A 72,089-nucleotide genomic window follows, 5' to 3' on the forward strand; every position below is an offset into this window, starting at 1 on the left:
TTTGCTCAGACAAAAGGGGCAAATATTGCTCCTCCCTTACGAGGCATGAAAACTTTTAAGGCTAAAATTCATTTTTGTTCTCTAATTTGTATAATTTTTATAAAATATCATTGAGAATATAATATGATGAGTGTCTAACGGATTTATGTTGGAAAATGCCAAAAACACCCTTCATTAAGGGTATTATTGTCATTTAAGCAAGGACGCGCGTCCTTTCTATTAGGCGGGTCAAAAAGCCCCGACCCGGATCCACATGCCTTCGAAGACCCAGACAATTAAAGTCGTCCGATCATGGACGCTGGCCAGCAGGATAAGGCCACGTGGCTCATTCAATAGTATCCAGCTGTGCTCTATAAATAGACTCATACGACATGATTAGAGGTAACTGTTCTGCATTTATTGAGATCGAACTTTGTGATCGCTTACTTTTCTCTCGATCAACCTAACTTGATCGTCGGAGGATCATTATCAAGGACGTGCCCGACGAGCTCACTGTTCTTATCTTATTCTCAGGGATTCTAAAATCTGGTTTTGGAGGGGTTAGCAACCCTTTGACGAGTTCGTACCTCGGGATCGCTGAATTCGAGCTGGATCAGTTGGCGTCGTCTGTGGGAACATCTGAGAATTATCTGCCAGTATGGAAGGTTCATCGAGAAGAAACGCTGGGGAAGAAGAAACGCCTAGGAAAGGAGGATCTATGATATACATAACAAAGGATGACTTGCAAAGAATGATCGAAGAAGCGAGTCGGAACGCTATCATGGAGTATGAGAGAAGAACTGCGACCCCCGTGGTCAAAGAGACTGCTAGGAGGCAATTGTTCGAAAATACAGAGCCTCATAGAGAATTGAGGGAGCATAGTGAGCCGGGGTATCGCAGTAAAAGACCAGCCTCATCGGAAGCGGGATCCAGCAGCCATATCCGAACAAAGAGAAGAGAACCGGTGATATCACGAGTGGAAGTGGATAGTGTGGGAAGACAGATAGAAAGTCTGAACAAGCAAATCGACGAATTGAAAAAGCGAGGAGAGATAGTCTCACATAATAAAAATTCCCCTTTTAGCAACGACATTCTGGTTCAAGTGGTGGAGCCAGGATTTAGAGTGCGCGACTTGCCCAGGTATGATGGAACGAAAGATCCTTACGAACACATAGCGGCATTTGACATGGTGATGAATCTGTACGGACAGTCGGGTCCTATAGTGGCTAAACTATTCGCTACTACTCTTACGGGGAAGGCGCAGGAGTGGTTCACCAATATGCCTCGAGGAAGCATTGGCTCGCACGAACAGCTCATTCAGAAATTCTCTTTCTATTTTGCGAGCAGAAAGAAACAGAAAAGATCGGCCACCCATCTCTTCACTATACGACAGAAGGAGGAGGAGACATTGAAAAGTTTTATGGGCAGGTTCAACAACGAAATTATAGAGGTCCAGGATCTGCGCATTGACATGATGGTCAGTATTCTAATCCATGGATGAAGAAGGGTCCCTTCACATCTACGCTCGCACCCTATCCACCAGGCGATGTTGAACAGTTAATGGGTCTAGCTCAAAAGTACATAAATGAGGAAGAGATGAATGCAATGAAAGATTCTGAGCGGAGAGAGCGCGAGCAGGTGTTTAGACGACCATATGATACCACAGAAGATGGAGGAAGTAAGCCAAAACAAGAAAAGCCCAGAGAGCCGAAATACCAGCCCAAGTATCACAATTAGACTCCATTGGCCATGTCGTGTGAGAAAGCACTGATGATGGTCGAAAATGCTGATGTTTTAAAGTGGCCGAGACACACTAGGTATACCCCCTCTAAAAAGTTTTCTAACAAATATTGCAGATTCCATTGCGAGAGGGGACACAACACGGAGGAATGCTTCCAATTGAAAGATGAGATAGAAAGGTTAGTAAGGCAAGGGTATTTCCGCGATCGGGTTCCCCCAAATTGCAAGATCAGTAAAGACGAGGCAAGGAGGAGCAGGTCGAGGAGTCGAGATCGAAATCCTTGTCCTTCAAGAGCTGACAAGGCCCCTATGAACAAAAACAACGAGCCGACAAAAGGGGTAATCTATACCATTGCAGGAGGATCGAGTGTTGGGGATTCAAGTAGAACGCGAAAGAGATACGCCCGAACTTTAGGATCAAGAAGAGAAAGAGAGTTTGTGTTGAAGGTCGAGGCGGAAGAAGCTATCTCTTTCGACAGCTCAGACAAGCCGAGAGAAAGTGGAGACATGAATGACCCGATGGTCGTTAGGTTGGACATCGCGAATTTTACTATTCCTAAAATGCTGATCGATAGTGGGAGCTCAGCCGATATCATATTCAAAAATGTGGTTGATAAGATGGGGTTAGAGAATGCTCACCTCGAGCCAGTAAAGACCCCTTTGGTAGGATTCGAGGGAAGTGAAGTAGCATCGCTGGGCACGATCGAACTGCCAGTATCAATGGGTGAAGAGCCCAAGCGAAAGACGTTGATGGTGAAATTTTTTATGGTGGATACCCCATTCGCGTACAATGTGATTTTGGGCAGACCAGGCTTAAATTTGTTCAAAGTTGTCATCTCCACCTATCACATGAAAATGAAGTTCCCTACGGAGAATGGGATAGGAGAAGTAGCCAGCGACCTGGAGGCTCGTAAATGTTACAACCTGTCGCTGGAGGGGGAACCTAATCAGAAGAAGAGGAAAATTAAGGAAGATGCTGAACCTCGACCTTATGAAGCAGAACATTTAAAATTCAGCAATGAGTACAAGGTAGTGCAGCTCGTGCCAGATGAGCCAGACAAAACTACCAGAATAGGAGCGAACATGAAGGACGGAGAGATGGCCATGATTGAATTTCTGAGGAGAAATGTGGACATGTTCGCTTGGAGGCCGTCAGACTTTACGGGGATCGACCCTGAGGTGTGCACCGATTGAATGTCGACCCGATGGCTCAACCAGTACAGCAGAGGAAGAGGTCGTTTGGGAGCGATAAGAATGAAATCATCAGACAGGAGGTTGACAAACTACTCAAAGTCGGGTATGTATCTGAGATCCAATACACAAATTGGCTTTCTAACGTGGTGCTTGTCCCCAAATCCTCCTGGAGATGGCGCGTGTGTGTTGATTTTACAGATCTAAACAAAGCCTGCCCAGAGGATCCCTACCCCTTGCCAAGGATTGACATGATGGTAGACTCAACGGCCGGGTTCAAAATGTTCTCGATGATGGACGCCTATCAAGGGTACCATCAGATTCACATGGCCGAGGAAGACAGAGATAAGACCTCGTTCATCACTGACAAAGGGATCTATTGCTACAACATGATGCCATTCGGTCTGAAGAATGCGGGCGCAACATATCAACGACTGGTGAACAAGATGTTCGGTGATCTCCTGGGAAAAACAATGGAAGTGTACGTCGATAATATGCTTGTCAAAAGCAAGAGGTCGCAGGACCATCTCGAAAATCTCGCGCAAGCGTTCAACATAATGAGGGTATATGGAATGAAATTGAATCCGGATAAGTGTACCTTCGGAGTAGGCGGCGGAAAATTTCTGGGGTATATGGTTAGTGAACAAGGAATTGAGGTGAACCCAGAAAAGATTCAAGCTATTATGAACCTGCGATCGCCAACCACGATCAAAGAGGTGCAGAAGCTGACTGGAAAAATCGCGTCATTGGGCAGGTTTATTTCTCGATCGGCAAATAGAAGCTTGCCTTTTTTTCAAGGTTTTGAGGAAATCTAAAAACTTCGAATGGACTGAGGAATGCGAGAAAGCGCTACAAGAACTAAAAGAGTATCTGACAAAACCCCCCTTACTCGCAAATCCAAAGGAAGGAGAAATCTTGTTCTTGTACCTGGGCGTATCAGAGAGTGCGGTCAGTTGGGTTTTCGTGCGGGAAGAAGCTGGTAATCAGAATCCGATATATTATGTTAGCAATAGTCGTAACAGCTCGAAAGTTGCCACCTTACTTTCAATCGCACAAAGTGGTGGTATTGACAAATCACCCTCTAAAACACGTATGTCGCGACCCGAGGCCACACCCCTTGTGGTTTGATAAATTACATCTAGCACCCTTAAAGTTTACTTCCGTCTAACAAGTAAGTCCCTCTGTTAGTCAAAATTCATTGGATTTATTGTTATTAACAAACAAATTAGAAAAAGTATCTATAGTTACCTCCGATTGGCTTATTATTGATTTATTGCAGGTCGAATAAATATTTTTGTGATCGAATTACCCTCATATATCTTCACGTATTAATGTACGAAAGAGGATATATCTTCACAATTATAACGATAGATTAGTCAAAAAAAAATTATTGAACTTGCAATCAGTCATCAATAAGTCAATTGAGGGTAAATTTGATGGATTTTGACTTATGGAGGGGTTTATTTATTGGAGGGAAGCAAATCTCAGGGGGTGCTAGATGTAATTTTTCAAACCACAGTGGATCCATGTGTAATTACATCAAACCAGGAGAGAGGAGTGTAATTATCTATAAAATATTATCCACTTAGTCCATAAAAAAATTAAATTTTTTTTAAAAATAAATAAATAAATTTATAATTCATAGTCTAGAAAAATGTTTTAGTCAGTTCACCACAAAAAATGGATAGAAATTAACCGAACGGAGATAATGAATTGAACTTATTGTTAGACGACTGTGAAAATCGATAGGCATTTATAAATTTTTCAAACAATAAAGAAGTACTTGTAATTATATCAAATTTTAAGAGAGCTAGTTGTATTTACCCTTTAATTTATTCTCATTTGTATTTTAATTCACTCTTCAAAATGTTTGTCTTATACGACAATTCATTCAGTTAATATTAATTGTCTTTAATCAAATTTAACATGATAAGTCATCTAACAAATTATCATATCTGTACTTGGAAACTATGAAAGAAATTTTTTAAATGCATTGAATTCTTTTAATTTTATGAATTTTTTAGTTGTTTTGTATTATACCATAGTTAAGGTATTTTTTATTTAATAAGTGGATTATATTATGAATATAATATAAAATCATCAATAAATTAGTATATGTTAAAGTAATTAATAGGAGTAAATACAAATAATATGAAAAATAATTAATAAAAGTGAATACATATAATATAAAAATAATTAATAAGAGTAAGTAAATGTAATGTGAAAATAATTAATAGAGATCAATAAGTATATTATTTTATATTTTTATTGTTAGTGAAATAATATTACAAGGTTAATTTAGTTGAATCAAGAAATAAAAAAAAAAATTAGGCACATTTATACTTTTATAAATATACATAGTGTATGGGCAAATTACATTATTGTGTCGTTTGAACTATGACCGTTCTTACACTTTGTCATCTAATTATTTTTTTATGTGTCTATTTACCATCTTAATTTTTTAAAATTTATACTTTGCCATATATGATAGTTTTTCGATTGATTTCTCTGCTAAAAAACACATCACATGCATTGCGCATGTAATATTTTATCCATACATTGTCTTTAAATATCACATGTGCAGTGCATTTGATATTTTCCTAGCAAAAAAATCGATAATATATTCATATATAACAAAGTGAAATTTTGTGAAATTGAAATGATAAATTGACACAAAAAATACTTTAAATAATAAAATATAAAAATGAGAATAATTCAGATGGTAAAATATATTGTAATCTCTATATATAAATATGGGTATAGATTATCAGTCTATTGTTGAGCCTCTTTAATAGTTTCGTATAACTTTCGAGTATGCTATAAATCCCTTTATGATATCGCAAATGAGCAAAACTACCTCTTTAAGAAAAATAAATAGCAATTTACCTCTCTATATTTTTTAAACTACAACAATTTACCCTCCCCCCATGATTTTTAAAATGAAGCAATTACCGCCCTGTATAAGGAGGTAAATTGCTTCATTTTAAAAAGTACATGAAAATAACTTACTATTTTTTTTATATGAAAATAATGTGCTCATTTTTAATATCACATGAAATAAATTACTGTTCGCCCCTATAATCGCCTAATATGAACAAATGTTATATACTTTAGCAAAAGCCTATCGACTGCCAATGACAGGCACTATATATATGGATGAGTTGTCTCCACTTTTCTCTTTCAAGTGTATATGACTCATACTTCCTCAATGGTGTGGTATTATCAATTTAAGGAAAGGACAAGACTATAAACTAACCACATCTTATATTATATGTGACATTGATTTGATGCTCAATTTTAGAAGGGTAAAAATGTAAATCCTCTTGATATTGTAAATGGGTATATTATTTTTTCTTAAAAAAATAATAATTTATTTTTTGTACTTTTAAACTGTAGCAATTTACTTTTTTGTATTTTTTTACAATAAAATAATTTACTTTCTTGTATAAAAAGGCAAATTATTTTATTTTAAAAGGGATAATTACACTCCGCTCCCCTGAGGTTTGATGTAATTACATTGGACTCCCTGTGGTTTGATAAATTATATCTAGCACCTCTGAATTTTACTTCCGTCTAACAAATAAGTCCCTCCTTTAGTCAAAATTTACAGAATTTGCTAATATTAACAAAAAACGATAAAGAAAAAATCTATACTTTCCCTTAGTATATTGATTTAATTTTTATTTATTTATTCACCATTATAAGGGTAGTTTAGTCAAAGAAAAAATTATTTGACATGTAGTAAGTCAATAATAAGTCAATCGAGTGTAAATAATAATCTTCATTTAGGTTTTTGTTAATGTCAGCAAATTTAATGAATTTTGACTAATTAAGGGATTTATTTATTAGATGGGAGCAAATCTTAGGGTGTTAGATTAAACTCCCAAACCATAGGGAGTTTACGTGTAATTGCACCAAACCTCAAAGGAGGGAATGTAATCATCCCTTTTGAAAAATTACAAGGAGGTAAATTGTTTTTTTTTTTTTTCATATGCAGTAATTTGCTCATTTATAATATTACATGACGGTAAATTACATTAAATATGTTCCGAGATTAAGAAAATACACTTCAATGAATGGTTGGTGACTTGTTCTTGTAATTCTTGATTGAAAGGCCAAAATCTCAATCAACAATAGAGAAAACAACTACCATGGACAAAGTTTCCAACATTCTTAATATAAGGGATATGTGATTCCATCAAACAAAATATAAAGCTAAAACTAAGTATTACTATCCACTTTGCAATCCACAGAGTCATCAAGTAAGGAAAGCCAATTCAATCTTAAGTCTTGTTTTCTTTAGCTTGGAGCAAAATGATAAAGTAGTTTGAAGGTATTAGAAATGAGAATGTTATTAGAGCAAGTGTCTCAAATCATAATTCATACCCATCAATAAAAAATCATGAGGAAATTTTCAGTAATTGCAGTAAGTATAGATGTAAAAATTATCCTTTTACGTCTTCATCTATAGAGAAAATTCTTCCGTGCGAAGGCAAAAAATATCCTTCGGACAGAGGCTAAAATGCCCCTGTACAAGGGCAAAAACACCCTCTACGATTATGGTTGTAGCCTGATAACACGCTTTATGTTGAGTTATGGCATGCTTGAGAAAGTCCCTTTCAACTTGTCATAAGGGTTTTTGCATTCAGGAACAAAAATAATATGAGTCATGTTTTGTAACGTTCACAGATTTTTTAATACATAATTGAGGGATAATTAGTAAATATTTACGAAATTTAGTTAATCAGTAAATAAATTATAAATTCAAATATTGATTATATTAAAATTTAAATGGAGCAAATTGGAGCTTTACAAAATATTTTGGAACAAATTATACTAATTAAGAAAAATAGGATGGAGGTAATGAATATTTAAAAAGAATTAGAAAAATAAAAAATATATATATTAACTGAGGATGGGCGGTCACCACCCACCCACCCACATAAACACAAGCATCAGCAAACTTCCAGACAACGAGTAGGAGTAGATCCTGAGGTGTCTACCCATCAAGGGCTAGGTTCAAACCTTGCATTTCATTCAACTCGGGCCAGTATGCGATTTTCTCCTCTTCGTCAGTAAAAAATACAAATCAAATTTTGGGAATGTATTAAGATTAATTAAAAATATGGATGGTGTGGGAACTAATTATAATAATTTTACTTTATGTTGTCTGATATGTGCATATATATAATCTTATAGATGAGAAACTGATTGTGTTTGTTGAGACGTTGAGATTACGTGTATATATATTCAACAGGGACCGAATTATGTGCATATGTATATATAAACAGAGCTTATACTTAGTATGATATTTAAGAATGATATAATCGTGGTGCTATTAGAGGGTGTTACATATTTGGCACAAAATCAAAACTCTTTTACACGAAGAGAGCATGATTAACAGATAAATTTGCATTTTTCATCCCACTATAAGGGGATGTCGCACTTCAGTTCCAAATTTTACAGGGATAATCGATCAGGTCCCACAAGATAGTGCACTTATAATCCCATGCCCAAACAATCGTAAAAAAGACAAGCAATTTTAATACAATTATTTGCAGGAAAAAAGAGTCATATGAGTATCACATGTTGACTTCACCCGCAACAAAAGTTTGACGCTATTTTTGCTATGCATATAATAAATCACTCATTGATCTATATATAAATAAATAAATAAATAAATCTTGTAGACAGGCCAAAACAACACACAAAGCAGACCAACGTAGGCATATAGTGAAGTAAGCGTGGTACCATACCTTGAGCTTAGCTTTATGCTTCTCAAAAGTCATAAAAGTAGAATCAAATAATCGTGAGGAGTTATTATAGTAATCGCACAAAGGGAATTGCTGGTCAAAAAGCACTTTTACTCTACAATTACGTGGCTGCTCTCCTACTGCTGCTGTAAAGTAGCCATCATTGCTGCTGCTAAACTCACCACTGTTGGCATCTTTTTGGTACGAGGAAGGACCGCTTGTATAAATAAAATTGTACTACTATTTTATTTGAATTTTTGCTATAATTAAAATTTTAAATTATTCAATGTGCTTCAATTCCTAAGTACTATTAATAATGCTTAAATATATTTTTGTCATCTAATTCTGGCACTTTGATGTTTTTATTTTTTTATCTTTCTGTGATTGTAAAATAGTTCTGTGATTTTTTTATATTTTGTGATTTTGATTCTTCTGCTTCCGAATTTTGCAAGAGTTAATTGTTGGAATAAATCATGTATCACTTGCGATTTTGTTGTTTTTATCTTTTATCTTTTTAGGATGCAAAAGAGTACACACGTTATTTTTTTTAAAATTTTTCGTCCATGTTGGCAAAAATGAATCAATTAGAACAAAAACTCCAATATAAATGAACCATGTGAGGTGTGCATGTTTTGTTCCAACGTTTTTTACAAAATCCAGCACTAAAAAGGCCAAAATTGTGAAATGCCAAAAAATTATAGGACTCTTTTGAAATCCTAAAAAGATAAAAGATAAAGTATCAAAATATTAAAATTACAGGACCAAAAATATATCTAAATGTTATTACTAAAAGTATATATGAAGGACTTTTTAATATGATTTTTTATATAATATTTTTTCACGCTTTTTTTGGCTTTTTTTAATGTTTATTTTAATTTAATCTATTATTTTCACTTATTATAAGCTCAATAAATATACTTAGATAACTAAAAAATTATTTTAGAAATTAAATAAATTTAATAAGTACTAAAAAAATTAAAAAATAAGTTTAGTTACACTTGGGTCACTTCAAAATATGAAATTATATTTTCTTTTACAAAAATTAAAATTATACTTATACCCCCTCCGAAACTTTCTATTTACATCTAACCCCCTCCCGTTAAGGTTTGCACGAAAAATACTGATATAAAAAAAAAAGTTACATCAACTTTCAATTTTACCCTTTACTCAGCATTTCCCTAGTAATATAATTAATTTATACTTGTAAGCAGTAAATATAATATATATATATATATATAAATTCAAAAGGGTGTAAATATAATAAAATATTATTATTGAATTATAACCGTTGAATAAAAGATAATCATTTATGAATTAAAAAACTAGTCATATTTTCATTTTTTTTAACTTCCTATACAGATGGAGTGTACACCATTGTTACATCTATTTCTTGAATCACTAAATGGAATACTTGAATAAGAATATATTCAACGAAATAGATGCAACAATGATTGATGATGCCTCCTCAAATATTCTTCCCCAAAGTCCAAAAAATAAAGAGGTGGGCCCTAATCAAGCAGCCCAACACGTCAAGCCCTACTGGCCCATGAAGCAAGGTATTAAAATCCATAAAGTGCTTTAATATTACTAACTTGGCAGGCCTAAAAAATTAGCATAATACAACAAGATGAGTCAGCATACAACAGGAATGACACGTTGCATAGGAAGTTGACACTTTAGAACACATCATACTAAAAGATCTCCAACTAACTCCAAGTAATTTGGTTGGAATTAACTCTTTAACCAGCAAGTAACAAATTCTCGGATTTTCGAACAGGTTGGGTAAGCTTCAATCAAAAGGTTATATTTTCGTCTAGATAAGTCCAAATCATGAACTAACTTTTTTTGTTGAGTAGCTAACATGTGCAACTTTCCAATGGTGTGTGATTCACTATAACCACTTCCTAGATTTTGCTCTACAGTTGCCTATAAATTGATTCTTTATACAGACATTTTGGTAACACATTCTCTCAAACTCACACTCTCATTTTCTTCGATTTTCAAGCTACTTTTAGCTCACTTTTTGCACTCCATATAAATTATATCACATTATCGTCATATTCCACCATTGGTCTCCCATCATCTCAAGTTTTGTAATTTAGTCCCTCATTAACTATAGGGTTTTCACAAAGATCCTTCAATCCTTATTGTGCGGCTGGACCCTAGCATGCATCATTTTGCCGACCATAGGAACACTTGAGCTAAAGGTGTGAGAAATGATTAGATCAAACAATGGAGGTGACAACGACTCTTTTCAGGGAAATACTTCTTTCCCTAATTGTGCTCTAGCAAGACAAACTTACCCCCGTTGATCCTGACAGCAAAGAGGGGACCAACCAAGAACCTCCCATGATAGGAACTAGTGGAACTTCGCCAATAGGTAAGTAAGGAAGCCCCACTCTTGGAGCATTGTATTCCCTTCATCACTGACAACATGGTAGAAAAACTCCTTGTCACTTCAGGGTGTCTTCTCATCTACTTGCACTATAGACCCTACTGAGCACATTCCTAAGTTCGAAAATGCAACCCTGTTGCACAGGTATGCAGATGGTATTAAATGTCGCGTATTTCTTACTACATCAACTGAATCTACCCAGCAATGGTTTGATCAACTTGTAGCTGGATCAGTACGTTTTTTCAAAATTTAGAGTTCTTTTTCTAGACCAATTTGCTAGCAACAAGAAATACCAAAATTGGATATCAGCCCTTTCAAAATGAAACAGGACTAGAATGAGACCTTGAGGGCATCTGTCCAACATTTCAACAATGTCACCCTAGAGGTTCCACTGCCTAATAGGAAGAGTACTAATTAGCACTCTCACGCAGGTACTCCGATTCAGACCTCTCTTCCAATCGTTGGCTAAGAAGCCTGCCGCCAACTTCCACGACTTGCTAGTGCGAGCAGAGAAATACATGAATCTAGAAGATGCTCAGCTGGTGATCAAGGGCGACAAATGTGATAGGAGAAGGGACAATGAAACCACCTCTCCCTGCAAGTCAAGAGAAACCTAAGGGGTCAATTATATCCTCTTGAGCCAAATAGTGAACAGTTCACCTTGCTCATCACTAGCTCAGCAAGGATGCTCATGGCAAAAACCTACATCTCAATCTCTAGTGACCCAAGAGTGCTGAGGATGTGCCCACAACTTCTCAAATCAAGATACTTCTACAAGTATCATAAGAGTACGAACATGATACCACTAGATGCCTCCAGCTACGACGAGAGATAGAAAGATTCATTCAAGCTGTTTATCTACGAGACTGCATAGACAAAGATCAATATCGTTAACAATGAGAGGAACACTCTAGAAAATGCGATTCTCAAGGAGCGAAGAGCAACCCGCTGGTTCTAGGAGGGAACTCCAAAGGGAAAAAATTCCTGTTGAGGATCAAAGCTTGAAAAATATACCCGCTGAGGGAGTAGTTCGCATGAAAACATAAGGACCTACTGATGGGGCCTCCAAGAGAGTTAGACGTGGACATGTTCACACTGCTAGAACGGTCGTGGAGATTGACCACAAAGCACCACCAAGGGATCCATGATCCACTTTGGACCTATTTATACACAAGGAATTCACTTACTTCATAATGATGAATTTGTCATTTTTGCTACTCTTGTTAATTATATTGTTCGGCATATATTTGTGGCATCCGCCAACTCAACTAATATATTGTTTTACAAGGTCTACCAACAGATAGACCTCAGTAATAGTGATACTCCACTAGAGCTGTTAGATATCTCCCTGTATGATTTTGCAGGGGAAGTGGTCCATTCCCTACGAAAAATCTTTTTCCCCCCTATTACTAGGGGTAGAGCCCAATTGAAATACAAAATTGATCTAGTTTCTTAGAGTACAAATGCCCTCTGCATACAATGCCAGTTTAGGGAAACCCTCCCTCCAGGTGTTCCAAGCTGTGTTGTGTCCACCTACCACATGAAACTGAAGTTCCTTGTTGGAGAATGAGTGGGAAAGATAACAGGTGACCAATACACAACAAGGAAATGATATATCAAGTCTGAGAAAGGAGGACACAAGAGAGGCATGGAGGTACATCCACCTCAGCCCAATAAGTAGAAGGGCAAACAACTTATGCAATACGATAAGCAGGGGAATGAAGTCCCCTGCTCAAGTATAATGCACTGAAGAGTTAATTGAATATCATAGTGGCTCTAACTAACTCAGCAAAACAACCAGGATCCTCTAGCTAAACCCTAAAATAGCAGAAGCACGAGAGCCTACTTAGATCCTTACTCGTGACCTACCAGATGGAGGATACCTATAATACCCAGGAGGAAAGAATAAAGGAGTATATTTCTAAAATAAATGAGTTAAGGAGCAGGTTGAAGAGCTTTAAGCTCCTCAAGATTCCCTGCACACAGAACAACAACGCGAAGTACATTGCTCAACTGCAGCACTCACGCTATCACTGTAAAAATGCTCATTAAACTTACTAATGCTACCGATGCAAATATCTTGCAGATCAACACGGATTGGAGGAAAAACCTCACTGACTACCTCTAGGAAGAAACCTTTCCAATTGATGAAAATGGGTTAGCCTGCCTGAGGAGCAGGGTAGCCAGATTTACCTTGATAGGAGGAATACCCTAAGAACGCAACTCCACTCAACTCTACCTCCAATGCTTATTAGTAGATGAGGGAAAAATTGGGTTGCAGGAGATACATGAAGGTTCGTGCGGCTTTCGCATAGGAGGAATGGATATAGTGAGATCATCCCCAATTGCACAAGGAAAATGAAATTTCCTGTTGGCAGTAGTGGATTACTTCGGCAAGTGAGAGAAAACGTTTCCAGCCTTAGAAGGCCTACGATCTCAAAAAGGGGTACTCTTAAACTTTTCCTTCACCCAAACTTCTTTTGCTTTCATTAATAATCATTATTACTATCTCCCTAAGCAATGCTGCTATGCTCATTTACCTTACATTACTTTATCTATGATCAGTAGGATAATAATCTCCTCTACTAGCTTCAAGCCATAAACCGCCCTTAGTTGGCACACACCTACTCTGTTATTGGCAGCAACCCTTGATAAACAGCCACTAACAAGCGCACACTTACTCTCTTATTGGTTATGACCCTTGGTAAGTCGCCCTAAGATGGCACACACTTGCTATCTTGCTAGCTTAAGGGTCCGACATGCCTTTACTTCTTTACTGGCCTCAGTGCGCTAATAAGCCCTAATACTAACTAGGCCCTACTTTACATAAATACTACTCATATTTATCATTTATCAGCGGGTCCTAACTTTTATTCTACTAAATAGGTGGTCTATAGCAAGTTGTTTCTTACAAGTTCATCAACAGGCCACAACCCGTCTTAATGGATAATTAGGTCCCATTTTAGGTGATACCATTATTCTATCAGTAAGTTCGAACTTGTCGTGCTAATAAATGGCTTTTAGCATGCCACGCCTTTGCTCATCAGCAAGAAATAACCTACTCTATGAAATAAGTGGCTCACATGGGTCATTCCTTGCTCTGTTTGTTAGCATGCTTCACCTTATTCTACCAATTAAGAGGTTCATTTTACCTTGCTTTGCTCAACAATTGAAAAACATCTCCAGAACACTTGTCACTTAGCTAGTCATAACTTGCTCTATTGCATAATCTTGTCCCTATCGTGCCGCATATTACACTAGCCATCAGCAGATAGCACCCTGCTCCTTTGAGTAATCGTCTCATAGCCAAAAGTACATTCTCATTACTACATTGGCAGGTCTTAACCTGCCGTACAAATATTTGGCCTATGAGCGGGCCACACCTTGTAGTACTTACCAACATGTCACGGCCTTATTTATGAAATAATTGGCTTATGGTAGACCACGCTTGGTTACACCCAACTCTCACATGCCAATATTTGGTTTATCTCTTGTGGCACTACTTATCAATAAGTCATACCCTGCTAGCTGAACAAATCAACCCATAGTAGGTCGCTTTGTGCACTGTTCCATCAAGTAACTGGCCCCCAGCAAGTTGCATCTTGCTCATTATTTGGTCGCATCCCACTCCGCTAAACAACCAGCTTTCATTAAGGTATGTGTCTCCTGATTTATTAACAATTATTAACCTGCCCTCCTAAATAGCCGATCTTCAGCAAGTCGTACATGTCATTATCAGCAGGTCTCAACCTTTCCTCAATATTAGCTGCATTAAATAGACCTTAGCCTTCACTACATCAACAATTAAGCATCTCTCGCCTTCCTCACAGAAATAACCTGCCCAGAGTAGGCTAGTCTTTAAATGCTTACTCGTAGTTCACTCTAAGCTCTAAAGAGTAAGTGGCTCGCAATGGGTCGTATTTTTTCTTCTTGTCAGTAAGAATAAGTGGCCCTCATGCTTTGTCGACTCATTAGTAGGATTGTCGGCCCACAGAAAATTGTTTCCTACTTCGCTTAATAAACAAGTTACGTTATGCCCTACTAACTAAATGATTTTCAGCATGTCGTACTTTTTATTGCTTAGCAGCAAGCTACCTGACTCAGAATAAACAACACCTAGCAGACATCGCTTACTAGTCAGGTACCCACTCCCTGCTTAACGTAAACAAATAAAATGCCCTCCATAGGTTCTATATTCTCTCTCTCTCTCTCTCTCTGTGTGTGTGTGTCTCTGTCTCTCTCTCTCTCTCTCTCTCTCTCTCTAGCGAAGCAGTCTAGTGACTCCTAATGAGTCCACAGCATGCTGCGCGGAATAGTATTCGACAAGTCCTAACTTAATCTAAGCATATCTAGCCATTAATAATTCATAACATAGAAGAGATGACCATACTATATCAACAGGATGCTTAACCTTTTAGCATATTTACATATTTGGTTGCATCAATCAAGATAATGCTTATGTCTCAGCCTACTCATTAATAGAACTGACTAACTAACAAATGTAAGAAACTACACATAATGCGATCACTTAAAGCATATGCATACTCAACTTGTTTTATCAGCAGGGCCCTATATCATCTTTTGGGAGGATTTCCTACTGGGACTTAGAAAAAATGTTAGTTTCTTGTCACGACAGGTTTTATCCACCTCCTGGGAGTAAGACCGGCTTTAGTTGGCCTCCTTATTATTACTTAACTTGTTCTACTAAATAAGCGGCTTCCAGTCGGTCATACTTTGCTCTGCAGTAGGAAGACAGATATAGAATTATCATTACTTAGGAGGTCCTAACTTGCACTGCGGACACGTCTCCACTTATCGTTTTACCTATATATTAATAGAAAAGTTTTGAAAGGTTCCCACCTCTCATCCTTTCTCCAGCAAGACAATTATTCCCCTCTCAATAACTTGTAAGGAATAGTACATCATCCAGGTTTTAACCCCCTCTAGTCCAGCACGCCCTTAATAGGCCTTAGCACAACAATAATAACCTAACTCTATTGGCAAGATGTTCTACTTTCTAGCTTATTTATGCCTGGCTAAACCAACTAGACTGATATGTTTTCACCTAGAGAGGATTTATTTCCTTCTCAATAGCAAGAGACTAACTACGCCTTGATCTATTTAACAGTCCGCAATTTTTATCTCCTAAACAAATTTACTATTGTAGACCTGACACTGGCTTCAGTAAAACTAGGATCACTTGGTCCTCTTCTTTTATTAGTACTTACCCGATAGGAAAATTCAAAAATAGGGCCTAGTCATGAAGGAGGGGTTCGCTTCCCTTATAAAACAAACTTGTGAAGAAATCTTATTAGGATAGGACTCTGGTACTCTCTCCCCTAGCTGGATACTACTGACTAATGAAAGGGCGCATAGCCCCGCTTACCAACAGGTCTATTTTATCCTACTATACTTGATAACTATCACTTACTTCTCTTGAGATTTGCACTGATTTCTCCAAATCGGCATACGCTGGAAAGACGATTATGACTAGCATAATTGGTTACACCCATGTGGCCCAGCATAATAGGATTTTTCCTGCTAAATAAACTCTTTCTTTGTTATAGGACTATTTCTTCCTACTCCAGAAGTTTGACACCAAGTCTTGCACTCCTAAAGGGGGGTGATGATGTCTCCTCAAATATTCTTTCTCAAAGCCCAAAAATAAGAAAGTGGGCCCCCATCGAGCAACACAGCAAGTCAGGTCCTACTGGCCCGTGAAGCAAGGTATTAAGCCATAACTGCTTTAATCTCACTAACCTGGCAAGCCCAAAGAACGAGCTCAATCCAATAAAATGAGCCAGCATACAGTAGCAACTACAGGTCGCACAAAATGTTGACACCTGAAGACACGTCATACTAAAGATCTGTAACTAACTCCAAGTAATCCAGCTTTAATTAACTCTTTAACTAGCAAGTAACATATTCCTGGATTCTCGGACAGTTTGGACAAGCTTCAGTCAAAAGATCATATCTTCATCTAGATAAGTTCAAATAATGAACGGATTTTTTTGTAGAGTAACAACTCGTGCAAATTTCCAATAGTATATGATTAAATAACCATTTTTCGAATCTTGCGCTACGGTCACCTATAAATTGACTCTTTATGTAGTCATTTTAGTAACACATTCTCATACTCTCATTTCTCTCGATTTCAAACTACGTTTAGCTCGCTCTTTTCACTCCACATGAATTATATCATGTTATCATCATATTCAATTATTGTTCCCACATCATCTCGAGTTTTCCCTTTTACTTTTTGAGTAAACCCTTATTGATTTAAGAGTGACAATATATGTTTTGCAGGTTAGTCCTTCGTTAATATTAAAATTTTCTAGAAGATTCGTTGATTGTTGCCGTGTGGCTGGACCTTCGCACGCATCAACGATATTAACTTCACCCCCTATATAGGAAGTAAAAGAAAAAAAAAAATCAAAATATGATTAGTTTTTTCATTTATCAACAGCTAATTTCTATTCAATTGCAATAATTTAAAATAACATTTTATAGTAATTACATCTCTTTGACTTTATACATATTATATTTTTTTCCTTACTAGTAAAAAACTATTATTTAGGGAATATTGGATAAAGAATAAAATAAAAAATTTATATAATTTTTTCTATATTTTTTGGTCAAACTCTAACGAAAAAAATTAATTATAAATGAAGAATTTTCTAGAGGACGTAAATATAGTATTATTTTTTCTCCAACAGAAAAATATAATTTCTCATTTTAAGAGTTCCGGAATGTGCTCCGCGTGACACGCGACCTCGAAGATCTCGCCCTTAATTTGATTTAGTTAATATAATAATAAAACGACGTCGCCACAATCACGAGACCATAATTCAGCGGCTCTGGTTGGCTGCCGCACTGTCCATCCCTGCACACGTTAACATCTGTACTCTTTTGTTTTCATTTCCTCTCTCTCTTCACTTAATTATATATTTGTTGTTGTGACGCATTATTCATACATACACATATATATATAATAAATAGCTTTTTATATTTTAAACTATATTATAAATAAAAATATAATATATTAATCAACATTATATTTTAAAAAAAATAATTTAAGTTAATTAATATAAGAATATCATCGATACAATAAAAAAATTAATATCCAATGTTACAAACCATCGTTTGTAAATGAAAAAATTTGTTTTTTAGGGTAAATAACAAGAACATCCCCTAAAGTTTGGCATAATTACGAATAATCCTCCCATTATTTGAAAAATTATCAATAACCCCATGATTTTAACGGTCATCTAACAGTTAGCCTCATCCAATAGTTTTAGTTAGATTTTCATCATATTTTATGGTGAAAAAACAAACAGCGATTTACCTCCATCTATTTTTTTAAAATACAATAATTTACTCCTCTATGATTTTTAAAATGAGGTAAATTGCTTCATTTTAAAAAATATAGGGGGGTAAATTGCTATATTTTTTTCATAAAGGGGTAATATAGTTATTTTCAATATCACATGGGGTAAATTACTATTCAACCAATAATTTAATGACAAAATTATGAAATTAAGGGTTCGATTTGTTCAAATGAAAAATAGACGTCTAAGACAAGTGAAATTAAAAACAGATGTATACACATTGAGATTTGACATAATTATGAATACTCATTGTTGTTTGAAAAATTATCAATACTCTCTTGATCTTAATGGTCGTCTAACAATTAGCTCAATCTATTAGATTTCCATCTATTTTATGGTGAATTGACCAAAATGTCCTTGTGGATTAAAAATTATAATTTTATTTATTTTTTATGGACAAAGTGGATAATTTTTAAAAAAAATTCATCTATCCCTTCGATTTTTAATAAATTTTTAATCTTTTTAAAAAACTAAACATATACAGTAAGGGCAAAGTTGACAATTTCATACTTCCATCCAAGGATTACATAATTTCATCAAACATCAGAGGGTATTTGTAATTTTTCAAACAACGAGGGGTACTCATAATTATGCCATACCTCATAGGAGGTCATTGTAATTTTCAAACTCAATGAGTGCTAGATATAATTTTTCAAACTATAGACAATTTACGTATAATTACATCAAATCTCAAGAGAAGAAATGAGAGTGTAATTATCCCCAAATAAAAATAGCAAACATGATTACATGAAACAAGAAATATGAATTAATTAACTCATATGAAATGACAAAATTAAAAATGTGATTAAAAAATTTGAATTTAATTTAATATTTAAATTAAAATTACAGAAAATACCCACTTGTGGCCAACACTTGCCACGTCTGTTCTCCTGACTCCCTTTGGATGTATGACTGTTTCATTGATTAATTATACTCTCTTTTGTCCCCATATATATACATACATATATATATATAATTAAATTATCCTTTTTCGGAAAATGCTGAAATAAAATTATATTTTCTTTAAAAAAAGACAATTCTATAGAAAAATTAGCATTTTCATCCGAAATAGTATAAAATTATAATATATATTTTTTATTAACTATTATTTTAAAATTTCAATGTCAATAAAAAATAAGATATTTCATTCTTAAAATAAAAATTACGAATTATATATTAGAGTGTATGATTCGTAAAACTAGATTCGAATCGAACCAAAATTTCGGTAAATAGACAGTTCATATGCTATAGCAAATATCGAACTAAATTAACTGGTTTGATTTTTATAATCGTATAATTATTTTTTCAATTAAGTATCTTGATAAACCGATTTCTTATTAAAAAAATGGTTAAAAGTTTAGAAATTAAGTAATAATTATACGTCTTTATTTATATTTTATTTTTTCAAAAGTAAATAATAAAAAATAGAATAAAATAATTGACATATATAAATAATATATACATATAAATTCAAATTCAAATATGTAAAAAAAACAATATTTCATTATTCAGTATCGTTTGATTACCAAGTTTTGGGAGAAGCAAAATTTGAATACCAAATTGATTTTTTTTAATTTAATTTTAAATTGGACCAAATTTTAGAATATAATTCTATTCAATTTATTTATCAAGTATGTATTTTTTATTTTTTTTATTCAAATTTTCAATTCGGATTTAGGAATTTTAAATGTGAAGGGTAGTTAAGGAATTAAAAAAAATTAAAGGGTCCCACTCATATCTTGTTTGTTCCGTAAAATTGAGGTCTCATAATAAAATAATTATGTTCGATTCCACGGACGTAAATTTACATTTTATAATAGTTTCTTGTATTTTTGTCAAGTTTGGTTGAATTAGATAAAAATTATATATTGCTGTCTTGAGATTTTTTATAATTAAATATTTTTTTATTATTTAAAAAATTATAAATACTTATTTTAAATAATTTATTGTAGAAGAATATTTGTTAGATGATCATTAAATCTGAAGAAATATTTATAATTTGTTAAATAATAAGAGATACTTATAATTATAACAAATTTAATTTTTTATAATTTATTTTTATTAATATATTAAATTATTTTTTAAATATAAATGTACTGAATGATGCAATGAATCGTTTAATTAAGTGAAAATAAAGGTGGGGAGTATTAAATTATTTGATTCTTGTGTCCAAGAAAGGAAGAGGTCACTCAGTGCTGAAACTCCGCCCATGTAAGCACATTTATGCATATGAATCCAAAGCCTCTTCTGCTCTTCTCAACTACTTTACTTTACCACTACTAGCAAAACTGCGAGGATAAACGGAGAGAGACAACTCTTCACGCTGCTGAACTGCATTTCTTTGCTCTCTTTTTTTTTTTCCCGAAGAGAAATCTTCCATGGGAAAAACCCATCGTTTTGGTGTGATTTTGGTGCTGTTTCTCGTACTTGGTGATGGCTGTGGGGCGAAGCCCATGTACTCTTGGAGGCTGATTCACAGGTTCTCGGATGAAGCGCGGAGCTCGTGGGTTTCCAGAGGGGAGAGTGGTGGGGGCAACGGAACGACGTCGTGGCCGGAGAAGAAGAGCTTTGGGCACATGAGGATGCTGTTGGAGAATGATTTGAAGCGGCAAAGACTGAGGCTTGGGGCTCAGAATCAGGTTCTGGTTACTTCTCAGGGCGGCCGAACTGTTAACTATGGCAATGACATGGGTTGGTATGTGTTTCTTTGCCTCATTTTCTCTTGTGGGTTTTCTTTTCTTTTCTTTTTTTTTTCCCCCTTCTTTTTTCCTTTGGGTGTGTGTGTGCGTGTGCGTGTGCGTGTATTTTCTTCATTTCTTTAGTTGTGCTTTTGAGCAATGTGCCTTATAGTAGTTGTTTCTCATGATGGGGAAATGGGCTGGAAAGATGAACACTAACAGGACGTTTAAATGTCACTGTGGGTTTTCATTTTATTTTACAGTATTTTATTTTCAAACTTTTAGCTCAATTAGTGATGCAACAGTTTGATGTCGTTATATGTTCTTTGTGTGTGTGTATTGTGGAGGGAGTGTGTTGGAGGTGGATTTTTTTTTAATCTTCTTTTACTAAATTATGTATTTAGTGTAGCTGTGCTTTCTGGAGATTATACTTTAAATTCGTTGCTCAGCAAGCTAAAAAATAAGATCTCAGATTTTCAATTTTGAATTTTGGGGTAAGATCATCTGCATTCTTCAGGTTCATAAAGTATTTGAGCATTTTCATTGCCTAACTTATGGTAATGCTAACAGAAAAAGAAGTATGTTTTCACTGAACCGCTGCTTGTCATTGTTTTCGGAGGATTCCAATGTTCATAGGGTTGAAAAAAATGAAGCACGTTCTCATTTGTTTGGTTGCCTATTCACAGAAAGTAATGCATGCCTCACAGAATTGAAGGAAAAAGAGAGAGAAATAAAACAATCTATGAATATGAAGGATATTTTGCCTTTGATTTTTTTCATTCGTATTATGTCCGAGGTGACATGCTTAATTCCTTTATATCGAAAGGCTCATCATCTTCATATATGATGCAATCTTAACTGTGAGTATACAAGGATAGGTGGAAAAGAATTGATCAAACCAAATTGTACTCCGGTTTCTGGTTCTGCTTCTTTTCAACTGTCCAGGTTTTTCGCACCCACCTATTACATCCTCGTTGATTTGGTAGGTGTTTCTCTGGAATAGGTACAGGAAGGTTTTATGTAAAAAGAGATCCGTTGTCGCCATATAAAAAGATTTGTAAATCCAAAAAAGTAAGTTAACCTTTTGCCTGCAATCAGTGATTTGGATTTGTTAGCCGGTTTGATCTTTTATTAATGCACTGGCGGGAGTGACGTGAAGCCCATTGCCTACTTCAGCATGCTAAAACCTGAAGTAGTAGAAACGACAAAGATCTTCGTAATGTGGTCCCCTTTACTATTATTAATGGTTGATGTGGCATTTCTGATAGTTTGGACCTATCCCACATGGTTTGTTCAGGAGAACTAACCGTTTTTGGTCCTGCAAGGATCATAAATTTGTTTCCTTGCCTATTCCTGAACGTTGTTCACTGGGTTATTTATCTGTGTTTTAGTTTATTGGCTAGGTCAGCACTTGATAATTGAATTATCTAAGAAATGCTTATTCCCTAAGCAATACAGGGAACTATCAAGTTAATCATACAATCTTATAAGTCTGGTTTGAAACTATATGGCATTGCAATTGCTATAGATGCCTTTTCTATTGATAAAAGTTAGCTAAGCTTTCGACACATTTATGAAATAGTCCTTTTTAAAGTTAGCTAATCTTTAACGTGTTATTTTGTTCTGTATATCTCTCTTTTAACTCCCATTCAAATGCGATGTGCTGATGATTTCGATGATATTTGCTTTCAGGTTGCATTATACGTGGATTGATATTGGGATGCCAAACAATTCGTTCCTTGTAGCCTTGGATACTGGAAGTGATATGTTTTGGGTTCCTTGTGATTGTATAGAGTGTGCTCCACTGTCCTTAAGTTACTACAACATGTTGGTATGCTGTCAGTTCCCCAAATCAAATCTTATGATGTGTTTATTATCACTAATCTTCTATGCTAACACCTCAGTTTCTGTGTCTGGTGAACTAAACAAGCATACATACGTTTACGCTTGATTGAAGTTGTGAGAGGAATACTCTAAATGGGACTTCAGGAGCATCAAGGAACAAAATTATTTAGTGGCAGTTCATCATTATTTAGCAATGATGAACTGCCACTAAAACAATAAGAATTGAGTTACTGCAGTTCCTTATTCTGAGTTTAACCTGCAGCCTACTGCTATTTGCTTCTTTCCTTGCTAGTAAATGAAGGCCATGAGGCATGATATATCACGGATAAATAATTAAAACAGTCATTACTTTATGGAAATAGTAATGAATAAGACTGTTTCTGTTTGAGAAAAGTTGATGCCAATCTCTTAGGCTACAGTATCTTCTCAATTTCTTATTTCTTTTTCAAGCTTTATTGTTGAATGTTGTTGAATACCTCATATGGGGGTTAGACGTTAGTTCCCTGAGCTACGAACTATGACTAGTAACTGATAGCCGGTTTAGCAGTTAATACTTGAGTGATTGATTGGCAGGTGCTCCCTTGTGTTTGGGGCATCTATTCTGCAGGAAAAAGAACTAGGGGAGTATAGCCCATCCCATTCAAGCAGTAGCAAGCGCATACCTTGCAGCCATGAATTGTGTGAATTGGGACCTAATTGTGATACCCCAAAGGCGCATTGCCCTTATACCGTAAATTATCTGTCTGATGATACATCAAGCTCAGGATTTCTTTTTGAGGATCTGTTGCATTTGGCTTCAGTTGGAGGAAATAAACAGCAAAGCTTCGTACAGGCTTCCATAATCATAGGGTATGCTTGGCTAATTCATACCAACTTCTCCAAGCACCATTCTTAAGATTTTGTTCCATTTTTTCCTGTTGATTGCAGCTGTGGCAGCAAACAAACTGGTCAATATTTGGATGGAGTTGCTCCTGATGGTGTTATGGGATTAGGACCAGGGGACATTTCTGTTCCAAGTTTGCTTGCAAAGTCAGGACTTATTCCTCATTCATTCTCATTTTGCTATGACAAGAGCTATTCCGGTAGACTCTACTTTGGGGACCAAGGGCCTTCATCTCAAAAATCTACTTCTCTTTTACCATTAGAAGGAAATAGGTTTGTTATCATCTTTCTCACCTATTTTATTTCGAACATTAGAAAGCTAATATGTTCATCTTATTAACTTGTTACTTCGACTATATTTATATGCCAATATATCTCTTCTGTAACTATATTGGTTTCATCATACAGTCTTGCTTACATTGTTGAAGTGGAAACTTATTGTGTTGGGAGCTCCTGTCTAAACAAAACGGGAAACAAAGCACAAGTTGATACTGGGTCATCGTTCACATATCTTCCCAGTGAGAGCTATGAGCAAGTTGCTTCGGAGGTTCTACAGATTGACTCTAAGATTTTGCAACTCATTATTTCATTCAACTTTTTAGTTCTGGTCCTTGTGATTTTTTTAAAATGTCTTAAGTATCTTCTCTATGTTCAGTTTCACAGGCAAGCTAATGCTACAAGGATCACCATACAGGGATTCGAGAACTGTTACAAGGCTCGGTAAAGCTGCATTTTCTAGCATTTGCTCAATTGGATATCTTTCTATGTTTTTGCAATTGCTTTATTAGCTAGCACTTTTCTCTAGAGCTGATTATCACCGCTTTCTGGTGCAGTGCGCTTAAAGTACCGAACATCCCCAGCATGAAACTTGTGTTCTCCATGAACCAAAGCCTTCTAATTGAAAATCCCATGTTCCATATTGCTGATGATCAGGTGCATATCCATGTCCTTCAACATATCATGTTAATATCATGCTGTATAATCATGAAATACTAACACAGGCTAACTTAACCGTTTGAAGTTGCACCATCCAAACTTTCGCTTAGATGGGATCATTATGCATGTCAAATGTGGTTCATTCTCTTAAAGTTATTAAAAAGTGGTTAATATGAAATACCTGACTATTTGTTTTTACATATTTATCTTGTCATTTCCATCAGTTTCCAGGTTCCAGTTTTTGCTTGAACTTGTCAACAAATTCCTGACAGTTTGACTCATTTTGTTCTAAACTTGACTTTTGTGCTCTATCGTTATTCTACGATTTTATAGTTTTACCGTCCTCATCTTTTACTTGACTGTCTTGCCAGACCATGAGAAAGAACTGATGCTTCCCGAAATTTCACTGATTAGAAATGAAAAGTCAATTACTGATTCTCTGCTCTGTTTTTACTTTTGTTGCTGTTGATTTACTTGCATTTCTGTTGTTATTTTACATTTATCTGTTGTGGTCAAGAAGCAAAGAATACGGTCAGTTGAGCTGTATTCTTTTCACGGTTTTGATAAAGAAAGTATAAGAGTTTCTCATTCATTATGTCATTTAAATTCCAAATCAAGCAACAATAGTTGTTATATTCAAATATTCAATATTTCTCTTCCAATAACAGGAAAATGTTTATGTAGGGTGGTTTATATTGTTTGGGCATACAACGTATAGATGGAGATATTGGCCTCATCGGACGTGAGTACTCTTTTTCTGTGCAATCCTATATATCATGTGCTTGCCTCTTACTTATGCCTCATGCTCTCTCGGACACTATATATAGCGCAGTTGCAAATCTTTTCTTGCAACTGGAAATCAGAAAATCTTTTCCCTTTTGGTCATTTGTGCTTAATTTTCCTTGCAGAAAACTTCTTAATGGGTTACCGCATGGTTTTTGATTGGGAGAAATTGAAGCTCGGCTGGTCTAACTCCAATTGTAAGTGGAACTTGGATATATTAGTTTTGCTTTTTTCTTCTATCCTAGGCATTTAACAATATTTCCGCGAAACTAATAGATCAAAGCCTGAGACAGAAAGTAGGAATTAGATGGAGAATATCGCATTAAATTATGAAGGAACTCGTACAGATTTATTACTTAAAAATCTTGAATTCTAGGAAGAAATGGGGAATTCACACACTGAAATATCTTATGTGTCAAAAGGAGACCTCAGAGTAGTCTAAATGAGGCGTGACTCGAGGGCAATACAGTTTATACACTATCATGTCCACTTCAACACATATCCAGTGTCCATATAAATGAAGCCGACTCGTCCAGATGAATTGTTCCTGGTCGTTATCGTTACTACTTCTGGAAAGATATTACCACAGCCCGTCCTGTCTTAACTATTTTTACTTTCTCCAGGTCAAGATATTGCTAGTGACGACGAAATCCACTCAAAACCACCTCCAAGCGACGCATCACCCAATCCTCTGCCAACAAACGAGCAACAGCAGAACCCTCATGGCCATGCTGTTCCACCTGCTGTTGCCGGTAAAGCTCCTCCAAAACCCTCAGCAGCTTACCATCGTCTGCCCCCCTATCGGTATTATATCATAAGTCTGTTGTTATTAGTTTGTACTGCATGTATGACTCGTATCTAACTTGTGGTCTGAAAACCGGTACATCTATCTGTATATCCGTATCCATTTCCGCAATGTTAAATCATCGTTGTATCTAATCTTGAAAATGTTATCGTGTTCCGTCTCATCTTGTTGCTACCTGCCAATTTATGTTACCATAAAAAACAATTAAAAATGAAAAATGTAGGATCACTGAGGTGGTAAAGTGTGGAATCTTGGTGGGATTGAAGTGGAAAAAGATTGAATGATTTGATGCAAAGTTTTGGGGCTTTTGAGTTGTGGTTGGCTTTTGCTTCTTTGTTCCATGAAAAGAAAATGGGAATCCTATTCCTAATATTCAAAGCATTGGAGTACAATTCCTGCATGTTTTTTACTCATCAGTATTGGATGTCTGGGCTTCATTTTCTGAAATGGAAATTAGGTATCTATGTGATATTTCATATGTGACTGTGTGGGATCATTTTAGTTTAAGTACTTCTTTTCCTTTGAAATTCTGGGAGTTGTTAATTTATTTGCTAGTCTTTCTGTTCCGGTTTGTTGGTCATGGGACGGAATTTTGACACTGTAGTTCAATATAAACTCAATTCAAATTTGTTAACATTTTAAACGAAAATCGCAAGTACATATTTTTCGCTGAAAATTGAAAATGAGAGCTTATAAAATCTCGTAAAAGTGTTTGCTAAAACTTTAAGAAGAGAGCATCTAAGAAATATAATCTTATTAATTAATTCAAATATATTATCATCTTACAAAAAAAAACTTAAAAACACATATTTTTCACAGAAAATAAAAACACAAACATACAATTTAAATTTTTAAAACTTGAATAGGTTTTTTCAATTTGGTCATCTGTACTTTGATACCAGACATAATTGATGAGGGTATTAAGAAATTACTGTTGTATCTTTTTAAATACATTCATAAAATTAATCCAATTTTGAAAAATTAATACCAAATTTATTTATGAGGATTGGACGGGATATCTTGACATATTCAGCCTCCTTGTTCACTTACATTTAGTACGGCTCAAGTCATATCACTTGATTCGTGATAAAAACATAATTTAGATCTCATCAAATTCGATTGGATTTATTATCTCACCAAGCCCACCTGACCTCGGATTGTATAAATTTTATACATTCATTTTTAGATATGAAAATATTTTATTTAAAATTGCCCTAATTTTTTATATATCTACAAAATTACTTGATTTCTTTCTTTAACTTGTTTCTTAAATTTAGTTTTATCTAAAATTTTATTAATACAAGTAAATAAAGTATATAGTATGATAACTTAATCTCGTCCCGTATTTTATCCATCATTAATCTATCCTAATTTAATTTCATTTTTCAAAGTAAACGAGCCCTTATTTGTTTAATGTTTTTCATCTCTTATTTATTTTTTATTTTAATAATACCAAATTTATGTTTTATTTCACTTATCATAAATTCAATAAACGCATCATATAGTTGAAAAACGAAAAAGAAAAAAAGGACTTAAGTCATAGAAGATTGTAATAAATATTCATAATTTTATATCTTTTTAGAATTAACAGACAATGAGTTTGCAGAGCATGCTAGTATTAATTAAAAAATTATTATATTTAATATGCTCTATATTTTATTTTATCAAACATTTACACTAATATGAAAAAACATAGCTATCTATACTAATAAACAATGGTTAGCGATACTCTTGTACTAATTTTTAAATATAACAATTATATATTCTTAATTAGATAATTCTAAAAATAAATTTTAATTACTTTTTTTCCCTTTAAAAAAGAGATTCCACATCATCTTAACACCACCACACCCATTCTTTCATTGTGTCGATAATATTAAATTGATTTTCTTTCTTTCTTTTTTGTTAAAATATGATTTTGATCCGGCTCTAAGTATACGACCTCCTTTGGGTAATCCAAATCAGCCACGTAATTTTCACAAATCGTTAATGGGTTTTGAGGATTGAAATACATACATTAGGCTAGTCGGGTTCATCCCCAACTAAGACCCTCCGATGTTCAAATTAGTTTGGGTTGAGATAGAAATATGCGATCTAAAGGTGTACGATCAAAAGCAATAAATACAAGTTACCTCAAATAATTTGTGTCTGGATATTTATAGGGCCCAAATGTACAGTGTTGATTGGTCCCATCATCGGAGGCTGTGTCCCAACCCTTGCCGATTCCAGCTGACCCCAGTGCAATGGGATCAGATGCAGCGGGGGCTAGTAGTTCACAGGCCCCAGCCCGGCCGTGGGATGCACCACCACCACCAGTGCTGCTACTTCCCGCACAGGCCCAGAGGTGTTACATCAGTCTCCGGGATGCGAGGTACACATAATAATTTAGTTAATTGATTTAATATATTTTTATTTCGAATTGATTTTAATATTTAATTATTATTTTCAGGTCCGACCATAATTTTCACACGGCCATCAATAATGCGGTCAAAGGCATTATTCGTATCCCTAGGCCAACAAATCGCAGATCCCATAGGAGCACCAGCTATTCTGGTTCCAGAAGTTGAAGGTAAGTATCATAATATTTATTTTAATTGAAATTTATATTGTTTTTATCAAATAATTATATCTTTTTTATTTGTCAATTTTTCAGATGTCGTATTGGCGGAATGCGACGACAAGAGCATGTTCAAACTCGTCAACTCGCAGGCGAGGAAGTTCCTATGGAAGCGGTTTGCTGACGCCTAGAACCAGTTGGCTCAAGGAGATCTAGGGCTGGCCGGGGAGATTTGGGGCCAGCTCTTGGAGTTCTGGTCGAGCCCAGAATTTCAGGCACAATCGGCCAAAAATAAAGTCAATCAACCAGTAAACCTGGAAGCTGCGACTGTCTATCGGAGGGTCGTCATCCATTGGGGCACACAAACGGAAGATGGTAAGTATTTCAAATCATATTATTAATTTTATTTAATTTTTTATTTCTAATTATTTTTTAAATTGATTTTTGAACAAGAGACATAACTTAGATGTCGCGTCATTCAGATGGAGGTGTTCAAGAATGCTACAAAAAGAAGGAGGACAACCAGTGGAGCGGTCCGAAGGCGGAGGAGGTCGCGGTAAGTAATTAAAAAAATTTACATAATCTATTGTTTTAATTTTATATTATTTTTTTAATCAATTATTTAGCATATTTGCAGGAGATGTTCTTGTGGATGATGGAGGAGCACTAGCAACGACAGAACATCAATGAAGAGCCTCCATTGTCCTCTCAAGGCGTGGCCCGGACGAGCAGCAAGTCTGGATGTCAGCAGCGGGTGGCCGAAGAGGGGTATTATCGACATACAATAAAATTGATGTCGTGGAGTCATAACACCATTTTGAGAGAAAAATGTCTTCTCTTTTATAATAACTAGCCATTGTAGCACGCTATCCCTGCGAGCATATAATAAATAATATTTTTTTACAATATATATTATGAATAAGAAAAGATATATATAAACTAACATATCACATTTAAAAATAAAAATAAAAGAAAGAAAGCAAGCAACAAAAGAAAAATAAAATAAATTTAGGGGTATTATTGATATAGTAATAAATTGATGTTTCGGTATCATAACTATTATTTGTGGAAAAAAATTATTTTCTTAATATATTAGTATAGATAATATATATATATATATATATATATATATGAAGAAAAAACATTTTGTGGCCATACGTGTTCTCTTTTAGCTTCCCTCTTTCTTTGCAGAATCCCACCGCCCAATTAGCAAAAGGACAAAACTGCCACTAAACGTACTTCTGCCAAACTCCAACTTGTGTGAATCCTTTCTTTCGTCGTGGTCGCTTTCCAGCCGTCCAGTTTCCTCGATTTCCACGTGGTGCAGAGATCGGGCTGCAACGTGGCAGCTTGCAGATGTTATCCGAATCTACCAACGAGATCGATGGTATGCTTTATTGATAGTGAAGTAAAACCAATTTTTATGTTCCATCCGTACCCGAAACTTCGAGAGTAAGGTATTGCGGTATTCGTAATTCTACACTGAAGTGTGTAATTTTGTTTTTATTATAATAGTAAATATTATTTTATTTTAATAATAGGTATTAATTAAATATAATTATTTAATATTAAAAATTAATATTTAATTATATATTATCGTTGCCGTTAATTATTAAATATAAATATTTAATATCAATAATTATAATCAATTTATTAAAAAAGAATAATAGTTTATCACTTTATTTTAAAAAAATAAAAGAAAAAAATTGTCAATTTATTATAAAAAAAGATTTTATTTACACAATTATGTCACTAACAATTTTTTTTCTTTTTTTTTTTAGAAAAAAACAAAGTAAAAATTATTATTGTTTTTAATACTTGACTCTGATGATTAGTTACTGAGAGCCGCTGATTCACCTGAGAATACATAAAGCGAGATCACGACACGTGATACAGGCAACTGGGCTCTTTCAAACCCTATAAGTACACCATATATACTTCATTTATGAAAAAACATTTATTACACTCAATACTTTGAGATTGTTTTCTATTATTTCGATCCCAATACTAACTTAAGAATTAGAGGATCTAAGCTGAGAACCACCCAACAAGTCTAATGGTATGCTCTTTTCTTAGGTCCCACTACTATTCCGAAGAAGCGTGAGGTAGCTTAATGACCAGTGACCCAAATACTAACTTAAAAATCGGAGGGTACACTGTAAAAAAAGGCGGGATTTGTAATGATTTTTTTTGTAACGGCCATAATACACACGGCCTTTGTAACGGATTTGTAATGGATTGCATGTGCTGACGTCATTAAAAGGATAATAAAAAAAAAAAAAATTTGTAACGACCAAAACCGTTACAACACCCGCTACAAAATTGATATGTGCCCCAAACCATTACAATTTATAGGTGACTGCGATTTTCAGGTCCTATAGCGGGGGGTCGTCATCCGTTGGGGCGTACAAGTGGAAGATGGTAAGTATTTCAAATCATATTATTAATTTTATTTAATTTTTTTACTTTTAATTATTTTTTAAATTGATTTTTGAATAGGAAGCACAACTCGGATGCACCGTCACTCAAATCGAGGTGTTCGAGAAGGTCTACAAAAAGAAGGAGGATGACCAGCGGAGCAGCCCGAGGGTGGAGGAAGTCACGGTAAGTTTATATTAGTTTTTAATATAATTATTTAATATATTCGCTGGAGATGTTCTTGAGGATGATAGAGGAGCACCAAAGACAACAGAACAACAATGAAGACCCTCCATTGTCCTTTCAAGGCTCCGTGACCTCGGACGAGCAGTAGTTCTAGATGTCAGCAGCGGGTGGATTGAAGAGAGGCCAAGTATTCGGTCTCGACTCTGAGGCCCACCACTCGATTGCTGGACCATCCCAGGTGACCTAGTCGACTGCTCTCTTGCCCTCGCCACCATAGCCGCAGCACCCCGACATAGATGATCGGGTGTTGGCACTCGAGCGCTACATCAGTAGTGTTGATCTCAACTGGCCCGATTATCTAGTGTCCGAGCCTCCAGCTGATTCTCCAACACCCGACGGTAACGGCGACGAACACATGGCCGCTGGGGATAATAATTTAGATTAGAATTTTTTTCAGTATTTTGTAGAGATACAATTTTGTAATAATAATTTAATTTTCGTAATTGAATTATTATTATTTTGTTATATTATGTGTGTTTTATATAAATTTATTTACTTCGGTTTGCAAAAATAAAATTTAAAATATATTAGATAAAATAAATTTTTAAATATATAAAACAAATTTTAATAAAATAAAGTAAAATAAATATTATAAGATATTAAAAAATAATAAATTTTGTAAATGCATTTGCAATGGCTTTTGTAATACCAATAAAATATATAATTCAGGCCGTTACAAAGAATATGCCAAAAACAGTTACAAATTAAAATCCTGGTCGTTCCAAAAATCGTTACAAAATAAGTGAAAAAAAAAAGTTACAAATGCAGTGCCAAAAACAGATACAAATGCAATACAAAATAATTACAAAGAGTATTACAAAAATCATTGTAAATATCTGATGAAATCATACCTAAATGTGTTACAAAGGCCGTTACAATAACATTTATATCAAATATACCCTAGCAGTTACAAAAGTTGTTCCAACTTTTTTTTTTTTTTTCATGTTACTAGTTTTGTAACAGTTACTACAGACCGTCACAAAAACCATTATTATTTGTAACGGTGTTTGTGCAAGCCATTACAAATACTTTGTAACGCCTTGTTTAGTCGCGGTAGGCCTAGCCATTACAAAAAGAAAAGGCATTACAAATTTTTTTAAAAAAAATTGTTCCAATAAAGTAATTTTTTTGTACTAGGTGTAAGTTAAAAACCTTCCAACAAGTCTAATGATATTCTCTTTTCTCAGGTCCCAATATTATCCGAAGAAGCATGAGGTAGCTCAATGATTTGCGACTGAATCAAATAGTATGTCGAGAAATATTAATGATTATTTGTAGAAAATATTAAAAATAAACAAAAATTACTAAAAAGGGAAAATTTATAGAAACAGCATGAACAACAATCGAGATGAAAGAATTTTGTGGCGATCGATGAATGAGGGGTTAACTTCTTGTTGGAAGTCTACGTCTCTCCGTAATACCTTTCAAATTAAAAGTTACATATATACATATATATATATATAAAAGCTCTATTAACAAATTTGTCACATGGAGTATTAAAATTTTAAATTAGTATATATTCAAATACTCTAAAACTTAACATAAAAATTAGCCTCTTATTACATCAAAAAATTTATTTAAATGGTTTTAATTGATTTGACGACGACTACAATAATAATAATAATAATAATAATAATAATAATAATAATAATAATAATATAATATCAATATTGACGATCGATATGTATAAAGCACTCATTTTCCACATTATTTAAATTTATAATTCTTGGCGATGTTTGAAGGAAATTATTCTTTGAGCGTCTCAATTTGCACTTCTTTTGGAATATTTTCTCAGCAATAATTTACTTGGAAATTAAAATGCTTATATTTTTTTTTTATAAAATACAACAAGATAAAATAAAAAATCCAAATTGAACTGCATTTATTACACATTTCTTGTACTTGATCAATATACATATATATATATATATATATATATCCCTTTGATTTGTTTGCACTAGCTATCTTTTGATGCAAATGATCAAAATAGTACAAACTGCAAGAGGGAACAAAGCACAAAAATACAAAACTTGCAAAAGTACCCATAAAATTATTCCAATATTCAAAACTGAATTATTTTTGCTTTTCGGGTTCTATTTTATTTTCTTTTAAATTTATATATATATATATATATATTATGCTATGTGTATAAAGTATTCATTTGTAAATAAATCTATTCATTAGGAAAACAATTAAAATCTGCTACAATGACCACAATTAAATAGAATCGGTACAAAAAACTAGTTTTTCCACAGCTAAGAGTCATGGTAAAAATATTTAACATGGCTTTTAGTCATGACAAATGTTCTAACCACCCTTACAAAAATCATGACCAGTAATCGTTGCATAGCTACGATTAATGACTATTTACTACGACAATTTGTTATTAACCATAATTAATGTTATATTTCTTGTAGTGATTGTATGATTTATATGTACACATGGCCAGCTGTATTTATGAATTTAAGTATGAAATCAAATAACAATTAAAATGTACAATAATTTTAATTTTTTCTTGACATATCAGTTTAGTAATATAAATCGTACATGAAACTGTCACTATAAATATATAATTAATTAATAACACATCAGTAGAGACAACACAAATTGGTATTAGTGAGAATAACAAATTATTGTACTGACGTTTTACATTTATCACTTATTATTTTTACTAATAACTTTATACACAATTTTTATCGTCAATTCTTGTAAATAACAAATTCCATAAAATAATTATCATTACGATCAAAATTATGAAATTCATTATTATAACAAAATAAAAGTTCTTGTGAATCACTAAATACATATAGTCGACATGATAATATTAAAATTATTACCTAATATTTAATTCTTTTTGTCTCTAATTTTTGGTAAAAAGTTTTAGAATAAGGTCCCTTTTTCTCCCGGGACAAAACCCTAAAACTTTACTGGGAATAAACTTTTACGTACCTTTCGTATGGCCAAAGTATGAATATCCCTAACAACAAAAAATCCATACTAACAATACCAATAAATTATTACTTAGAAAAAATAACCAAACTTAAATGCTACCTATGTATATATATATAGGAAAAAACGCAAGCAACTTCCTTGTGATATCGCAAATTACCCCCTAATGAAGAAACAAATAGCAATTTACCTTCTTGTATTTTTAAAAATACAACAATTTATCCTCTTATGATTTTTAAAATGAAGCAATTTACCTCCCTGTATAAGGAGGTAAATTGTTTCATTTTAAAAAATATAAGAGGATAAATTGCTATATTTTTTTTAATGGAGGTAATGTGCTCATTTTCAATATGAGGGTAAATTGCTTCATCCTATATATATATACATCTTCGATATAGGCGTTCTCCACATCTCCATTTTCATCATCAACCAAACAATACCACGTACAAAATCTTCCTTCCCTTAACCTACCTACATTACTCTCTCTCTCTCATCTCTCTGTTGTATTATTATTGAAAGAGATCAGAAGAGGGTTTATAAATTTGATCATAGTTTTAGTTTATATTTTGGGGATCAGAAGCGTTGCATCGATCGGTAGGACGTGGACAGAAGAAGGGGAAGAAGATGGGAGTTGAAGGGACAATTGATTACATAGCTGATCTGATCAGCAGCACAAAGAAGAAGAAGAAGAAGCAGCTCAACACTGTGTCTCTCAAGGTTAGGATGGACTGTGAGGGCTGTGGCCAGAGAATTAAGAATGTCCTCTCTGGCCTCAAAGGTATATTTCATTAATTATACATACATACCATACAACTAATTATCTTGAAACTTAATTAACTAAGTACCTAAGTGATTAATCAGTATTCATCACGATTTTTATATATAATTAATAATTAATTGTAGCGAAAAATCATATATTGTTTGAGGATACTAAATGTTTTTGCTAAAATTTGGAGGAGGTTTTCTTTATTTAAAATTTTTATTCTTAAATTAATGAATCATATATGTTTTAGGTAGTATATATATATAATTATAATTTAAACCATAGTTTATATGATCATTTCATTTTATTTTTTAAAACTTGCAAAAGACAATTTAGTTAAGTAATTACCATTTTAATTCATTTAACTGGTCGTACCAATTATAGAGTTTGTTAATTATATTAGAAAATAGGGAGTAATAGATCTTCACCCGTAAAATTCCATATTAAATAACTTAATAATTTACATTAAAATTTAAGATTTTGATAACCATCAATATTATTGTGATCAATCAAAAAATAAGTATTTCGATATGATCATAATAATATAATAAAAAAGAAAATAATTTTTTTAATATGTAGAAATAGTGATTATTATAAGGTTATTGCATGAATGCATGCATGCAGGAGCAAAATCAGTGGAGGTGGACTGGAAAATTCAGAAGGCAACAGTGTACGGTTTTGTGGATGCTAAGAAAGTGCTCAAGGCAGCTCAGGCAACTGGGAAGAAAGCTGAGCCGTGGCCTTATGTGCCCTACGAACTCATCGCCCACCCCTACGCCTCCGGCGTCTACGACAAGAAGGCGCCGCCCAATCTTGTCCGTGGCACCGACGAGCCAGGCGTCGCCACTCTCAACCCTGTCGAGGAGAAGTACTCTCTCATGTTCAGTGACGACAATCCACATGCTTGCTCTATCATGTAGATCTATTTGCATCGTAAATGAAAACCATTCGTGCTCGAACTCAATATATATACGTACGATGGTTGTTATGTTAGTCGTTCGTTCCTTTTCTTGTCTTTTAATTATACTATTATACATAAATATATATATATATATATATATATATATATGGTTTCTGATAAATTTCTATGGAAATTTTGATGGAACCATTCATATTTGTATCAAATTATATGTGTGATGATATATTACTTTATTGGTGCATAGTTAATTTCTTGTTTTTCTTTCCCATCTATTGTAATTTATTTAGAAAAAACAAAAAGCCAACTTTTGTAATTTTTGGGTGTTTTTTTTTTTTTTTTGAATAAATCGACAACTATCAACAACTATAACAATCATATACTAATGACCAATATCAGATAACTATATTTAATCAACAACTATTATTAAAATAGAACAACACCTACTAATAGACCTCAATTTCTCCAATTGAGCTAGACCTTGTTCCCATAATTTTTGATTTTATATAGATAAGTTTCCCTTGAAACTAGCTACACCACTTAGTATATTTTACGTGGCTACAGACTAAGGCTGTGTCTACTTTGACGTATTAGTTTGTGCAATAAAATTAAATTAATACGATGTTTACTTTCTTGTACGGGAGCTTGTACAAATCTAAAGCTTGATATTATTTACTGTTTCACTTATATAAGTAATATCGAGAGGTGGTAATAGATTAGTACAAGGCTGCCCCTTTTCCATTTCCCAAAATAATCCTTAATTTTTGGTCAAAAAATAACAAGTACATTTTGTTTCTTCCACCTATTTTTGCATTCTTGGAATTGGAAGTCTTTCATTTTTCCTCCTTCAAGCTTCGTCTGCCGTTTGTAAATTTCCTTTTTTAGGTAAATATAAATTTTATTAATAAAATAAGATCGTACAGTACAACAGTGCTCAACTGGTGGTTTCTTCCTCAACAGGCCAAGGGATACGCCATAATCTATATAACGCACATGAACTAACAGAACGAGATAAATTTACTATTTGTAAATTTCACGTTCTTGCCTTTCTCCCCCCCCCCCCCACCCCACCCCAAAACCTTGAACCCTAGCTGAAAACTGTAAGAAAGAAGCTCCATTGAACTTTGGCGACTCATTTTTCGAGACCCATAAGCAAGAAACTCGATTTGATATTTAAGTTCTTTTTTTTTTATTATTTTTGCAGATCGGTTTGCTGGAAAAAAAAAGAAAAGAAAAAAGAGCAGCTTCATTTCTTAAGCCTAATAAATTCGTTAAAGTAAAAAAAATTCAAAAAATTCTAATTTTGAAATCGAAGAACAACATTGAAAGCTTCAAAATTATAAACTTTTGACAGGTGTAGACGAAATCGGCAACTTTGGGTTTGGATCTCTCTAGCAAAAAGACCTCCAATAGTGGAAGATTAGTGTTAGGACAAATTCTATAATTTGGGGCAAGCCTTTTGCTGTCACTTTAAATTTGAAAAACAAGGACTAAAATGTCATTTTGCCACCAAAAATGGCAAGGAACCATAAAAGTAAACACAATATAAAATTAGTCAGCTCTTCTTAATACATGACTTTTTATTATTCATTTAGTAAAGGTCAGCCTATCACTTATTTTAACTTCATCCTCAAAGTAAACGGAGCCTAAAAGTCATAATATTTGTTATTAATTATGATGAAATAAAATCATATGCAAAAGTTTAATTTATCTATTATGATAAAATATTTATCAGGACCAACTACTTTTTAGCTACGCCCCGTAAAAACCACAACCACCAAACATTGAGCAACTGTAATTAATAGTGTATATTATAATTATTTATTTTTAATCATGATAATTAATTATAATTAAATATTATATTTTTTTTAGTGTAAACATTATTGGGCTCGCAAGACTGACCCTTGTTATAATCCTCCGATCCTTAATCTGATGTCATCTCAGAGAACAAAAGAATTTGAAAGGTTTTAAATTATTCCGGCAACAAATATGGATGTGGTTTAATGAAGGTTTTGAAGGATATCTAATAGTTGGGAGCAAAATTGTATAGTAAGTACCATAAGATAAGTTTATTTCATTTTTGATTCCTCGCGTCCCCATTTCATCAGACGTATCACATTTGATCTTATTAAGCAACACATTGATAGCCTTTTGTGACATGCACATATATACCGGTTAAATCTGCATCTAGAAGAAAACTCCATCACTCTTTTAATTACGTTTGTCGATGAATAGGATAAAACTCTACCAAATCCCGTACCCTCAAAAAGTCCAGTAGAATAATTAATGAACCAACAGGTCTGAGATCTCTCTTTCTCTGTCTCTTTCTGTCTCCTGCAATGGTGCACTTTCGGGCCCAAGGTAAAATAATTAAGTGGATCATACAATGTGAAAAATACAAGGAAAGAAAAACGAAAACAAATAACTGATAACATCACATCCCTATTAATATTTATATATATGAAACTATATATTATTTTTTCATTTATGTAGTACCCTCTAACGACACTACGACTGTATCTTCCTTAAATGTCACACTTAAAGTAAACCCCATTTATATATATATATTATTATGCACATAATCCAGTTTTTGCTGAATTTATATATACATAATCTCATCATCACAACTAGTATATTTATCTTCTCATCCACAAGATTATACATATCTATTAAAATACACAATATGAAATTGTTATAATTAGTTCAAATGTCATTATCCCTTTTAATCCAATGTGAGACTTCTTTTCTTATTGATGATGAGGAGGAAATTGCCCGTGGCCCGACTTGACTGGAATGCAAAATTTGTACCTAGCTCTTGGTGAGTAGACACAACGAAATCCATACCTAAAAAATGTTAGCAGAGAAATGAGCCTGCAACACCATAAGTAAATAACCCAAACACCTATATTTGCACATTAAATATAGTTTCAAGCAAGACAAAATTAAGCAACATATATAAAATATAATCAATTTGATTCCAACACATTTCATTCTATTTCACAATGTAATCATCTCATAAATAACAATTAATTAAACCCTTCATTTCTTAATTTGCTTACCAAAAGGTGATATAGTGTTTTTTACCACCAACTCAATCTCACTGTTCATCAAATAATCTTTAAATGAATTCGATTCCCTTGACATGCCACATACACTCATCAATCTCATTTCTCAACAATGCTCTGTTCATTTCACATTATAACTCTTTTCATATTACATCATAGCTCTTTCATTTTATTTTGCCACACAAGCTATTCTAGTAAACAACTAGTTATGTTAAACCTCATTTCAACATATTTTCATTTAAGCACCAATAACACATGTTCAACAAATGAAATATTTCATTCATTTTCTCATTTCACTTTCACAACATAATTATTCATATTAAATCATCAACCGCTTATACAATTTAAATAGGGGCAAAATATTGTTTTAATTCCATAAAATAAAGGTAGAATTTGTTTTGGTACCACAATTATGGCAGGTGACGCATTTAGTTTCACAACACTCAAAATCACGCCTTTCTAATCCCAGAAAATATGATTTTGGGACGTTTTAGTCCCAAAATCACAACACCTTTTTATTCCCAAACAATGCCTTTTTAGTCCCAAACCACAACATACATGACTTTTTTGGACTAAAATTGCGTGATCCCATAGTTGCGGTACCAAAACAAATTCTGTGCTTCTTTTATGGGAGTCAAAAAATAGATTAGCTCCAACATGAATAATAAACTTACATAAAAGTAATGTCACAAGGAAAGTATATAGATAATACTAATTATTTATTTATTTCGATCTTGTAGCGATTTAAAGAGCATATACAGAGTTGTTCACTCCTCTGCTTTATCACCGCATCCTATAATAAGTCACAATGCATATAACCAATATATCGATAATATTGTGATTTCTAAATAAAATATTAAATATTATTCGTATAGTTTTCAACAATCTTTTAGTATTCATTTCTATCGACATTCAAATCTTCATTCCGTTTCTTCTAAATAACTAGACAATCTAAGCTTCCTAAAGACATATATAGTTTGTCAATTAACTCATAAGAATTTATTTTATTAAACCCCTCATCTTCTTACAGCTACCGTTCTTAATAACAATTTTGGATTAAATTATCTCAAAATCCCATATTTCTTTTTGATAAATATAATATTTTCAAGTATAACTTTCTAATATTTATCAAATGTAATTTTCTAATATTCCTATCTATTTTTATATAAATTCCTCACTATTATAGCAACTAATTAAATACCTACCCATATAATTAAATATTTGATTAATCAATCCAATTAAATTAAACAAATCCATTAAGAAAATGATTAAATCTAATAAATTAAGTAATTTAATTAATCAATCATAACATCCCACTATATAGAATCTGATTGACAGACGAATCTTGCTGTATGAACTGGGAGAAATTAAGTCATGAATCGAGAATGAAAGATCATTAGTCATATGACACTGTTCTGTGATGGGCTTGTCTGCATAAACACCTATTATTTCACTTAATGAAAATAATGACATTAACAATTTCTCTAAAGAAAATACAATTGAAATGCACTAAACTATTGAAGCTAACCTTAGTAACGTGTGTTATCGAAAACCCAGGGTTCATGCTGAAAAAGCTCACGACCATTCATTTGAACCAGCCCTGCAGCTATATCCTCTGCACGTTTCCTTTCTGCTTCAGCTTTTCTGGCAGAGGCATCAGCATCCTGTAAGAGACAATATGCATAACCTAAAATCTCCAGAATCAAACAAGAAAAAGAATATATACTAGGGTTCTACTACGTAATATTTTTTTTCTCAATTAAGTACTGGTTTTTCCATCAAGTAAAAGATCAGAATCTCTTCATTAGAAAATACCAACAGTTCCGATTAAATTTTAATGGGGTTGCTTGCAGCAGACTAACAGGAAGATTTATATTTTTGAGATGTAAGTACAACAGTTCTCGACTTCTATAACCAAAAGTAATAACCTAAAATACCACAACCTACCATATTCTCATAGGCGCACAGCTACCGCTTAGTTATGATTTCAAAATTTATTGATAATGCCGAAATACATGCACAAATACTTTTTCCCCTCAATCACAATTTGGTGTGGCCATCCTGCAGTGTGATTATGATTAATGGATTTCCAGTCATGTCCTCCACACATTTCAAGCTGACAATGATAACATGCTTTTATAATATAAAATGAAAAGTAAATCAAAATAGAATTCTTTCTCATTAATCTATAAAGTAGAACTGCTAGGATCATAGTCTTAGGATCACAGGAGTAAATATAGCAATGTTCCAAATGTTTAGAACTTCAATCAGGGAATGAATCCAGGACCGATAGGGAAACAAATATTTCAGAAAATATCTAAGTAATAAAAAATTCAAATATAGAATCTTAGTGCATTACATAAGTATTCCTTACTATCACATTCGACCAGTGAGATAGAATAAATAAATATACCAATGGCCTAGATCAACTGCGTGTGCTTTAATTTCAAACTCAGCTTCCTCCAACAAAAGCACATTTCTTATCCCAGCCTACTCCAATAACCGCGTCGAGTTTGTGTAATGCTGAAATAAGAGAGTTGTCTAAAAAATGGTCAATGATAAAATAGCATTTTTCTTTTCCATTTTTTGGTGCAATTTGGACCTAGAAAGTTATTGTCACTATCCAACACCTCCACTGCTCCGCTCATTTGCAGATTGCATGATTTTTATCGCTTTCTGTTTTTTTTTTCTCTTTTTTTGTTTTGGAAAATAATGTTCTTCTCAAGATTCTGAAAAACTGTTAGAATTACTTCCTTCTCATTGCTTCCTTTAGTCGTATTCTACTATTTCTGCTTTATAGCTTACAGAACCAACATCACAGAACAAGCTCAAAGGAAAGAGGTTCCGGAAACAAGCAGATGCTGCTTCGCTCAATAAGCTGAACATGACTACCACAACACCCAATGAAAAGAATAATTCCGTATTGTTCCGAAAAGTCATTTTTCCTGAGAAGAAGAAAAGGAAAAAAGCATGGGGTATGAAATCCTTCGAGTTCCTTCATCTTCTCTCCATTTTATACACCTTCATCTTCTCTCCATTTTATACAACAGAAGGATTCAGTACAATTAACAGAATGATGCAGGTAGCTGAGCTATACTATCTATGGGGGTTTCCAGGGAGAACTCCTTACAACTTAAGATTGGTATTGGGAAAAGTAAGAACACTACATTGATATTCAGAAAAATGATAAATATTAAACTGCTAAACAAATTTTCTGCATGTTGGTTAAACATTGACCTCTCTCAAAGATCATATGATCTACATTATCAGCTCAAATAAGACAATCGTAACGAATGAAGCCCACAACACGAGTCTCTGAAATAATACCAGACTTTAATCGACTAGAATAATGAAAAAACTCATTTTGTGCCACCAGGGTTATGCAATCAAATCTCATTCGAAAACCCAATGATTAGTACATTTCCATTGCATAATACAAAGTCCTCTTGTGTGATTTAGAAACATGCTAATAGAACTCTGTACCCTGACCCCGTCAAAGAAACCAAGAAGATTAAAAAGAGAACATGCACCAAAAGTAGATGAAAGATGTTTAAAGCTATCAGATGATTATTTATGCTGGGAAGCTATTCTATGCGGCTATGGTAATTAATAGAGGGAATGCATCCAGTTCAATGGGCTTCTGACTAGAATGTAACATGGGAATTGTGTGTTGTGTTTATATTTTACTGATTAAGCAGCACTGGAATTGATTTACTCTTTAGTTGAACAATAATAAGTTTAGTTAGCCTAGTTCAACAGTAGTTCTGACAGCATTGAAAATTTTAATTTTGAATCTTTAGCAAGTATAAAAAGTCAAATTCATTCAGTTTCAATCAACTTAACAGTCAAAAATGTGAATTCATGAACAATAAAGCTGTAATGCACTAAGAATTTCAATCCCTTCTTCTAGTATCGAAGCTACACTTCTCAAACCTATATGCACAATGCAAAATCTAAAGAGGCTTGACATGTAGACTACCAAATTACTAGCCCAGCATCTATAAGATCAATTTTTATATTTTTTCTTGACCGAGATAACTCTCATTCATTCACAAAGCCCCAGCATAAATCACCAATTTGCTGAATTCTTTCTAGCTTCATCACTCAGAAACAAAGCACCAATATCCAAAACAAGAGCAAAAAAGAATAACTGGCTGTACATAAAAGAAAAAACCATGTTTCTATAAAGAAACCAGAGATAAAACCTAATACCACAAAAACCGGAAAAGGAAAATCCGCGTAAACAGAGAAAGAGACAGAGAAAGGACCTTCCGGCGCTTCCAGGCGACAAATTGAGCTTGTGTGATTGAATTAGGGTTGGGATTCGGAACTGTCGTGGGGCTTGGTATACGGGTTTCAGCATCTTGTTCGTTTTTCTCAGCTTCCGCACCCATTATTCTCTTCTCCTTGAAAGAAGAAATTTCCCGATGGGGATTCAGAAGTCAGAGCGGAGGCGATTGCCGGTGGCGGGGCGGTATGATATGGGTTGTTGTAAGTCACCCTCTTAAGACTCTTTGTTGTACTCATTTTTTCGCCAATGTAATAAATAATATTTTACACTTTAAAATATATTATAATAAAAATAAAATATATAAATTAATACATAATATTAAAAAAATAGTCTTTCTAAGTTATTCATAATAATTATTCCCCAAACTAACAAATATTACACTTACTCCCATAATTAAATTTTTAGATAAAATTATCTTTATATATATGTTCAGTTCAAACTGGCAAAGGGATCCCCCACAAAATAGACTGACAAAGGGAAGAGCCTGAAGGCATCTCCTACTCGGACCATGATTAAAGCTCGACAGATATTCGACCCAAAAGGCCCACACACACTCTCATACGTGACATTTCATTAATCCCGAGGTCAACGTCCATATTGGACCACATCAGCCCTAGGAGGACTCCCCCCGGCAACTAGGACAGCCCAGGAGAAGGGAGGCGCTCCTAAAACCCGGGACTTTTAAACCTAAACGAACTCCCCGCAAAATATGAGTCCTCGCACGAAAGGAGTCCTTCCTTAGGCAAAGACGTGTTGTTGTAGGCTAATCAAATGAAGATAAGACCAAGTCAAGCCTTATCAACACGAATTTTGACCCTTTCTTCTGAGGATAAAGGAGGTGTGTAAAGTCCCAAGAGAGGGGAACACCCTCTCATATATACATGTTCAATCTCTTTACGGGGACACCCTCCAAAATTTGGAAAATCACTCTCTATTCTTACTTTAGCATTCGAATTGCACTATAATCACAATTTCTCCTGTAAATTTCTTCTCGATTTCTCATTATGATTTATTTTTATAATTATTTATTCCTAAATCTATATCCAAGGAAATAGTAGAAAGTTTCTTTATGTGAATTCTACCAGATATCGGTTTCTTAGATGTGGTCGTGAACCTGGCTTTATATATAAATATATGTGGATATCGTATATTGATTGTTTATATAATTAGTTGTGGATTATTTGTTAGAATACCTTAATATATGTGCTTGTAATAAATGGACGTGAGAGTGGTATGATTATGTGATCGTATAATTGGTTGTTGCTTAAAATCGAATTAAGAAGTTATTATTGAGTAAGTATTATTATGGAGAATATAATGATGAAGTAGTGATATTATCGTTGTAACTTGAAATAAAAGATGATGCTTACCTAGTTGGGAACACAGTCAATGGTTTATGATAATGTGATTGATGATGTGATATGAAAAATATATGAATTAAGCTAGGTACCATGGCGCGTAGGGAATCGGGGTATTCTGGGCAGCAGGGAATATCCTGTGCTATTAGCTACACACTGGGGTGGTGTGCGGATACCATACTTATTGTGATGTCCTGTGCTGATATTGCTATACAGCTGGAGTAAAAGAGTGTGGGGATATTACATACAACGGGTATCCTGTGCTGTATATGCTATGACGATGAGATATGATGGCCGGAAAACCATTGACTGATGTACTCCAATTAGAGTAAGTAGGGTCCTTAGCTAATAAACGATAACGCAAATATTATATCATGGATTGATTTACAGTTGTGGTATGTATTACTACTAATATTTGATATTGCTATATGACGAATGACTGTTAGTTGATGTGACTGCTTGTACGTAAATTGTTGCATGTATATATTTATAAAATTATTAGCTATACTTATTGAGTAGGCAGCTCATTCCTTGCCACGTACTTTTCAGGATATAGGTCACATTGACTAGCCACATTGAACTTTGAGCCGTGCCGTCGTTCTTATTAGGTGGGTCAGTCGTGACATTTGAAACCAGAGTTTTTTGCTGTTTGGTTATTAAATATTCTAGTTTCTTATCGGGTTGGTATTTAAAGTTGTGGTACTACTTTTCTTGAGGTTATGCACATGAGGTCATCTAGTGAAGGTAAATTTAAACTTTTGGAGGTATCCATTACCTTTTGTGATATGTATATTATATTGATAAGTTAGAATTTATTTTACGGGTTGAAAGAGAATTACTTATAGAATGAGTTCTAATTAAAGAAATGACGAAATAGTGATAATTAGATGTAGCGAGTAGGGGGTGCTACAAGAATTTCTCTAAGTTGTCCACAAAATGAAAAGGTAAAGTTCTTGTTCTATTGCTAGATAGAACAAAGAACCAAGAAGAAAAACAACTCCAAACACAACACTATTGTTTAGTGCTTTTGAATTATTTTGTGTTCTAATTTTAATTCAATTCAAAATAAAACCTAAAGGAGAATATTTTTTAGAGAAAATTCGTGGTTTTGTGGTGGTTATGATGGATATGTGTGTAGTTTTGTATATCACATACAATTGAATTCAAAATTCAATAACTACTAAGTTTGCCTCCAAGGCAAACTATACGACCATATTCATATAACCTCCAACCATGATGAAATAACTCCTCCATCATGTTCATCATAGTGAGGAGTTTCAACTCCTTCTTAACTTGTTCCAACTACCCTCAAATGAGCTTGGACTTCAAATATGTACCGGGCTCGATTTAATGAAATTAAATCAAGCCCAACCAAAGTCAATTGATTCATTTAATCCAGTTAAATAAATCTAAAGCCAAATACTAATTAATTAATCCAATCAATTAATTAAGCCAAACTCGATAAATTAATCTAATTAATTTAAAGGTGTTAAGCCAAAAATTAATTAATCCAATTAATTAATTCTTGAGTCATCCATCAAATGGATTACTAAATAAATGATCAAATCATTTATATATATTCTCCTTGAATTAATTTAATCAAATTAAATTAATTCATTTCTTCTTGAATTAATTCTAAACTAATTCCACCAATTCCATCTAGGTTTATCCTCAGATACACTTGGGCTTGTGTCCAACACAATAATTAATTAAATCTAATTAATTAAGTTTTTTCCAATGAACCATTAATCGAAAATTCCCGTCACCATGGGTGGCCGTCTAGCAACGGTCCATAGTACTAGAGACTAGATGAATGTTGGCGTGAACACTTAGGCCCTCGAGTACCATACGGGTACGGTCCTACCATAATCCGTCTCCCAATCTAAGTCTAAGGCATGAAATTAGGCATCGGTTCCCATCCTTGACTAGATACTATGCTCGATAACTCAGATGCGCTTGCTTTATTGACTGATGTAGAAACCATTCCCTACTCAACTAATCGCTGTGGAATAGACTTTAAGAGCACCAACCATCTCAAAGCGCAGAGGATACTCGACTGTCATATACTGACAGGTGACGGATTCTATCTTGAAACCCATCATCCTCACTACATATTCTGATTGCACTGAACAGGACTTGTAATGACCGCATCCAAGATACGGTCATCTTTCATCAAATCTAAGATACAACCAAAACATGCATGCAACTGCCATGGTTCCTCAAGTTTAAGGACTAATCCCGTACTATCGGAGCCAGGAAGATCTAGTCATACCGACCAAGCCTCCAAGGCTTCCATATGATGACTTCCCGCTAGTCAGTTCAGTTGGCTTGACAACCTTGTCAACCACCCACTAACATTGCATAGACGTCCAACGTCTGTCGCCGATGAAACACGACACTCATCCAATGAATGCAATTTTAGTGCAAGTCTCAATAGGACTCTCGATGCCCAGTCTCGAGGTCCTCGACTTGAAACGTTTCAAATCTAACCTTCAGAAATTGGTTTTATGGCCACCATCCAATGCGCAGCCCAACTACATAGGTTGTACAATTTGATTTGTGGGCTTTGTTGTGATGTTAAGCTTATAAACATAATGAGTGAGCACAACAAATAAAATTGCCAGATAACGAATACTCACTTTATTCATAGATAATGTTACAATTACACCGAAATTGTTGGAACAGATTACATAAAGGCCAATGTAATTGACTTTTTGGTCACCTATTCTAACAATAGTTCTGTTGAAAAAAAAAATTAGGGACTAAATTGACACTTTTAGAAAGTTTAGGGACCAAAATGAAAATGAGGTACCGAAACTGCAAGTCTCTATAAAGTACAATATCAAAATTGAAATTTTGTAAAGAGTGGTACCTAATTTGCAATACCCCTTATACTGTGGTATGTGAAATGCAATTACTCAAAATTTTGCGTGCATACAAAATCACTCGAAAATCAATTCTCAAGAGAATCGATCTGACTTGCTCGGAATCGATGTCTTAGTCATCGCTAGTGAACAAGTCAGACATTGGATACTATCTTTCTTTTTTTCTTTTTTAATTTACTATATTTGCAGATAAAGTGAAAACAATAACAAACAAAGCCATGTTAATCGAGTATATGGAGGTAGGTAAAATAGTACAATACTTCACAATGCAAGAACTAACATTGGCTTATGATCATCATATTCCTCCTTCACATTCTTATGACAACATCAAGTTTTAATGATGGACATCTTATGTAGTAAGATTTCCATTAGAAATGGAATTATTCTAATTATAAGGTTATTAACAACTATTCATTTTGAGATGAAGAGAAGCGTCGACAGCGTCCGCTACAGAGAAGAAAATCCACCCTGATCCAATTTTATCCACCAACTTTGCCACCTTCATCTTGCTAATCACTTGCCACCTCGGATTCGCCACTGCTAACTGCAAAAATTTAATATAAAATGTTAAAAAATAATTTTTTTTAAAAAAAAAGATTTATCGACTAGGACAATGAGCTCACTTCTATCCCTTGTGAAATTAATTCCTTGTGCAGTTCTTCCATAGCATGAATTCCCGAAGTGTCGATGTTCATCACATCTGAGAGAGTTAAATGTTATGGTTGGGTCAAAAAAATATAAATTATACATAATATTTAAATTAAATCATTAATTAAGAATTCGAGTCTACGAAGAGATTTATAAATTTAAAATATGAAAAGCTCGAAATAAAATATTTGAACCCAACACGTTAAATACACGTGGCCGTTAATATGTGGGTTCAAGTTTGTAATATAATTTTAACATTCAATTCTAATGAAAAGGTCTAAGAATTAACATTTATTAACTTGTATTTTTATTTTTATTTTAATTTCATTTTATAGAATTTATGGACACAACTTACTGGTCATGTCGAGGATCATCACACGAATTCCTCCTTTAGTAGTTTCTTCCATGTCGTCCGCCACCCACTTTAAGATCCTAAATCATATGGAAAAACATTAATTTAAACATAATCATAAAAATTTCACCATAATTTATTTATGTTCCTAAATTCATATGTTCGTACGTGTATAATAAGTATATTTATGTAAAAAAAATTATATTTTTCATCCCATAATTTAGACCAAGCACATGACCAATCCTATTGCTTATTGGATTTTTTTAAAAAATAAAAATTAGACTCGTAATTTGTAAAAAGAAAATCTCACCAATTTTCATTAAGAATACGGTTGAAAATACTACACACACGTCACATGGCTATTACCCCTTTCAAAATGAAAGGAAATTTCCACGTGACTTTTTTTCATCAATTTTCTAATGAAAGTTGATGGCATGACGACCGAAAGCGAGACATTTTTAAAGTTATTGGATTATTTTCCAAAACTCCAACAAAAAAACGTATTGGGTTGCGAAAAATGCAAGCAACCACCTGTGGTATTGCAAATGAGCCGATTACCCCTCTATGAGAAACAATAGCAATTTATTTTCCTATATTTTTTAAAATGCAGCAATTCACCTCTCTGTGTTTTTTAAAAAAACAGCAATTTTCCTCCTTAGACAGAAAGGTAAATTGCTCCTTTTTTTTATTATAAGAAGATAATTTACTTATTTGTATTATCACAATAAAGATAAATTGCATTAAACTCGTATTGGACCAAAATTATCGAACAAAATGCAATTTCCCATATGTATGTATGTATTGTATTGCATGTGTACCTTTCTCGTATGAAATTAGCATTAGCGAAGCAGAGTGTTGCAGAATTAATACGAAAAATGGAGATGCCGGGAAGTTTGGTGGCCATAGGATATTGTACTGTGTTGCAGAAGATGTCTGTCCCGGGAAGGTTTCCTAGTACTTCTGTACTAGGTTTGATCGAACTCAATATTATCTTGCCAAATGAGATGCCCACCTGCATTCAACACTTTCATTCTTACATTTTCGAATATGTATACCAAAACATTCTTCCATATACTTACACTACCCAAAAATAAAAAATAAAGAAAAAATACAAGATTAATAACAGAAGTAACGATTTTAATAGGGTTTTTGAATATAATTTACCCTCATGTGATATTAAAAACGAGCAAATTATCTCTCTGTGAAAAATAAATATTAATTTATCTCATTGTATTTTAAAAAATGAAGCAATGTACCTCCCTGCTTAAGGAGGTAAACATGGGGGAATAATTGCTATATTCTGAAAAGACAGGGGGTTAAATTGCTATTTGATTTTTCACAAGGGGGTTGTTTGCCTATTTTTCATAACACAAGTAGGTAGATTACAATTTATCCAATATTAATCTTGTCATTAATTATATATATTTAGTGATGAGTATTTTATTTTATTTTGTCACAATAATAGATTTTATAATTTTAATAATTATTACTATTTTGTAAAAATTGTTATTTGTACGAATTAGTGACAAAAGTATATACAGAATTGTCATTATATTAATCGTATTGTCACTACAAATGCATAACTAATTATACTTTAGTGACAACTTTATCTGATAATTATGTAGTGACAAGATAAAAATTACTGTCATGTAATATGTATTTTTATAATAATTTCAAAATTGTCAATGACACTTTATTATTAATATTATATTTTTTTCTAGTGTCACAACATGATAAATTGCATTGAAATGTAACAAATGGACAACACCTTCTAGAAAGATATTTCTACATAAATCAATGTAAACAAGTTATATAGAAAGCTGTAAGTTAAGTTAAGCAGCAGTGAAAGTTGAAATCCAAGTATTTACGAAAACAACTTAATATTTATAATTTTTTTTCCTAAGGAGGTGTTGGAAAATGCTTAAAATTTGAAAATAAGTTGAAAATAATATTTTTTGTCTATTTTTGAACTGCTTAAAATAAGTTGATTCAATTCAAAAGTTATAACGACTCCCTACATACCAGCTTCGGCTCGATTTTCGATTTTACAAAACCCTGAACTGAACCGAAAATTTGGTTCAATTTAGTTCGGTTAATTAATTTGCATACCCCTAATAAAATTTATGTATGATTACACTAAATTTCAAAATAAAAAATAATCTTGCAGTGAAACAGGCGTATACTCTGGTGATGAGAATAATTAAAGGTGGTTTGAATAGGGAAGGCACGTTTTCAGGTTCATGTTGCTCTGACACTTCTTACTTATCACTCACTCTTGGGAAAAGCCTCTTTCTGTACGAATTTTTAAGTGAAAAATTAGGGCAACAAGATTCTTAGATTCATTGAACCTGGACACATACACACACATATATATATATGTTTTGATCCTATAATTTTGGCATTGATATCTTTTATGTTTGTAGAGTTGTAAAATAATCTCGTAACTTTTTGATATTTTGCAATTTTAGTTCTTCTAGTGTTGAATTTTGCAAAAAAATTCAGAATAAATCATGTGTTCTTTACGATTGTGGCATTTTTTATCCTTTATATTTTAGGTGTTGTAGAAGATTCATGTAACTTTTTGACATTTCACACTGGTCTTTCCCGGAAAAGACCATATGCCAAGTTATTCTTTTTTTTAAAAAAAATTACGTTCATGTTGGCAAAAGTAAACCAATCAGAACAAAAACTTCAATTTAAATGAATCACGTGAGACGCATATGATTTATATTTTGATTAATTTGGCAAAATCCAACACCAAAAGGATCAAAATTGCAAAATATGAAAAAATTATAGGATTTTTTTACAATTCTAAAAAATAAAAATATTAAAATGTGAAAAATGATAGAATAAAAAATATATTTAAATCGCAAAAGTTGAGATGGAGGGGCCCATGATTTATTACCCAAGGGAAAAGTGCAACAGCTTTGGGGGAGAGCTTTAGATTCATTGAACCTGGACATATGTCTAGCCACCTAATTCTTTGTGCTTTTAGCCATGGAAATATAAACTAAATAACTAAATAAAAAATTAATAAATTATTATAGAGATAATTATACCGTCATCTTATAAAATTTAGTGTAATTATAAATAAATTTATTATAATTTGAGAAACTAAATCTAATGTCCCTAGAGTTCGTTTTTATCTAACAAATAAGTCATCGAATTTGTTGATATTAACAAAAAAAAATTAAATAAATATTCATATCTACACCCGATTGATTTATCACTGATTTATTACAAGTCAAGTTCATATTCCCTTACCAAATTGTCCTAAAAAAGATGAAGATTTATCTCATCATATGAATTAATTGTGAATATGTATTTGATCAGAAAAAAGATTTTTTTAATGTACAATAAATCAGTAATCAGTCAATTGAGAATAAATATGAATTTTTTATTTAATGGCTTTTTGCTATTATCAACATATTACCATTAGTTCACAATACATCTGTATCAAATGACGAGTTTTACATTTTCAGTAAAATTCAATAGATCACTACAATTATTTTTGATAAATTAATACAAAATTAAATACAAAAAACCCATTAAAATTTATATAAGACCCATAATTCATTTAAATTTATTTAAATAAAATCATATTGAACCCATATTAAAAAGTACAAAAAAGCCTAAGAATTATTGGTATAAGCTAGTGGATGTATTTTTGGTTTCATTATTAGTGGTGGTCACTAGTCACTATTTACAAGTAAAGCACGACACCGTATTGACCCTAAGTCAACTTGTCAGTGCTATGAAGTCTTAGCAGTTGTCACATCTAGTAAACAAAATTCAATGATAGAGTATGATGGAGCCCACCAATCACAAGTATCTTTCTACGCCTATTTTGAAATCTTAATAATAATTATTATTAAAAATGAACATAATTCATCACTAAAAATTCAAACGGAAAAATACAAGCAACCCCCTTATGATATTACAAATGAGTAAATTATCCCTTTATGAAAAAATAAATAGCGATTTATCTTCTTATATTTTTTAAAATATAACAATTTACCCCTTTATGATTTTTAAAATGAAGCAATTTTCCTCCCTGTAGAAGGAGATAAATTATTTTCATTTTAAAAAGTATATTAGGTAAATTGCTATATTTTTTTTATAAAAAAATAATGTGCTCATTTTCAATATCACATGGGGAAAAATCGCTATTCACCCAAAATTCAAATAAGCACGTCGAGTATATTAATGAAGAGATAGAAGCAGAAAAATTACCGCGACAAGAAGCCCGATTTCGACAGAGCCAAACAAGACCCCGAAGAAGGCGCCAAGACAGACCACGAAATCCAACTTGTCCACCTTCCAGATGTTATAGGCTGCGTTGACGTCGATAAGTCCAGGCAGTGCGGACAAGATGATTGAAGCCAGAATGGCGAGTGGGGTGTAGTACAAGAGCCTGGTGAATAGCAGCAGCGATATCAAGACTGTGATTGCCATAACAATGTTGGACACCACGGTCTCACACCCTGCAGTGAAGTTCACCGCCGTCCTGGAAAATGAACCTGTCCGCGGATAGGGACAGAGCCGTATTTCTTAGTTTTATTGCGGTCATTACAATAGAAAGAATAGATTTGTTCCTACACTATATACTATATATGATTGCTGCCACAAGGTTGTAATAAATCAATATTGTCGATCACTATCAGATAAAATTGACGAGAATACTTAAAAATTTTAACCGTTTAAATCAGCATCCGCCATCATTTTTTAGGTATGGCAAAAGTAGTTGCCGTGGTTTTAAATTGTGACTATGGATGCTTAATATGTGGTTTCGATTTTTTTTAAAGTTATTTTCAAATCGAATTGTTATTGGTGATTTTATAAAATTTTTACTTTTAAACCAAAATCAAAGGTGCAATTTTGTGCGGTTTGACAGTTTTAATACTTATAGTAAAAATAAGATGTTAAAACTAACAAAAATCAAGATATGAAACTAGTATTTGTATGCAGCAAGTAAGAAAGACCAATATTATGCACCATAGATCACCAAAACTCTCGAGTTTCCACAACTTTAAGTGGATTAAAATATAAGAACATATATATTAATTCAACAAGAAAACACTTAATCTAACAAAAGCCCTCGATCGATTTTAGAAAGAATAAAAATAAAAGAAGACAGAATAAAGAAAAGGTAAGCGAGAATAGAGAGGAAAAAAAAACAGGGAAGAAAAAATGAATGAAATATTGCGGCAATAATAAATTGACTTAAAATCTTAATGAGTTTAAAGAATTAAATATTTATATTTTTTTGTAAAAAGTTCAAATATAAATATTACAAAAATGAGCTTTGTAACATGGATCTTTGCTAATATGTGAATTTTGGGATTATATAATTCGAATATGAAATTCTTCTAAATTAATTATTTTATCAAATTATTATATATATAATTTAAAAATTATTTATTTATTTAACGGTGAGGTGTGGTTTCTGGCAGGATTTTTTAAACTCTAAATTAAAACCCAAACGTTAGTACGGTTCTATTTTACTCTAAATTTAAAATTACAATTTGAAAAATAAATCATAAAAAACAGTTCGATTCACTCTGGTTCGAATAGTTTTGAGCAATTTTAATTTTTTTTATTACCTCTAATTATGACGAATGTTTTAGCCTCTTACAACAATAACTAACAACTGTTGCGCAACCACTCTCAGAAAGTAGTCTCATTTCATCACTTAGGACCACTCTTCAACCAGGGTATTGACTCCCTTATTACCACTCAATGAATGAGACACACAACACGCAAGTTTTCATTATCACACATTCTTAAAAGCGAATTTTTCCAAAATCATTTTAGTTATGTTGTGTCGGGATCAACAAATTTGAACATAGGAACTTCAAAGTACAAATTCACCAAACTTATTTGAAAAATTCATGCTATAACAAATTTTAAATTACTGAAATTTTCATTGTGAATTATATGTTATGGTATTTTAGTGAATTTCAAATGCATTTAATACAGAGTCATTTGAAACCCTTACTTCAAACTTTTTTGTTCAAATGCTACTTAAATGCATTTTTGGTCCCGTAATTCAGGCTATTTGACATTTCGTTCTTTAAGTTTCTAGGATAGCATTTTGGTCACTCATCTTTTTAATTTTCACAAATTCACTTTTTTCTTTATTGGAGAGCACCCTTCTCGCCATCGGAGGTGAACTTCGAAGAAAAAAAAAGGAAATAACAAAAATTGAAAAAACGCAAGACCAAAATGGTACTTTAAAAAGTTAAAAAAAATAAAAAATTCAAATAACCTAAGTTATAGGACAAAAAATATATTTAATCAAATACAGTATAAATGAAATAAAAAAAAAATGAATCCAAACAAAGCATTAGTTATTCAACGGATGAATAGCAATTTACCCCCTTGTGATATTGAAAATAAGCAGATTATCCCCTTATGAAAAAAATATAGCATTTACCCCGTGTACTTCTTAAAATGAAGCAATTTACCTCCTTATATAAGGAGGTAAATTGCTTCATTTTAAAAATCATAGGGAGTAAATTGTTGTACTTAAAAAATACAGATAGGTAAATCGCTATTTATTTTTTTATAAAAGAGTATTTTGCTCATTAACGATACCACATCTCCAGTTATTCAACACATGATGAGTTGAAAAGAGAAGTGTCTCACCAGTGGCTGTGTAGCAAGAAGTAAGAGATCCAACAATGTTCATAAATCCCATTGCCACCATTTCCTTGTTCCCATCAAGATGGTACCCTTTAATGGAAGCAAATGATCTCCCAACTGCAATAGCTTCCTGACAAAACCAACACTCAAATTAATACATTTTTCCACCCAAAATTACACTGAGGTTAATGACATTTGAATTCATGATTCTGGAACTGCGGATTTTAAATCTTTCGACTCTAATTTTGAACTATATTTCGTTGAATTATATAATATTTACAGATTTTGAATTCTTCTGAAATGTAGTCATTTAAAGTCGTTCTTTCAAATTCAGATCCATCAGTCCAAATATAACATGCCGCTGTAAGAAAACAGATGCCAAGAAGAAGTGCTGAGATCGAACACTGACAGTGAGAGCTATGAGTGAACAAATTAGCCCAATTTTTGCTGCTTCACCAACATATGGACCTCCAAAGTTCAACTGATGAACTGAGCTCAGATTCAGGCCTCCTTTGAAGTGCTTCACGATTTTAACGCCGTGTCGGTCGGCCTTCGTCAGGTAGACTATTAAGGTGGATAGTATGACGGAGAAAAGAGGAGCCATGGCTGGTATCCAGAAGAGTTTCTTGTTTCTTCTGCCCTGCGAACAGTTTCCGTTTTTACCAAAAGGGCTGACAGTAAAAAATTTTCTTGATAGAGCAGTGAAAAGATAGGTATTTACTTACGATGAATCGGGTGGTCAGGATGAAGATCAAGAATGAACATCCAAGGACAAAGTTCAATGGATACCACTGTTAATCAGACAAGATGTAAAATTCGTCAAAGGTTTTGAAAAATTTACCGCAGCCCACGAGACGTAGAGCGTGTTTGGATAAGCTTGCCAACTTTTCAAAACATCTTACAAGATCCTTAAGACGATTGAAGTTTATAAGTTCGATGATCTTATTTTATCTGAACATACGTAAGGACTTATAAACGTTTTAAGTAAGTTTAGCCAAACGCCATCTTAATCAAACTAAGTAATGAAATGGGTAAAAGTAGAGATCTTTTTAGTTATTTGTTTGGAAAAGTGTAATTAGCTTACTTCCTCATGAAGTGCTTTGACAACAGCTCCAAGCACAGACACAACATCAGTTTTTGTGGTGAAATGGGTAAGTCCAAGCAATCCCTTCAGCTGTTGCAGCCCAATTACAATGGCTGCACCGCCCATGAATCCTACTATTGCAGCATGCGACAGGAAATCTATCAGAAATCCCAACCTGTCAAAAATTCAAGAAAACAGACAACAATAAATAGGCAAGAAAAGCAAAATCCCACTTCCAAAACAAGCTTGAAAACCGACCTGAACAATCCAAACAGCGCCTGGAATGTGCCGGTGAAGAAGGTGACAGTGAAGATTATTCTTAAATAGGCGGCCGGATCAACGTTAGGATCGACCAGCTTCGAAATCATAGCTGAAAGAAGCAGTGAAACCACCGCGACAGGGCCGATGGCAATCTCTCTCGAACTCCCCATGAGAGCATATATCAAAGGCGGAACCACGCTCGTGTCTGAAATATTACACAAATTTGCTGATCATGAGCAAAAGCTTTCCTCCAAGATGGAAAATAGAGTAATTTACCGCATTTTTTTCATCCATTACTTACATAGACCGTATTGAGGGTCAAGCTTTGCCAGATTAGCGTAACCAATACTCTGCAAATATTAAGGAGGATCAAAGCTGGTTTTCCATATTTTCGAGAACGAATCAGAAAGAAGGTGTTACATATATATATAGATATACCTGAGGAATGCAGAGGCTGGCGAGAGTTAAGCCAGCCATGACATCATTCTTGAACTTGGTAGCTTTGTAATTCCTTCCCCATTTAAGGATTGGGAACAAGCCTTGCAAGAAGAGGACAGGCCTGTTTGCCTGAGGTTGTCCGTTTTTCGCTGCAGGAAAACAGACGGTTTCCTTTATGGAGCTGGAGAGTTCCTGCCATGGAGCTGGCGGGTTGGGGGAGCTGAGCAGCCATTTGGCCCTTTCCGACGCGGCAGCGGTGGTGGCTGCGTCGTGGCCATCCATCTGCTTTAACTCCAGTGCAAAGGTGTCAGCAGGGATGGTGCCCATGGCTCTCTCTTTCATCTTTTGAAGTGTTTGGGTGAACCCAGTGAGTGAGTGATAGTTGCAAAAAGATTCTTTGCAGCTCACTTTAAATACTAGCCCCATGACTTGAGGTTCTTTTAAAGCACCACATCCTTTATTTTATTTTATTTTATATGACTTTATTTTATTTTTTGCGACTATATATTAACAAATATTACGAGAGACTTCATGTTATATTTTTCGTTGTACGTACGTGTGAACGAGCTGTTATGATAGGCATATATTTGTATGGGGTAAATGAAATCTTGGAAATTTCAAATTTAAATATATATTATAAAAAATTGAATTACTCTCGGTTTATAATTTTACTGCATCTTAAAAATCATGGTAAATTAATATTATCTAGTATCTATCACGGTAAAACAAAATCAGTACAAAAACTTAAGGTTTGTACATGGATAATCAATATTTTCTCCACATAGTTTTTAGTTACACCTAAAGTTTTGGTTTCACATGCAAAAACAATAACGACTTTGCATCTATGATTAAGTAGAATTCACCATGACTCTTTTACTTTTAATCATGGTTATGAACCAGAGAGAGAAAAACAAAGATAAATAAGTATGTGCTAGAGATAGTATGTATGTTTGGATTTACTTCTAGAGATAATTTAAAATAAGTATTGTATGTTTAATGTTGTGTTTTGAGAGAGAAAAATTACTGTTCATTGTCAAATCATGTCTTTTTTTTATATATATATTTTATTTATATGTGTGTGTTTATATATATATATATGTATGTATTTATGCTAAAACAGTTAAAAACACCCAGATAGGATGTATCTGTATGATGGCAAACATTGAGTATGTTTTGACTTATCCCGGAGATAACTTAAAAATATAAACAAACGTAGTGCATATTTCTTAAGTCGATTTGTAATACTTTTAGAAAATATAGAACGAAGCCTGGCAATTCTGACTGCCGAACCAAAATTAAACATAATTTATAATAGGGTAAATTACATCAACACCCCCTAAAGTTTGACATAACTATAAATGCATTCCTATTAGATCAAAAATTACAATTACCCTCCTTGAGGTTTGTTCCGTCTTACATTTAACTCCATCAGTAGGGTTCTGGTGAATTTATTATGTGTTATTCCCAAAATATCCCTGATAAAATTTGACTATGATTTGATAAACTCTTTTGTATTTTTTCATTAGCATAATGAGGTAAATTACATTTAATTAAATATAAGGATAATCAATTCTATAATAAAGTTAATATCATTAACATGTGACTATTGTCAAGATTCTATCATAATTTACCACTATACATATATATATATATATATGAATATTAGATAGAGTTAAATGCCTTTTGGCTTTATGAAGAGTTAAAATTACTTATTATTTTACTACTTTGAAAAGGTATAGAGTTTGAAAACTAAATAATCTATTAATTGACACTCGATTCTTCACATCCACACCCCACTTTTCTGACTCAAAAGGATATACATATATACCTAAACTCAAACTTAAAGATTATTTGTTTATAGCAAATCATAATCTCCATTCTCCACTAATAATTGACATGTCTTAATCTAAGTTCCCATAATTATTATTTTTTGTTCCAAAATGAAATATAGATGACGTGGATAAAATAAGTAAATTCAAAACAATGAAGTGGGTTCAAAGTATTTTGGGAATATTACGGACCTGCAGATAAAAAGGCTCATGGAAGCCTATCAAGTACACAGAGCCAGCAGAAAGCAAAGGATTGGAGAACACATGACAACATCGCCTTGACGAATAAATGTCGTCCTACATCCAGTCCCAAGTATATATATACCTCAACATTTAAGATGATCAATATAACTTTTTGATAATCACATTCACTATTCATATCGATACACGATACACAACCTATTTATATAGATCCTAACTTGAGCGCTGGAGTGCTTACGTCAGGTCTAGTCCGACATTTGTCTCATTGCATAGGTCCCAACCTCATTCCCAGTACCCCGAGCTCAGACGTCGAGTGATATCGAACTTATTTAGTAGTGATTCTATAGTTGTAAAATGGATTAGAAAAAAAATATATTAGATGTGAAATATATAATTATGACATTATTGTGCATATGTGGAAATTTTGATTTTTTAATGAACAATTTTTGTTATTAAAATTTGACAAATTTTACATACCAAGTATTTATAGTTTCAAATTACATACTATATATATATATATATAGATTTGACATTTGTCATCTAATTATGGAAACTTTGATTAAAATATTTGACTGGCTTATAGGGCTTGTGCATGCGTAGATGCGAACGTAAGATAATCCTCAGAACCCCCCCCCCCCCGCCCCCCCAAATCAATCGAAATTGAATAATAAATAGGGATGTCTACACCATTTTATTCCATCCAACTAATAAATTTATCTATTAGCAAAATTCATAAATTTATTTATATTAGTAAAAAAAATTAAATACAATTTTATATTTACTCCAATTAATTTATAACAAATTTATTGATTGTCAAATAAATTTTTCCTGATTAATATGTATGAAGTTGTACATCTTGACAGTTATGAGAATAGTTTGATTAGAAAATATTTGTTTGACCAGAAATAAATCTGTAATTACAAGTCAATTGTTCCATGCATTTTACTTATCGATGAATTTATTTTTGAACGAAAATAAATGTTAAGAGTGCTAAATATAATTTCTCAAATTACAGAAATTTATATGTAATTGCACTAAATCTTAAGAGAAAACATTGGAATTATTCCTAAAAAAATAATAAAATAGAACAACCTTTTAGAGATTATTCATTGCTATCTCCATCATCATTACATTCGTTTTTTCTTTCTATATTTCAATTTTAGAACAATGCAAGAAATCGTTGAGCAAGACATTATCACCCGACATGGGAAAACATTAAAACACAAGAACGTACGATTCTTTTCAAAAATAAAAATAAAATGTAATTTTAGTCGTCTAGGTGGTAATTTTGGTTTTTTTAAAATGAAATTTTGTAATTTAGTCCTAAAAATTTAAAAAGTTTGCAATTTAGAAAAATTTCAGCTAATTTGAACGAAAATTTTAATTTAACTGACTCATGTGTAAGTAATATATAAATAAGTTAAAAAGAGTTTTCTTTTTTTTAAAAAAATTCAAATATAGTGCTTTTAAGTTAAATTAAGTTGATTAAAGCTAGATGCTATGAGTAGCTCGATATCAACTTCAACAGCTTATTAAAAATAATTATAAATATTAAATTATTTTTCTAAACACTTTAACATTAGTTTTTTTTCTATTTTTTACTTTTATTTTTAAACACTTTATTTAACGAATAATTCTCTTTTTAACTATTTGACATCACTTGCAACAATAATGATTAATAATTGTTACAGAGCTGAGATTAATTTATAGTCACCAAAATATTTTTATATATTGATGTACATTAGTAAAAAATATTAAATTTTAAAAAGTAATTTGATATGTATGAGGCACACCTTAAATATATATAACTTACCACACCGTATAATTTCCAACACCCCTATAAATACCAAAATATTAATTTTGTATAGGGGTTACTATTCATTGATTAGACCCATCTCTCTTGAAATCAGCACCCCATTCTCTTTAAAATATTGGAATTGGAAAATTTGCCCCCCGTTCCAAAGTTGGTAAAAATCTAACTATGGGGCTTGAGCAAAAACATCCCTAGAGGCAACATCTGATTAATACAAATTAAAGAGAACAAAACAACATAAGTGTAGTGACTACATTTATGAATATGGAATACTATCGAGTTACCTACCAAAAGTTTCAACCTAATGGATGGTGAAAAAATCACCCCAAGAGCCTACGTCATTAAAAAAAAAATTTGCGCCGCTTCACCCTCTCCAAAATCTTGGGGGGCTCCATTACCAAATGTAAGAATTGTTTATGGGGAATTTCATCTCTTGAAGATGATGTCGAATTTCTCAAAATGAATGAAAGAATTCGGCGCGAAAGATGAATAAATTTTGAATAACCTCTACTAATAGAGAATGCAAGCAAATATTGTTAAGAAGTATTTGATGGTGTAGTCGTAGAAGTTCTCACTTATCACCTTTTTGACCTTGGGTTCAAAATCCAGGGGACGTAAAAATAAGCACCTCCTCACAACACTTGAAGACTCAAGCCGAACTCGAGCCCGAGTGCACCCGCCAGCGCACTAGCTCGAGGCACTGCCTCGGACTAGCTTGTGCGCGGGGCGCTCCCCTGGTGCACCAACTGGGGGCCCCAGCTCGAGGCATGCCTCAAGCTGACTCGTGCACTCCCCTGGTGCACTAGCTGCTGCCCCCTGCTCGAGCACGAGTGCGCCCCCAGCGCACCAGTGCACTCCCCTGGTGCACCAGTTGAAGCAGCTCGAGGCACTGCCTCGGGCTGGCTCGTGCGTTTCTCTGGTGCACCAGCTCGCGATTGCGCTCCCCCGATGCACCACCTGGTGCACCCCGCGACCGAGGGGCACCCCCAGCTCGAGCTGGGCACCGGACACTGTTAGCCAAGCGTGTGTGCATATTCTATCCGAGAGTGGAGGGCTGTATGATTTTTTTTTAGTAAAAAATATTAAATTGTATGGGTAAAAAAATAATTTGATATGTATGAGGCACACCTTAATTATATATAACTTACCACACCGTATAATTTTCAACACCCCTTTAAATACCAAATATTAATTTTTTATAGGGGTTACTATTCATTGATTAGACCCATCTCTCTTGAAATCAACACCCCTTTGAAATTTGCATTTCAGCTGGTGTGCAATTGCGTCGTAGTAAAAATTCTGACTTTATCCTTTAGTAAAAAAACCTCGACCACATCATTTATCATAATAATTAACTATAACAAAAAATTATACTTATTTTAATGTAATAACCATCCATCAATGCTTACTCACTATTCCCGACATTTCTGTTAGAGAAGAAGATACTAAAGTCAGCATCAAGTAATGGAGAAAGGTAAGTCAACCGACCACTATAAAGTCAACGAGTAGCCTTTAATCAATTATCCGACTGCACAACTCAATCGATGTCCTGTCATATGACCTATTGTTCATTCTAATTTTATAAAACCCTGCAATTTGCTTCGCATCCCCAATAGATATTGAGGTGTTTATTAATATCATCAATCCTTCAAATAAGGAGTTCGTCTGCAATCACGTGAAACGCTTGCCGATATTATTAATTTTCAAACAAAGGTGCCGCACGATCAAATATCACACACATGATGCTGAATAATGCAACGTGCCATGTGTTTGGTAGGAAGTGCGTGAGATATCATATACTTTAATTTTATGAATTTTACGATTTTATGTTAAAAACAAATTTAATTAAGAACAAAATATCTTATAATTTATAAACCATATAAACTTTTCGTCCACAATGGATACGAAACGCTTAACAATATCAACCAACGTGTAGAGTGGATATCAAAACAATCCTATCAACTATTACAAGCCGATTTGGAGTACGAAACTCCTTAAAATTATACAACCCAATATTGCAGTATAATAAAATAACAGAATGAATAAACTGAGGAATCAACAGAGACAAACTCTTGTTGAAATAGTCGGCTCAGAAAACACCAGGTCCAAGAATGAGAGGGACACGGCCACTGTAAGTTCCGTTCCCAAACGGCACCAAGCCCACGGCAACACCACACGGAGACACGACCTCAAGGAACCGGATCACTCAGATCACTATCTCACCCGGTCGTAAAAGACACCTCAAGGCTCACGATTCTCACAAAGAAGAGTTAAGAGGATTCGGGTATTTCTCGATTTCAGTTCACCGAAAAGAGAGAAGAGAGCTCCTATTTATACGGTTGAGAAAATAGGTGAGAAAGGAAACCCATTGAAGCTTTCCTTAAACCATTATCTTGGTTTAGGAAAGCTTCCATGGAAGCCGGTGACAAGAAGGAAAGAGTATCTCGGTGAGTATCAGAGAGAAAGGGGAAGAAGAGAGGCAGACGGCGCAAGGTACATACTGAGGGTTAGGGCAACAATCAGAGAGTATAAGTACCGGTAGTGGGTCGGGTCATGGGTTGTCTGTGGGCTGCCGGGTGGGCTTGGGGTTTGGGCTTTTAAGTGGCCTACCGATTTTAAGGTCATGGGCCATAGCAACAACACAACGTTTATGGATCATTACAACTTTAATTGTTGTGGAATGATCGAGCACAATAAATTTATTGAAATATAAAATCAATTTTAAGTTCAAGAATAAATTGATGAATTATGGCTGACTAATTTGGACAATAGTGGGGGAGGTACGTTCGTAGGATGAAACCAAATTATTTTAGGATATGGTCGGCACATGCATGGATTGTAATGGGGGCAAGAAAAATAAAAAATATGAATATATATATATATCATTTGATTTTCAGTTATGTGAATATTTGTATATTTTAATAATAGCTATTAATTAATCCTAAATTATTGGTAATAATATATTGAGATATATATATATATATATACATTATTTTTTTAATATTTTTGTGATTGAAATATAAGGTCAAACATAAGGTCATAATAATTACATTAAAGAAATAAATCTAGTGTGTGGTGTGTGTACCAATGATAATAAACAGGATAATTAACGACCCCAAATTATTTATTAAATAGCATCTATTATTTATTCTCATATTATTAAAAATAATTATTAGTCGGCGGACTTATCACTATATAAAATGCAATATTTTTTCATGATTAATTATCATGGCTAATAACAAAATAGCATAATAAATAGTCATTGACCACGGCCATGCAACAGTTGTTGGCTGTGGTATCTGCGAGGGTGTCTAAAATATTTGTCATGGCTAAAATTCATAACAAATATTTTTATCATGACTCTTAGTTATAACAAATAATTTTTTCTTAGTAGAAAAATATGTTTTTGTATCGATTTTATTTAACTATGATCGATAAAAAATATATTTTTTATTTATAGCTATTAAAATTATAATAAATAATTATTTTTTTTCTAGTGCGTTGAGTAACAATGTGATTTTAAGGGATGAATAAAATATAAAACACAGCTTCTTGGACCAAAATTCGGTGTAGGAAATTTGGTTGTTGTCTGATTAATTTTCATAAGAAGATCAAATCCAAAATTGTATTGTAATCATCTCATTTGATTGTCATTTGAATTTCATGAATTTATAAACTTGTTGGAAGAAGTTGCACTTATTTTTTCTTTAAATCTGTATCAATCATCGTATTTTATTATTGGGAGTTAATTAGACTATTCATTTATAAAAAATTAAAATCTAAAATTCCTCTAAGTATCAATATAAATTACAATTTTATCCTTATCACAAATTCTTGTGGACATCGAACGGCCAAGGCCGACAATGCTCGAAGATGCCCTAAATGGTGAAGGATAATGACATTGCTTCTCTAATTGCAAATGGGAAAAGAATTTTATCCAGCCCCTAACAAATTTTGTGGTTGAATATGAACATTTTATACCCAACCCTTAAAATTAAGATACTTAACATTCTTTACGCTAATAGAAGCAATGTTGGTTGATACCTTCAGTCTTTGATTTACTTTGAGGTAAATAGATTTTTTATATCATTGTGTCATGAATATTATTCACTGACAATTGTAGAGATAATAGCGGAACGGATTTGGAGGTTAAATTTAGGATCTACATCGTTTAATTTTTATTGGACTCGAATCTAGGGGTGGCAATTAAATGCGGGGCAGGGCAGGGCAGGGCAGGGCGGGGTGGGGTGGGGTTTAAAAATAAGCGGGTGGGTCCAGGGTCATTCCTAGAGTTGGTAGGGCAGGTCTTCTGTCCACCCAAACCCACCCTGTTGCCACCCTTGCTCGAATCTGACGTCACATGCCCATCATTTCGCCCCATTCGATCTGACCTGCTTACGTAATAGTTGGATCTGAAACCTGCTCTATTCCATGTCATATTTGTCTTCTTGGACTCTAAACCTCGCGGGTGTAACTTGTAAACTTTGATTAATTTTTTGGGATAATTACACTTCCCTCTCCTAATATTTGATGCAATTACACATAGACCTTCAGTAATTTAAAAAATTACATCTAGCTCCCCTGATGTGTGCTTCCATATAATAAATTAGTCCCTCCAGTAGTCAAAATTCAGTGAATTTGCTGATATTAGCAAACAAATTAAAAAAATTTATATTGACCCCGATTGATTTATTACTGACTTATTGCATGTCACATAAATCTTTTTATGATTAAATTATCATCATATGTCTTCATACCTTAATGAATATGAGGAGGTATATCTTCACCGTTTTAGTCCGAAAAAAATTATTTGACCTATAATAAGTCAGTAATAAGTCAATAAAAGTATATAATATATATATATATATATATATATATACATATATATCTATTTTCATTCAATTTTTCTCTTAATATAATCAAATTTAATGAATTTTGACACACTGATGGACTAATTTATTAGACGGAAGCAAATCTCAGTAGTGCTAAATGTAATTTCTCAAACTACAGTAAGTCTATGTGTAATTAGGATAAAATAAGTAGCTATTTTTGACATATTTTGTATCTAAATCTCTTTAAAATACTTTCATAAATATTACACATTAGTTTAACTCCGATTAAAAATTTAGTAGATAATCGTTTCTACAAAAATAAAAAATAATAATGAATTGTTACCTAAACATTTGCATCAAAGTAATATATATATACATTCATGCTAGTCAAATATTAACATATATATGTAATCAATAATAGTTTTGTTAATTGCAATGACTATTTCAGTCAAATAATTTATAATATTTTGAATCTATATTTTTTTAATAAAAATAATCAATAGAATTTTTTTTTTGTTTAACTATAACAAATTTATTGTTAAATAATTTAGAAATTTTTTTTTGAATGCAAACAAATTTAACAGTAAATAAAATTATTTAAATTATGTACGAATAAATCATCATCCACTGTTATGGCCAAAATAAAACTCAAATGCATGTAATATATAAGTGCTTATAAAATTTATTGTACAACAAAATTTAAGTCATAAATTTACAAAAAGAATTTAAAAATAAAACTCTTGAAATTCTATAATTGAAATTTAATATTTTCGAGCAACTTTTATAATAGTTGAATCACGCAATGCCATCCAATAAACACTTTCAATTGTCTTCATCATCTATAATACTAATTTTATATAATAATTATTTAATTATTGACATAATAAAATATTATTTTAATTAAATTAATTAAAATTAATTTATATATTAAAAAAAAAAGAAGCCTGCTGCAGAGGAGGACGTGGCCGCACCGTCCTCACGCCTGGGCGACGACAGTCACCCAACAGCGAGGCCAACCACCATCGTTCATCCATTGAGGGCGACACCATCACCCATCGGAGCGAGGGCGACGTCGACTTTTGGGAGACGTTGGTCGCCCAAATTTAAATGATCGATGTCGCCCAAACCTAGGGTGGGTGGGAAGGGGAGGGGGAGGAGGTTTGGGTTGTGTGGGGATGGCGTGGGAGGAGGTTAGGCGTTATTATTTCTAAAAAGCTAGGCTTAAGTTGACTAAGAGATGGTGTGATTATTTATTCATAACGTAGAGATGATTTTTTATATTAAAATTTTCATAGAGAGTTTTTGATATTTATACATATCATAAGGGGTCAAAATGAATTTAACCCTAATTCTACTAGAAGCTTCAATAACTGTTTCAGTGCGTGGTTCAAAACTTTGATCCTCAGTTATTAAAAATGCCTCATCTGCAACATTTTTCTTCCCTACATAGTTATAAATTTCCTTAGTTGCTACGTTGATTTATGTTTGCGTGTCAACATGAAAATAAGGAATCTCAGATAAATATTTCATCTACTTTTCCAAACTCCAAAAGTATGTTTGATACTGTTTCTACAAGAAGAATGATAGTGACAAAATTTGCAATGGAGGAAAATCCTCTCCTCCCTGTCTCACACATTACATACACACGAATTCACACACTCACACGGATTTTTGCAATGAAGCAGGTTGTTTTTGATGGTGATCCTTTGGAGAAATTGGTTGATGATGGTTTTAATGAGGTGGATTGGATTAAGGAAGATGAAATTACATAGTGATTTCAATTTTACGATTTAGCTTTTAAGGTTCTTGGCAATAGTGATTTGGAGGCCATGGAATCATTGAATCAATTGAAGACAGAATCGATCGTTCAAATATGATTGCTTCTTCGCGAGTTCTTAAGCTGGTTACTAACATATGAAGCTGTGACTATGGAGCAAGGGACGACATCAAATGAAAGGACTACTTCAAATATGGGAGGTAATCTTGGAAAATCTACAAGTGGCGGCGGATGGCTCAAAATATGGAAGGCAATCTTGGCTATGGAAGGAAGGAGTTGTCGCCTACTCCATTGTTGAATGATGTATTTGATGTTGGTTTTAATAACTCTACACCCAAAATTTTATCATATGTTCCACCTATTATTCAAATTGACATGGTGAATCGAGGTTCAAGTGCAAGACTTGCTGATCCAATAAATCCGAAGTCGTCCCAATACTGCCGTGATATGGATTGGAGTTCAGGACGATTGCTGGTCATCCTAAATATCCGTTCCAATAAATTCAAAGTCGCCCCAAAACTGCCGTGATATGGATTGGAGTTTAGGACGGTTGATGGTCATCCTAAATATCCGTCCCAATAAAATGAATTTTTTATAGTAAGCCCTCTACCAAATTCCACCACTTAACTCCTTTTTACTTTTTTAATAAAAATAATAATTTTATAATTTCATCAATATTTTAATAAATTATGCAATATATTGGAGCATCATAAAACACGTTAAGCAATTTCATTTGAGAATTATTTGAAAAATTATTTATTTTGGTTATTAATTTAATTTATGTTATTACTTTATAATAATTTGGAAATTCTTAGCTTTAATATCAACCAAAAGTTTAAAATACTTTATTTCCATTTGAGTCCTTCAATTTAATTAATTTGTAGTTTCATCTTATATCGTGATATCATATTATTGTATTTAATTAGTTGTAATCATTGAATGTTGGTGATTAGCTAACCATTAATTATTTCAATTTTCCATAATTATAATGATTTTATATAACGCCAAGTGCTTTACATACAACTTTCACAAACTATATTATTCACAATAATTGAGCTTTGGCGATTAGGAACCATAAATTAATTTTCATTTCCAGAATTATAATAATTATTTCTGCACCTTTCTGACTGGCCCGATATCGGACTGGCTGAATTAAAGCTGCAACACCAGATTAAATTTTTTTTTATTTGTTTCAATTAATCAATATTATTTCATGAAATACTAAAATTATTATTTCTATATAATTAATCAGTTATTATCTTGTTAAAAATATAATTTATTTCTCAAATATGTATTAAATAAAAGTTGAAAATCTAAAATATATCTGTAATTTAATCTGGACAGGCTCAGAGGGTTCTAGGGCTGATCTTGGAGAAAACCCAAGATCCGATCTGAACCCAATTGAGTCCACGAAATTGAAACCCATCCGAAATTCGAATCCAACAATTTAGACCTTTACCCGACTCATTTTCTCTCCCTAACCCTAGTCAAGCTTTACGCATTTGACTACAATGTTTTATAAATTCTCAATTATTAAGTTAATACACGAAATGTATGTAAAACAATTCCGATTATAATATAAATATCAAAAAGAAAGAAGCTATAACATGAATCCGAGAATGAATATTCTCTTCCATATTTAATTATAAGGAAAAAGTATTATTTTAGTCCGCTAAGTATGCTTAATTTTAATTTTAGTCCGATAACTATGTCCATTTTTGTTTAGGTTTAGTAACTTACGAAATTACGTACTTTTAGTCCTCTGGCAGATTTTCGAACAATTTTACCCCTATGCAACTTTTGAAAAACAATTTTAGTCCATATCCACTCATAGGGGTAAAATTATCCATCAAACACCTTCTTCCTCGTCTCTTGAACCAACTAGATCTTATTCAAGTTGACTTCTCTTTATATACACATATGTCGAGAGTGTTTACAATAACTTTTATTTTTATGAAAAAAAATGCAATTTTAGTCTCTTTTTTTTTTTAAAAAACAAAAACCACGTAGAGGTGGGAAGATTTTTGGAGTTCTCAGTCCTTTTATATTAAAATGCACAAAAATAGTTACAGCAGGAAGAGTTGCTTCCCTAGAATTTTTAGAAAAGCCATAAATAAAGAGTACTATTCCCTTACAAATAGGGCATCGTTAAACAAGGAGAACTACTCGCTTACAAAAAAAGACACGAATGGGTGTACTAAAAAACTTATGGCGAGTCAAAAAAGTTTTTGTTATCCCACCACATCGTGGATCGCATAACACCTGTAAATAAATCTGTAGAAAAGAGCCAAGTCAGAATTCATGTAATATTCCAAAAGGATAAATAAATAACCTTTGGCAATTTAGTCTCCTATAATATTGTAAATGTGTAAATTATTTTTCTATAAATTGCTTCATTTTAAAAAATACAAGAGATAAATTACTATTTTGTTTATAAAGGGGTAATTTGCTCATTTACAATATCACTAGGGGTAAATTACAGTAAACGCTAATCTTATGGTGTAAATAAATTCTAGAAAAAATCAATATTAAATTTTAGTCGAAGTTGAAGTGCTTGGGAAAAAGCTTAATATGTACAAATCAATAAATTACGAAAATTGATAAAGAATTACTTACGGTTCGTAACTTAAATGAACTTAATTTAAACAATTTAAATAAAAAACACATCTTGAACTTAATTGATGTGCCTAGTATCAAATTCTAGAAGAACCACATGGTAGGTTTTAATGGGCGAAGAGTCTGATTCAAATTAAATCAAAATTATATGTACTCGTACTAGTTCGTATAAAATCATTGTGTAAATTTATAGTGTATTTACACAAAATCATTCATATATTTTGCGTACTTACATAAATCACCCATGACCAGTAAAAAAATAGAACAATTTGTGTAATAAAATTGATTTTTTGGGGAGGTATGTGTAATTTTCTAAATAACAGAGGATGATTGTGTAAATGAGGTTGATGTTTTTTATGGGTGTACAAAAAATTAAAAATATGAATGATTTTGTAAATAAATCATAGTTCAGTGGGTGTTAACGTGATTTCTAGGAGTTGTCTTATTTTTTGAAAATCTAGGAGTTGTGGTAGGGGTAAATTAGTCTTTAAACCATATTGTGATATTATGCTACACCATATTTCATGTCATGTTCTGTTACAATAAATGGACATAAAGGCAGGGCACCTGTTATCTTGGGCATGCCCTCATATAACTTTTTTTCATAATGAATTATTATGATAAAAAATAAAAAATAAAAATTATGATAAATATTTAAATAATGATTGTGCAATAACTATTAACTATTGTTTCGTCAGGTAAGACCAAAATAATAATCATAATTAAAAATCGCGGCAGATGTTTTAACTATAATGTACAAATGTTGATTGATCGTGGGTAAAATTTAAGTTTTGGTATTAATTTTGTTCGGTCATGATGCGACTTGTGATTGGGTGGGTATCTCATTGCGTGGGATATTGTCCGCTATGACTTTGCTACGAAGAGGAGGCCTTGAGGCTTATAAGCCACTTCAGTTTCTCATTTGCAATCAAATGTGAGACGCTTGTCTACATCAGGTTAGTGATTGATAGTATTAATTTTTCAAAATTTTAAAATATAATTATTTCTAATATAAGAAAGAATTCATATTTTTGTAGTGCGGTTAAAATCGTCAAACAAAAATCAAACTCCAAACACATTAGTTTCGTGCAAAGTGCTTATTCCACAAACACGTTTTTCAAGAGTGTTTGTTTCACTGGCCATAAAAAGGGTCGGCGCTACCTTTATCCCATCCGGTGTGGTTTTTGGACTTTAATGAATCCACTAAGGAGGGCAATGAAAAGCTCGTCCATGTTACACTCAGTGTATAAAGTATTGAATTTGACTGCAAATGAATAGGTGATGTACAATAGGTGTAGTTTAATTGACGAAATTGATGTCTTAAGTTCAAGAAGATTATGGTTTTAAATCTCATGAAATACTAGCAGTGGTGGTGCGGCCTGCTGGAGAGAAAGAGAGAGCTTTGGTGAGAGAGAGAGAGAGAGGACAAGAAATTTAGGGGTATGGAGGTGTCGAGAATGAGAACGGATTTGGGGGCGATGGGGAAGGGGGGTTACGAATTTGGGAAAAGAAAGAATACTGGAAAAAAGCTAAATTCTGAATATATATTATTTTTTTGGGACGACGTTTGAGACGATAGAAGCAGTCCCAAATTTCGTGCCAAACATAATAAATAAATAAAACAATGCCATTTTGGGGCAAGCATCAAAAGACCATCCCAATTTGGTCCCAAAATAATTTATTAAAATTATTTAAAAATTTTAAAAATTAAAAAAAACTTAAAAAATACGTCTACAACATCTAACTGTGTAAACGGCATATTAATATTTG

At 33.3% G+C, this 72,089-nt stretch overlaps 6 protein-coding genes and 1 long non-coding RNA gene across 9 annotated transcripts in view; 4 read left to right on the plus strand and 3 right to left on the minus strand.

The window, feature by feature from the left end:
* Positions 1-55, minus strand: part of LOC105176842 (uncharacterized) — a 1,605-nt gene extending 1,550 nt beyond the window's left edge. The window contains exon 1 of the mRNA XM_011099775.3: positions 1-55. This exon is cut by the window's left edge and continues 1,550 nt beyond it. The gene's annotated coding sequence lies outside the window, so the exon portion shown is untranslated.
* Positions 56-20,624: 20,569 nt separating this feature from the next.
* Positions 20,625-26,509, plus strand: LOC105176850 (aspartic proteinase-like protein 1). 2 transcript variants are annotated; one of them, XM_020698154.2, is made up of 10 exons: positions 20,625-21,141; positions 22,817-22,955; positions 23,577-23,818; positions 23,897-24,124; positions 24,260-24,398; positions 24,507-24,571; positions 24,685-24,784; positions 25,456-25,529; positions 25,696-25,767; positions 26,194-26,334. In XM_020698154.2, exons 1-9 carry the CDS (start codon positions 20,825-20,827, stop codon positions 25,727-25,729), a joined length of 1,338 nt encoding a protein of 445 aa, XP_020553813.1. In that variant the 5' UTR covers positions 20,625-20,824; the 3' UTR covers positions 25,730-25,767; positions 26,194-26,334. The 2 variants fall into 2 exon arrangements, with proteins under 2 accessions (XP_020553813.1, XP_011098089.1); XM_011099787.3 differs by having other exon boundaries at positions 20,626-21,141; positions 25,472-25,529; positions 26,194-26,509.
* A 1,442-nt stretch (positions 26,510-27,951) lies between these two features.
* LOC105176858 (uncharacterized) lies at positions 27,952-30,531 on the plus strand. 2 transcript variants are annotated; one of them, XM_088877812.1, is made up of 5 exons: positions 27,952-28,746; positions 28,825-28,944; positions 29,029-29,307; positions 29,388-29,488; positions 29,570-30,531. In XM_088877812.1, exons 1-3 carry the CDS (start codon positions 28,545-28,547, stop codon positions 29,121-29,123), a joined length of 417 nt encoding a protein of 138 aa, XP_088733938.1. In that variant the 5' UTR covers positions 27,952-28,544; the 3' UTR covers positions 29,124-29,307; positions 29,388-29,488; positions 29,570-30,531. The 2 variants fall into 2 exon arrangements, with proteins under 2 accessions (XP_088733938.1, XP_088733937.1); XM_088877811.1 differs by having other exon boundaries at positions 29,415-29,488; positions 29,570-30,529.
* A 201-nt stretch (positions 30,532-30,732) lies between these two features.
* Positions 30,733-32,061, plus strand: LOC148788919 (uncharacterized). The gene is made up of 2 exons (XR_016064112.1): positions 30,733-31,353; positions 31,432-32,061. It is a non-coding gene; the product is annotated as an uncharacterized LOC148788919 (long non-coding RNA).
* Positions 32,062-34,943: 2,882 nt separating this feature from the next.
* On the plus strand, positions 34,944-36,475 carry LOC105176866 (heavy metal-associated isoprenylated plant protein 24). The gene is made up of 2 exons (XM_011099804.3): positions 34,944-35,323; positions 35,933-36,475. Exons 1-2 carry the CDS (start codon positions 35,170-35,172, stop codon positions 36,226-36,228), a joined length of 450 nt encoding a protein of 149 aa, XP_011098106.2. The 5' UTR covers positions 34,944-35,169; the 3' UTR covers positions 36,229-36,475.
* Positions 36,476-38,762: 2,287 nt separating this feature from the next.
* Positions 38,763-43,807, minus strand: LOC105176873 (zinc finger CCCH domain protein). Its single transcript, XM_011099813.3, has 3 exons — positions 43,558-43,807; positions 40,818-40,953; positions 38,763-39,068 (listed from the first exon to the last, which is right to left on the minus strand). The coding sequence occupies exons 1-2, from the start codon at positions 43,681-43,683 to the stop codon at positions 40,819-40,821; spliced, it is 261 nt and encodes an 86-aa protein (XP_011098115.1). The 5' UTR covers positions 43,684-43,807; the 3' UTR covers positions 38,763-39,068; position 40,818.
* A 4,211-nt stretch (positions 43,808-48,018) lies between these two features.
* On the minus strand, positions 48,019-57,660 carry LOC105176882 (low affinity sulfate transporter 3). Its single transcript, XM_011099825.3, has 12 exons — positions 57,252-57,660; positions 57,115-57,163; positions 56,811-57,018; positions 56,553-56,727; positions 56,194-56,259; positions 55,878-56,108; positions 55,472-55,598; positions 53,057-53,343; positions 49,642-49,835; positions 48,827-48,903; positions 48,447-48,523; positions 48,019-48,367 (listed from the first exon to the last, which is right to left on the minus strand). The coding sequence occupies exons 1-12, from the start codon at positions 57,591-57,593 to the stop codon at positions 48,224-48,226; spliced, it is 1,977 nt and encodes a 658-aa protein (XP_011098127.3). The 5' UTR covers positions 57,594-57,660; the 3' UTR covers positions 48,019-48,223.
* Positions 57,661-72,089: the final 14,429 nt, after the last annotated feature.

Source organism: Sesamum indicum, linkage group LG2, assembly GCF_026168435.1.
Source record: "Sesamum indicum cultivar Baizhima isolate 11 linkage group LG2, ASM2616843v1, whole genome shotgun sequence".
Taxonomy (NCBI): domain Eukaryota; kingdom Viridiplantae; phylum Streptophyta; class Magnoliopsida; order Lamiales; family Pedaliaceae; genus Sesamum; species Sesamum indicum.

Bases quoted from the DNA above. Each gene is read 5' to 3' on its own strand.
- LOC105176850 (XM_011099787.3), top strand. From the start codon at position 20,825: ATGGGAAAAACCCATCGTTTTGGTGTGATTTTGGTGCTGTTTCTCGTA. The intron at 21,142-22,816 runs GTATGTGTTTCT...ATTTGCTTTCAG, and splicing joins TATGGCAATGACATGGGTTG to GTTGCATTATACGTGGATTG. The intron at 25,530-25,695 runs GTGAGTACTCTT...TTTTCCTTGCAG, and splicing joins AGATATTGGCCTCATCGGAC to AAAACTTCTTAATGGGTTAC.
- LOC105176858 (XM_088877812.1), top strand. From the start codon at position 28,545: ATGTACAGTGTTGATTGGTCCCATCATCGGAGGCTGTGTCCCAACCCT. The intron at 28,747-28,824 runs GTACACATAATA...TATTATTTTCAG, and splicing joins ATCAGTCTCCGGGATGCGAG to GTCCGACCATAATTTTCACA. The intron at 28,945-29,028 runs GTAAGTATCATA...TCAATTTTTCAG, and splicing joins TCTGGTTCCAGAAGTTGAAG to ATGTCGTATTGGCGGAATGC.
- LOC105176866 (XM_011099804.3), top strand. From the start codon at position 35,170: ATGGGAGTTGAAGGGACAATTGATTACATAGCTGATCTGATCAGCAGC. The intron at 35,324-35,932 runs GTATATTTCATT...GCATGCATGCAG, and splicing joins TGTCCTCTCTGGCCTCAAAG to GAGCAAAATCAGTGGAGGTG.
- LOC105176873 (XM_011099813.3), bottom strand. From the start codon at position 43,683: ATGGGTGCGGAAGCTGAGAAAAACGAACAAGATGCTGAAACCCGTATA. The intron at 40,954-43,557 runs GTCCTTTCTCTG...TGTCTCTTACAG, and splicing joins TCGCCTGGAAGCGCCGGAAG to GATGCTGATGCCTCTGCCAG.
- LOC105176882 (XM_011099825.3), bottom strand. From the start codon at position 57,593: ATGAAAGAGAGAGCCATGGGCACCATCCCTGCTGACACCTTTGCACTG. The intron at 57,164-57,251 runs GTATATCTATAT...TAATATTTGCAG, and splicing joins CCAGCCTCTGCATTCCTCAG to AGTATTGGTTACGCTAATCT. The intron at 48,904-49,641 runs GTACACATGCAA...CATATGATTTAG, and splicing joins GCTAATTTCATACGAGAAAG to GATCTTAAAGTGGGTGGCGG.